This window comes from Phyllobates terribilis, unplaced genomic scaffold (assembly GCF_046119375.1).
Source record: "Phyllobates terribilis strain yellow unplaced genomic scaffold, ASM4611937v1 Scaffold_3__8_contigs__length_932513732, whole genome shotgun sequence".
In the NCBI taxonomy this organism is placed as follows: Eukaryota; Metazoa; Chordata; class Amphibia; order Anura; family Dendrobatidae; genus Phyllobates; species Phyllobates terribilis.
In genome coordinates, this window is record NW_027362763.1 from 4,333,671 (window position 1) to 4,405,759 (window position 72,089).

A 72,089-nucleotide genomic window follows, 5' to 3' on the forward strand; every position below is an offset into this window, starting at 1 on the left:
GGCCACACACAATACTCAGCCTCATCAGGAGCATGCCCAGGCATTGTAGGGAGGTCATACAGGCACGTGGAGGCCACACACAATACTCAGCCTCATCAGGAGCATGCCCAGGCGTTGTAGGGAGGTCATACGGGCACGTGGAGGCCACACACAATACTGAGCCTCATCAGGAGCATGCCCAGGCGTTGTAGGGAGGTCATACAGGCATGTGGAGGCCACACACAATACTCAGCCTCATCAGGAGCATGCCCAGGCGTTGTAGGGAGGTCATACAGGCACGTGGAGGCCACACATAATACTCAGCCTCATCAGGAGCGTGCCCAGGCGTTGTAGGGAGGTCATACAGGCACGTGGAGGCCACACACAATACTCAGCCTCATCAGGAGCGTGCCCAGGCGTTGTAGGGAGGTCATACAGGCACGTGGAGGCCACACACAATGCTCAGCCTCATCAGGAGCATGCCCAGGCGTTGTAGGAAGGTCATTCAGGCACGTGGAGGCCACACACAATACTCAGCCTCATCAGGAGCATGCCCAGGCGTTGTAGGGAGGTCATACAGGCAAGTGGAGGCCACACACAATACTCAGCCTCATCAGGAGCATGCCCAGGCGTTGTAGGGAGGTCATACAGGCACGTGGAGGCCACACACAATACTCAGCCTCATCAGGAGCATGCCCAGGCCTTGTAGGGAGGTCATAGAGGCACGTGGAGGCCACACACAAGACTCAGCCTCATCAGGAGCATGCCCAGGCGTTGTAGGGAGATCATACAGGCACGTGGAGGCCACACACAATACTCAGCCTCATCAGGAGCACGCCCAGGCGTTGTAGGGAGGTCATACAGGCACGTGGAGGCCACACACAATACTGAGCCTCATCAGGAGCATGCCCAGGCGTTGTAGGGAGGTCATACAGGCACGTGGAGGCCACACACAATACTCAGCTTCATCAGGAGCATGCCCAGGCGTTGTAGGGAGGTCATACAGGCACGTGGAGGCCACACACAATACTCAGCCTCATCAGGAGCATGCCCAGGCGTTGTAGGGAGGTCATACAGGCACGTGGAGGCCACACACAATACTCAGCCTCATCAGGAGCATGCCCAGGCGTTGTAGGGAGATCATACAGGCACGTGGAGGCCACACACAATACTCAGCCTCATCAGGAGCATGCCCAGGCGTTGTAGGGAGGTCATACAGGCACGTGGAGGCCACACACAATACTCAGCCTCATCAGGAGCATGCCCAGGCATTGTAAGGAGGTCATACAGGCACGTGGAGGCCACACACAATACTGAGCCTCATCAGGAGCATGCCCAGGCATTGTAGGGAGGTCATACAGGCACGTGGAGGCCACACACAATGGTCAGCCTCATCAGGAGCATGTCCAGGCGTTGTAGGGAGATCATACAGGCACGTGGAGGCCACACACAATACTCAGCCTTATCAGGAGGACGCCCAGGCATTGTAGGGAGGTCATACAGGCACGTGGAGGCCACACACAATACTGAGCCTCATCAGGAGCATGCCCAGGCGTTGTAGGGAGGTCATACAGGCACGTGGAGGCCACACACAATACTCAGCTTCATCAGGAGCATGCCCAGGCGTTGTAGGGAGGTCATACAGACACGTGTAGGCCACACACAATACTCAGCTTCATCAGGAGCATGCCCAGGCGATGTAGGGAGGACATACAGGCACGTGGAGGCCACACACAATACTCAGCCTCATCAGGAGCATGCCCAGGCATTGTAGGGGGGTCATACGGGCACGTGGAGGCCACACACAATACTGAGCCTCATCAGGAGCATGCCCAGGCGTTGTAGGGAGGTCATACAGGCATGTGGAGGCCACACACAATACTCAGCCTCATCAGGAGCATGCCCAGGCGTTGTAGGGAGGTCATACAGGCACGTGGAGGCCACACATAATACTCAGCCTCATCAGGAGCGTGCCCAGGCGTTGTAGGGAGGTCATACAGGCACGTGGAGGCCACACACAATACTCAGCCTCATCAGGAGCGTGCCCAGGCGTTGTAGGGAGGTCATACAGGCACGTGGAGGCCACACACAATACTCAGCCTCATCAGGAGCATGCCCAGGCATTGTAGGGAGGTCATACAGGCAAGTGGAGGCCACACACAATACTCAGCCTCATCAGGAGCATGCCCAGGCGTTGTAGGGAGGTCATACAGGCACGTGAAGGCCACACACAATACTCAGCCTCATCAGGAGCATGCCCAGGCATTGTAGGGAGGTCATACAGGCACGTGGAGGCCACACACAATACTCAGCCTCATCAGGAGCATGCCCAGGCGTTGTAGGGAGATCATACAGGCACGTGGAGGCCACACACAATACTCAGCCTCATCAGGAGCATGCCCAGGCGTTGTAGGGAGGTCATACAGGCACGTGGAGGCCACACACAATACTCAGCCTCATCAGGAGCATGCCCAGGCATTGTAAGGAGGTCATACAGGCACGTGGAGGCCACACACAATACTGAGCCTCATCAGGAGCATGCCCAGGCATTGTAGGGAGGTCATACAGGCACGTGGAGGCCACACACAATGCTCAGCCTCATCAGGAGCATGTCCAGGCGTTGTAGGGAGATCATACAGGCACGTGGAGGCCACACACAATACTCAGCCTTATCAGGAGCACGCCCAGGCGTTGTAGGGAGGTCATACAGGCACTTGGAGGCCACACACAATACTGAGCCTCATCAGGAGCATGCCCAGGCGTTGTAGGGAGGTCATACAGGCACGTGGAGGCCACACACAATACTCAGCTTCATCAGGAGCATGCCCAGGCGTTGTAGGGAGGTCATACAGACACGTGTAGGCCACACACAATACTCAGCTTCATCAGGAGCATGCCCAGGCGATGTAGGGAGGACATACAGGCACGTGGAGGCCACACACAATACTCAGCCTCATCAGGAGCATGCCCAGGCATTATAGGGAGGTCATACGGGCACGTGGAGGCCACACACAATACTGAGCCTCATCAGGAGCATGCCCAGGCGTTGTAGGGAGGTCATACAGGCATGTGGAGGCCACACACAATACTCAGCCTCATCAGGAGCATGCCCAGGCGTTGTAGGGAGGTCATACAGGCACGTGGAGGCCACACATAATACTCAGCCTCATCAGGAGCATGCCCAGGCGTTGTAGGGAGGTCATACAGGCACGTGGAGGCCACACACAATACTCAGCCTCATCAGGAGCGTGCCCAGGCGTTGTAGGGAGGTCATACAGGCACGTGGAGGCCACACACAATGCTCAGCCTCATCAGGAGCATGCCCAGGCGTTGTAGGAAGGTCATTCAGGCACGTGGAGGCCACACACAATACTCAGCCTCATCAGGAGCATGCCCAGGCATTGTAGGGAGGTCATACAGGCAAGTGGAGGCCACACACAATACTCAGCCTCATCAGGAGCATGCCCAGGCGTTGTAGGGAGGTCATACAGGCACGTGGAGGCCACACACAATACTCAGCCTCATCAGGAGCATGCCCAGGCCTTGTAGGGAGGTCATAGAGGCACGTGGAGGCCACACACAAGACTCAGCCTCATCAGGAGCATGCCCAGGCGTTGTAGGGAGATCATACAGGCACGTGGAGGCCACACACAATACTCAGCCTCATCAGGAGCACGCCCAGGCGTTGTAGGGAGGTCATACAGGCACGTGGAGGCCACACACAATACTGAGCCTCATCAGGAGCACGCCCAGGCGTTGTAGGGAGGTCATACAGGCACGTGGAGGCCACACACAATACTCAGCTTCATCAGGAGCATGCCCAGGCGTTGTAGGGAGGTCATACAGGCACGTGGAGGCCACACACAATACTCAGCTTCATCATGAGCATGCCCAGGCGATGTAGGGAGGACATACAGGCACGTGGAGGCCACACACAATACTCAGCCTCATCAGGAGCATGCCCAGGCATTGTAGGGAGGTCATACGGGCACGTGGAGGCCACACACAATACTGAGCCTCATCAGGAGCATGCCCAGGCATTGTAGGGAGGTCATACAGGCATGTGGAGGCCACACACAATACTCAGCCTCATCAGGAGCATGCCCAGGCGTTGTAGGGAGGTCATACAGGCACGTGGAGGCCACACACAATACTCAGCCTCATCAGGAGCATGCCCAGGCGTTGTAGGGAGGTCATACAGGCACGTGGAGGCCACACACAATACTCAGCCTCATCAGGAGCGTGCCCAGGCATTGTAGGGAGGTCATACAGGCACGTGGAGGTCACACACAATACTCAGCCTCATCAGGAGCACGCCCAGGCGTTGTAGGGAGGTCATACAGGCACGTGGAGGCCACACACAATACTCAGCCTCATCAGGAGCGTGCCCAGGCGTTGTAGGGAGGTCATACAGGCACGTGGAGGCCACACACAATACTCACCCTCATCAGGAGCATGCCCAGGCGTTGTAGAGAGGTTATACAGGCACGTGGAGGCCACACACAATACTCAGCCTCATCAGGAGCATGCGCAGGCCTTGTAGGGAGGTCATAGAGGCACGTGGAGGCCACACACAATACTCAGCCTCATCAGGAGCATGCCCAGGCGTTGTAGGGAGGTCAGACAGGCACGTGGAGGCCACACACAATACTCAGCCTCATCAGGAGCATGCCCGGGCGTCGTAGGGGGGTCATACAGGCACGTGGAGGCCACACACAATACTCAGCCTCATCAGGAGCATGCCCAGGCGTTGTAGGGAGGTCATACAGGCACGTGGAGGCCACACACAATACTCAGCCTCATCAGGAGCATGCCCAGGCGTTGTAGGGAGGTCATACAGGCACGTGGAGGCCACACACAATACTGAGCCTCATCAGGAGCATGCCCAGGCGTTGTAGGGAGGTCATACAGGCACGTGGAGGCCACACACAATACTCAGCCTCATCAGGAGCATGCCCAGGAGTTGTAGGGAGGTCATACAGGCACGTGGAGGCCACACACAATACTCAGCCTCATCAGGAGCATGTCCAGGCGTTGTAGGGAGGTCATACAGGCACGTGGAGGCCACACACAATACTCAGCCTCATTGTGACTTGTTTTAAGGACATTACATCACAGTTGGATCAGCCTGTAGTGTTTTTCCACTTTAATTTTGGGGGTGACTCCAGATCCAGGCCTCCATTGGTTAATAAATGTGATTTCCATTGATGGTTTTTGGGTGATTTTGTTGTCGGCACATTCAGCTTTCTACAGAACAAAGTATTCAATGAGAAGATTTCATTCATTCAGGTCTAGGAGGGGGGATTTCAGGGGTCCCGATATTTTTTTGAGCAGTGTAATATATGAGTCTCTCACTTTTTGTATTGAAGAAATGAAATAAATTAACTAATTGATAATATTCTAATCTTGTGAGATGCATCTGACTCTCTGCAAAACAGTTACTATGCAACCTGTTAGATCTGGAGATCTGTATGGAGGAAGGGGCCAAAATCCCTGCAGCAGTGTGTGGAAACCGGGTCAAGATCTACAGGAAGCATCTGACCTCTGTAATTGGAACAAAGGTTTCTGCACCAAATATTAAGTTCTGTTTTTCTATTGTATCAAATACTTATTTCATGCAATAAAATGCAAATTAATTATGTAAAAATCCTACAATGTGATTTTCTGGATTTTATTCTTAGATTCTGTCTCTCTCAGGTGAAGTGACCTACGAAAAAAATTACAGACTTCTCCATTCTTTGTCTTTGGGAAAACTTCCAAAATCGGCAGTGTATCAAATACTTATTTTCCCCCCCTGTATATAAGATTTGTCCCACAGCAGTCACTTTTTCTCCTCTGCAGCATATCCCTATACCACATAGCGTCATTCCCCACAGAATACTGTCTGCACTGCTGTGCAAGGACCTTGGTGCCTCTTCTCCTCTCTCTTTCTCCTGTCTGGTTCTTACAGCTTTGTGCTCCCGGTGGCTCCCCCTGGTGGTCGCATGTAGTATAGTATTCATCCACCATTGCACTCTCTATCATCTGACTCTCTGGCTCCCTCTTGTGGTCTGAATCCATTATTGCTGTGCAGTGCAGTATGGCTCTCTCGGTGCACACTAGCCCATCTTTTACTCTCTAGTCCACTTCCACAGTAATTCATCGGTGATTATTCTGCTGATTCTTCCTAAATTGCTATTTCTAGAATAATCTGTTTGATAATATAATACCTGTGAGATGTTATCGCTACATTTCCTTCGAGCATTTTTCGGTCAAGTCCCAATAGACACTGATGTATGTAAATATGGCGATTCTCCTTATGGTTACGTAATCCCATCTTGTTCTTTGTCTTTTTTCTTCTGATCGACGTTGTTTGACCCCTTATTATGTGGATATTTACAGTTTATTGTGTCACATTCTCGGATTCATAATTTTCTATTTTCCTCGGTTTCCTTCCCCATTATATCTGTAAGTCTGAAGAAGGTCTTTGTTGACCGAAACGTCACTGATTTGGTTTGTTGGATTGCAATTCGAATTAAATCGAACATAGTTTTTTGGCAACTTTTAAGAGTTCTGGATTCTGTATCTTCTGAATGGTGGGTAGTGCGGGTGGAGCGGTGGTCTATCCGGGGCCGAGTGCTCGTACACAGTGACGTACAGTATAGACCAAAAGTTTGGACACACCTTCTCATTTAAAGATTTTTCTGTATTTTCATGACTATGAAAATTGTACATTCACACTGAAGGCATCAAAACTATGAATTAACACATGTGGAATTATATACTTAACAAAAAAGTGTGAAACAACTGAAAATATGTCTTATATTCTAGGTTCTTCAAAGTAGCCACCTTTTGCTTTGATGACTGCTTTGCACACTCTTGGCATTCTCTTGATGAGCTTCAAGAGGTAGTCACTGGAAATGGTCTTCCAACAATCTTGAAGGAGTTCCCAGAGATGCTTAGCACTTGTTGGCCCTTTTGCCTTCACTCTGCGTTCCAGTTCACCACAAACCATCTCGATTGGGTTCAGGTCTGGTGACTGTGGAGGCCACGTCATCTGGCGTAGCACCCCATCACTCTCCTCCTTGGTCAAATAGCCCTTACGCAGCCTGGAGGTGTGTTTCGGGTCATTGTCCTGTTGAAAAATAAATGATGGTCCAACTAAACGCAAACCGGATGGAATAGCATGCCGCTGCAAGATGCTGTGGTAGCCATGCTGGTTCAGTATGCCTTCAATTTTGAATAAATCCCCAACAGTGTCACCAGCAAAGCCCCCCCACACCATCACACCTCCTCCTCCATGCTTCACGGTGGGAACCAGGCATGTAGAGTCCATCCGTTCACCTTTTCTGCGACGCACAAAGACACAGTGGTTGGAACCAAAGATCTTAAATTTGTACTCATCAGACCAAAGCACAGATTTCCACTGGTCTAATTCCATTCCTTGTGTTCTTTAGCCCAAACATGTTTCTTCTGCTTGTTGCCTGTCCTTAGCAGTGGTTTCCTAGCAGCTATTTTACCATGAAGGCCTGCTGCACAAAGTCTCCTCTTAACAGTTGTTGTAGAGGTGTGTCTGCTGCTAGAACTCTGTGTGGCATTGACCTGGTCTCTAATCTGAGCTACTGTTAAACTGCGATTTCTGAGGCTGGTGACTCTGATAAACTTATCCTCAGAAGCAGAGGTGACTCTTGGTCTTCCTTTCCTGGGGCGGTCCTCATGTGAGCCAGTTTCTTTGTAGCGCTTGATGGTTTTTGCAACTGCACTTGCACTTGGGGACACTTTCAAAGTTTGCCCAATTTTTTCGGACTGACTGACCTTCATTTCTTATAAGTAATGATGGCCACTCGTTTTTCTTTACTTAGCTGCTTTTTTCTTGCCATAATACAAATTCTAACAGTCTATTCAGTAGGACTATCAGCTGTGTATCCACCTGACTTCAGCACAACACAACTGATGGTCCCAACCCCATTTATAAGGCAAGAAATCCCACTTATTAAACCTGACAGGGCACACCTGTGAAGTGAAAACCATTTCCGGTGACTACCTCTTGAAGCTCATCAAGAGAATGCCAAGAGTGTGCAAAGCAGTCATCAAAGCAAAAGGTGGCTACTGTGAAGAACCTAGAATATAAGACATATTTTCAGTTGTTTCATACTTTTTTGTTAAGTATATAATTCCACATGTGGTAATTCATAGTTTTGATGCCTTCAGTGTGTGAATGTACAATTTTCAAAGTCATGAACATACAGAAAAATCTTTAAATGAGAAGGTGTGTCCAAACTTTTGGTCTGTACTGTATATCCCAGATCTGTGGCCGTGACGTCGCCCTGAGCCCAGAAGTGCTGGTGGTCAGGACGCCATTGCTCCTGCACTTGGAAGACATAAGTACAATTGACTTGGGGAGCCGACATTTTTAATTTTCACTGTCAGTTTTACAACTGGATAGGAGAATGGGGGAATCCTACTTCAGGGGGCAGCAAAACGCCTAGGAGACACCTCCGTCCTCTGCATTAGGTGGCTCGGTGGTGGCACCTGGGTAGGTTCAATGCCCGCTCCCTCTAGATATGCTCCTCATCGGAGTCTCAGGAAACTGCATGTTATTCCATGGACAGGAAATATCTATTGATTCTGAGAACAGCCCTTTAAACCCCGGATGTCTTTCTAATATCTCCCCCCATCTCAATGACAAACCATAAGAATCCATCAAAGTTGTCAGGACTGTCCTGGAGTCGAGAGAATCTCCCAGAATTAGCAAAAAAAATGGCGCTCATTGAATCTGCCGGAAGATGGGGGTGGGGAGATACTGGGGTTTGGGATTATTTGTGCCCTATAACAGGGAGTACTTAGCGGCCATAGATGGGGTGCGAAAAACTCAACAAGACTTAATAATTGTAAGCAGATCAGGGTCAGTGTGTGACACCTCAAACCGGTAGACCTCCCCTCCATGATCAGGGTCACTTATGACAGTGCACAGAGGGTGGTACAATGCAGATTTATTGCAGATTTATGGCATGTCACCTGGCTCTTCTGGGACGTTTTATTTCTTTATATTGGAGTAAAATGCGTTTACACATCGTCTATTCCCACATTCCAGTTCAGCAGGGGCCGATCCCTTCACACGTCCCTACAAGCCATTCTACAGCCGACATTGCAGCACTTCTGTCCAGGGCCGCACTCCCTGTCACCGCCGCATTCAGCTGGAGCGTAAGTTTCTTGGCATTCGACAAAGGTGTTCACCACTGGGCATTTCTTCTCTGGAACCTCTGCAATGAGGAGAAGAAGAAAGGTGAGATGTTGTGCAGTGACCAGACGTCCATATACAGGAGGAGGAGACATCGGCTCCTATCCATAGAGCAGCGTTTGCCAGAATTATGGTCAAAATCTGCTTAAAATGCCACAAAAATGTTGTGACTTGTTGTTTTCGCCAACTCTCAGAGAAGTTGGGTCTGGATGGAGAGCGACCGAGCGTGTCTGACAGATCCGCCAGAATCATGACACGGAAGTGGAGCAGATTAAGGCAGAAATGTTTCCAATCTCTATGTGGCGCATATTTCCGGTGTTGGTGCATGGCAGGTGAAACATGGAGCAAATTCCTAAAGACTGGCATACAAAGCAGCAATCCTGATTAGTCAGGGCTTTGTCTTGCTTCTACAAGGGTCCGCGTATTCTGCACTAGACGGAGAGTCAATGGATGGGAGGGAAGAATTCCCAGCAAACACTTGTGACTGAGCGCCACCCAAAGAACCTTCAGCCACAGCGAGACACCAGTGTTATAAATGGCGGGCAGGGAGTAGGGTTTTATAGAGGGGTGTCTGATCTGACAGGATAATGTTTTGATCAGTGGGGTCCTCACGCTGGGAACAAGACACTGCTATCCCAGTCACAATGGAGTCAGTACAGTCGTCTGACACTACATTCATTCTTTATGGGACTGCCGGAGAACTGTATTAGTCCACTGGAGCCGTGGATGAGCAAGTGCCCTGACTCCACTCTAAGGGGGTAAACGTGCCCCAATCCTTGGGGGTCTCAGCAATCTGCAAGCCATCACCTCTCCCACAGGCATGTGATAAGATGCTTGGATGGAATAAGTTAAAGGGAGTCTGTCAGTCCCCCCCCACCTTGTACAGTCCTATAGGGGACTTTGGACCTAGAAGTCGTTCATATTGAGTTTTGGGGATGACAGACAACCATGAAGATTCTCCTCAGGACTCATCTTCAGACTCACATTACAGAGCGATGAGAAGAGAATTCTCACATATACTGGAATTAGTCTGAACTCACCAAAAACGGGGTCTGTGCACTCCGGGTGGCACACTGGGGTGCAGCACTTCTTGTCTCCAGGACAGTCTTCATCACATAAACATTGAGCTTTTGAAGGACCATAATATCTGCACCGAGTGACCGGAATGGGGCAGGATCCAGGCTTCACTGTAAATGACAAATCACATCTGATATTAGCTGTAATAGTCAGGTCACATTACTGTACAGGAGGGAGTCTGGGCTGACACCCACCACAAACTAACACCTTTCATCCCTCCTGGTTTTGGGTCAGGCCGGAAGAAGGAATTGTGCGGACCTCTTATTTTATCCTCTGAGTAGCTAACCCCATTGTTTGATTAACTTCCGCTACTTGTAGATATGGAGATAGCGAAAAGGCTACTGGACCTCCGGTATGAGCCCTAGTGACCCCGCAGCTGCTGCTACTGTACGTGTGTACAGTATGACACTGCTGACATTGCTCAATGCCCAGATCAGATCCAAAGCCAGAAGATGTAGAAAAATGTGTATAGGGTCTGACGCCGGTGCCCACATGTGCAGCTCCATGCAGAGCACAAAGGGCTGGGCATTTTATAGGGCATCAGGAACTCTACGCCGGTTCCCAGCACAGGACACCTGCGGGTAGAGCGCTATTCACATTACAGAATACAAACACATAATTATCATCTACTCCCATTACCAGGTTTTTGCCTTTGATTCAGTAGGAATATTCTATAAAATGAGAATATGAAGGGCGAATCTGTTCAAGGCGAATTGAATACACCTGAAATGTTGCCAAAATCCAAATTTGTGATTTGCTCCCTACAAATGAGGCAAAAACATTCAGCCAGCTGATTTTAGAAGGCAGGGAAAGAAGGGGGCCGAAAAAAGTATTCTCATCTCACCACTCAGCTATCCCTTCCCGGTCTTCCACCGATTTGCTCTTCTGTTCTTCACACCAGGCCATGTTCTCCTTTGCATCTTCCTTCACTTTGCACCAAGCTCAGGAGGCTTCAGGAGACTCATGCCATGATGGATTGATGGCACAACGTGAAGGAAGAAGTGGTTTAGGACATGGCCGGTCATGAAGACCATAAGGAGGAAACCGTCGGAGGACCCGATGGGATGCTGCACTGGCAACAAATGGGATCGGCAAGGTGAGTAAACATTTTACTCCCAACTTTTATAATGCTCGGAAGTCTGGATAGACACCACATAATCAAGCACCTTAGAGTCCCATTAAGTAAATCGATGCAAACAGAATTTCAATTAAACAGAACGGGTGAATCTGAATTTCATCAGATGCTTTCATCCCTAATTATGAGTGTGAAGCTGGAGATCTGGAGAAGGTCATATTTACCGCTTGTCACTTTCTGGCACTGCAGGTTGTTTTCTTCGGACAGGCAGCACTTCATCTTCGGTGGGCAGTCGCAATCTCGCTTACACAGGGTCTTATTGAGGTAGATGCAGGACAACTGCTCCAGACTGATGGGGCAAACCCCCGGGTATTCTGCAGATACAGAGTACAGGAGGTAACCTTTTCCTTAGTATTAATTTGAAGAACCTGTTTTCATAACTTTTGGGGGCAGTTGAGTAAATAAAATTTTGGGTATTTTTTTATGCCATTCATCACCAGAATCGATAACCATTTAATTATATCTAGGTTTGCTACAGACCGGTCGTGTTTTTTTTATTTATAAATAATAAGGAAAAAATATGTTTATTAATTCCTAAGAATAGTCCCTCCTGCTGCTATTAGCCCTCCTATTAGACCATACCAGAGGTGTATGGTGGCAGCCATTTTTAGCGCATGGCAATGCATCAGCACCTCTGTAATTGTGGTGAGGGGCTGAAGGAGGATCACCATTCCCTCTGTCTAACTGCTTAAATGCCGGTTATGGAGTGAAATCTAAGGGGTTAACGGCAGGGGTGTTATGATCTGCAACAAGAACTAAGGAAAGATAGGGGAAAGCTGTCCCTACAGTAAGACTAAGCTGAATCCCTACGATGTAGCGGGCTGCCTTTTACTAGCGAACAGACCCGCCTTAGTCCTTGGCTAGTCTGAACAAAGACCTATAGCATAAGGGGAGGGGTCCCTAAAAGAACTAAGGACTGGGACAAAAATGGGACACCTCCTAAACAGAGAAGTTGTTGCAGAACACAAAAAGACAAACTGACAAAAAGGTACTAGAGGTCCCAGAAGGGACAAGCGAACTGACAGAGAAAGGCACCGAAGCACCTGGCTAGAGAAACAGTCAAACACTGAAGTCCAGCACAGCCAAAAGGGCGGAGCTGGAATATAAAGGCAGATGGTCACATGACTGCAGAACAATAGATAGCAAAAACTAACAGGAAGGTTCTAACAAGGGGTTTCAGAAGCAGCTGAGCGATGTTCAACGTGCCGATGATTGTGGGGTACAGAGGTGATCAGCGTCCATCATCGAGCACTAAATGTGAAGCCCTCAGGACACAAACCTGGAGAAGAAGCGTATATAAATCTGCGCTTCCGAAGATCCAATGTACGATGAGAGACCAAACACAGTGTGGATGCGACTGTTATTTGTCAACGCGTTTCGAGGTAATCATACCTCTTCATCAGGACAAAAACCACAATGATGGAATAAAATTTGCAAAGATTCGGGAATATATGGACAAAACAAGAGGAGAGCAGAAAACGGTCCGCGGTCGTCTGACCAGCAAACCACATAATCGCGTCAAAAATAATGTCAAACAATTACAAAATCTAAAGGCAAAGCTAAAGGCAAGGAGAGATAAAAGTCCTGGTGTTCAGAAATAAAAATGAAAATAGAATTAAAAAAGGAGGCACAAAAAAAAAAGAGAAAAAAGGACACAAACCTAGTGCTCTAGTGAATGAGCTTCATGTGGATGGACAGAGCTCTCATGGTCTGAACCACAAGCCATGGAGCAACAAGAACCAGAGAATAGGAAAAAGAAAAAGAGTGAAATAATATGGTAAACAGAAAATAGAAAGGAGAAGAGGGGGTAAAAGGGAAAGGTAAGTCCTCAGGACAGACATATACCATAGCTTGGTAAGCGGTCAACTCCACGACATGGAATGAAATATCTCATAGGTCAGGCCCTCATGTGTGGGGGGCTCAGGAATAGCGTTATACCACCAACAATTGCCTGTAATGGCAGCGACTGGAGCAAGCTCTGATTGCTGCTGTTTAGACATTTTAAGCCAGAATTCTATTTTTTCTTTCCCCGGCACTCGGATTTTCTTTCCAATAGGCTGTAATGTCGGCTGAGCAATGTTATTCAAAAACTACAACTTGTTTGCGCAAAACACAAGACCTCATATGGCTATGCTGACGGGGGAAAAAAAAAAAGTTATGGCTCCTAGCAAATGGGAGGTAAAAAATAAATAAATAAATGTGGTTGCAGCAGAAGGGGTTAATGATGTTTAAGAGCAAAGTATAGGTTATGAGGGAAAATCCATTCAATACACGATAAGAAGTACAAGACGTATATTTTAAGTGGACACCTGCATTTACCACCACAGTCCTCCAATGGGGCCTCCCTCCACACGCAGTTGAGTGATATATTCTGTCTATAGTTCTGTAACATTAGACATCAGCATAACCTTGTGTGTATTGAAGACATTAAGACCGGAGTGTCCTAAACGCCAACAATTCTGTAAAGTGGAGCTAAGTTTGATCTGCGATTGTCTTTGTTTTAAGGGGAACCACATGAGAAACCCCTGATTACTCAGTCATCCTTGGTACCTAGCTAAGCTGCCATGTTGTGTAGCCATCAAGGTGTGTAGAGATGCAGAGAGAGCCTAGACATAAGACAGGAGAATAAAGAGCAACTTGGAGTAAAGAACCAAGGACGTTTCCATAAGGCAGATAGCAATGGAGGAGAGAACTGTGCTGTTGTTGGAGTTTGAAGATCTGAGTACTTTGTGGCAGGAGTGGCGAGACCCAACGTTCTTCTTGGTGGAATCCAGATTTTACCTCAATGCAAGGTCAAAAACTTGTCCTATGTCAGCTATGACAGTCATTCCACTATGATTCTGGTCATTCATGTATCTGTCGTTACCTTGTTCTGGAGTCACACATTTTAGTCCATTCTGTTCGCAGCATTTCTTACTCCCGACGCAGTCGCTGTCCTTCAGACACGCCGTTGCAATGATTTTCTTCTTTGGTTCTGGACATTGTCCGGGCTTCACTACAAGAAAAAAGAACAACCTCCGGTCAGGCCGAACTCCTTGTAATGTACTGACTACAGTATAGCAAATCTCTCAAAACTCAATTCAGGCAGATGCTCTCCTTGGACCACCCCATGCCTGTGGCTCTGTTGCACCTCTTTCTTCTCTCTACGGTCATCTGATGAGACCTGCTGCAGACAAGGTCCTAGCGGTCATATTGGCTGTAGAACACATTAACGCAAATGATGTGTGGTCCACCAAACATGACCACGTTGGACAACCTACTGGAGAACTGGTTGGAAAGATAAAACCACCATTTTACTGGATAAATTCAGAGAGAATCCCCAAGTGTTTGGATTAAAATAGAATCTCAGTTTTTAGGGAAATTCATAGTGTATTGGATTTGCTCATCTCTAGCTTTGACCCACCATCTGGACATTACGCAACTTTACCGAGATCTAGAGACAACCAGGCTCTGGTTATCACTGTCATATCTTCTGTATGGTGCAGACCACCTTCTGAATAGTGGCCGCAGGAACATCTCATAATTCTTCACTCCTCATCTGTGCTGAGCGCCGGGATCTCCAACTATAGCGAAACTAACTCCCAGCATAACCTCATTGGATCAGTAGAGAAAGCTCAGAAAACCTATCAACTATCAATTAATGCATAAAAGAACCCATAACACAACATTACCCTTTATTAATTAATTTATTTTATGACCCCTGAAAATCACTGATGGTGAAGAGCACGTTTTCCTTTCCACCAGAGTTTGTACTCTCCATACTTCTACACAGCCTACACGATCTCCTCTCCACCTTCTGTGATCTGTGCTCTTCCCACCCCATCTACTGATATCTGATCTGCCCTGCTTGAACACTAAGATGCTTTCATCTCCACAATATGAAAGACATGATGCAATTGTTATGGCACATGGCCAATGAGGCCAGCAATTGGCTTTGCCATTGGCCATGTGCCGGCTGCTTGTATACAAGAGTGTGATCTCTACAATGTTAGGAGAAGAGGGGGAGAAGGCTCACAAAAAATACCCTTATAAAATATAACTTTCATTATCAATGTTAAAATGTATATAGTAAAATTACATGGACAACCTCAATAGAGAGGTAACGTGTTATGCTCAATGAATAATTTGATATAAAAACACAACCAAAAGACAGCTAACTATATGATGTTATATAACTGACTTTCCCTGTAAGTCCCTAATGTGCTGGCCCCTGCATGACAGCGGAGGTTGGCACCCTGTAGATAGGCACAAATGGCGCCCCCGCTCCACAACAGCTGACCCTGCCTGATAGCAGAGGTTAGCACCCTATCGATTGGCGCAAATGGCGCCCCCGCTCCACAACGGCAAACCCTGCCTGACAGCTGAGGTTGGCACCCTATAAATAGGCACAAATGGCGCCCCCGCTCCACAACGGCTGACCCTGCCTGACAGTGGAGGTTGGCACCCTATAGATGGGCACAAAAGGCGCCCCCGTTCCACAACGGCTGACCCTGTCTGACAGCGGAGGTTGGCACCCTATAGATAGGCACAAATGGTGCCCCTGCTCCACAATGGCTGACCCTGTCTGACAGCGGAGGTTGGCATTCTATAGATAGGCACAAATGGCGCCCCCGCTCCACAATGGCTGACCCTGTCTGACAGCGGAGGTTGGCACCCTATAGATGGGCACAAATGGCGCCCCCGCTCCACAACGGCTGACCCTGTCTGACAGCGGAGGTTGGCACCCTATAGATAGGCAGAAATGGCGCCCCCGCTCCACAACGGCTGACCCTGTCTGACAGCGGAGGTTGGCACCCTATAGATAGGCACAAATGGCGCCCCCGCTCCACAACGGCTGACCCTGTCTGAACCTGTTGGCCCTTGAGTATAGACACAAACAGATATTGAACACTAGGTACAGAGTGTAGATCTAGACACATGCACATATCGTGCCCTAGATGTATGCTTCAACTTTATTAGATAGACCTTATATGATAAAAGGTCTCTGGGGTGGGAAAGCAGCGCAGTTTTTCCTCCCTATTTACCCCAAACCAAACTCTAATGCCGCAAATTGATGTCTGGCCATCAGAAAAAAAGGCATGCCAATTATCAAGTATAGAATATGAGGTCTATTTGATAAAGTTGAAGCAGACATCTAGGGCACGATATGTGCACGAGTGTCTAGATCTACACTCTCTATCCCATATAATTGCAACACTTGATACATGATGCTTGACTTAGCTGGAACGAGCAGTTTTGCCATAAATACATCTGATACATACTGCGTTGAATTGAATTATTTTTTGATTTTCACCGGTGAGGTGTTGACCGGACTTTTTTCTACTTGTAACTTTGGTGTATTTTCCACCTTTATTATGGGACCAGTAGGTTCAGATAAGGTGGAGCGGGGGGACCACTTGTGCTTATCTATAGGGTGCTCACCTCCACTGTCAGGCAGGGGTCAGTCATCATGGAGCGGGGGCGCCACTTGTGCTTATCTATAGGGTGCCAGCTTCCGATGTCAGGTAGGGGTCAGCTGTCGTGGAGCGGGGGCACCTCTTGTGCTTATCTATAGGGTGCCAACCTCTACTGTCAGACAGGGTCAGCTGTCATGGAGCGGGGGCACCACTTGTGCTTATCTATAGGGTGACAACCTCCGCTGTCAGGCAGGGTCAGCCGTCGTGGAGCAGGGGCACCACTTATGCTTATCTATAGGGTGCCAACCTCTGTTGTCAGACAGGGTCAGCCGTCGTGGAGCGGGGGCGCCACTTGCGCTTATCTATAGGGTGCCAAACTCCGCTGTCAGACAGGGTCAGCCATCATGGAGCGGGGGCGCCACTTGCACTTATATATAGGGTGCCAGCCTCCGATGTCAGGCAGGGGTCAGCCGTCGTGGAGCGGGGGCGCCACTTCCGCTTATCTATAGGGTGCTAACCTCCACTGTCAGGCAGGGGTCAGCCTTCATGTAGCGGGGGAACCACTTGCGCTTATCTATAGGGTGCCAAGGTCCACTGTCAGACAGGGTCAGCCATCATGGAGCGGGGGCGCCACTTGCACTTATATATAGGGTGCCAGCCTCCGATGTCAGGCAGGGGTCAGTCATCATGGAGCGGGGGCGCCACTTGAGCTTATCTATAGGGTGCCAGCCTCCGATGTCAGACAGGGGTCAGCCGTCGTGGAGCTGGGGTGCCACTTGAGCTTATCTATAGGGTGCCAACCTCCACTGTCAGACAGGGTCAGCTATCGTGGAGTGGGGCACCACTTGTGCTTATCTATAGGGTGCTAACCTCCGCTGTCAGGCAGGGGCCAGCATATTAGGGACTTACAGGGAATGTCAGTAGTGTTGAGCCACCCCCGTAGTGTTCGAGTTCAGTGTAATTCCACCCACAGCACCACTTTCCCAGTCATCCTCACACTCCCAGGCCAGTCTACAGCCATCGTTAGCACAGGCATGGGAGAAAAGGAGCCCATACTCGGCAAACCACCCCCGAGCACAGGCTCTGAATGCTGGCATTGCTAAACTACTGGCCCTTGAAATGCTATCATTCAGGCTGGTGGAGACTGACACCTTCCGTAACTTTATGGCATTGGCAGTAGTGTTGAGCCACCCCCGTAGTGTTCGAGTTCGGTTCGGTTCGTCGAACACCCGTGTGTTCACCGAACTGTTCGTCGAACTGTTCGTCGAACACCTTCGAACACCGTTAAAACCAATGGCAGGCAAACAAAAACACATAGAAACACATAGAAAACACCTTCAAAGGTGTCCAAAAGCTGACAAACTGCTCAGAAGACACAACTAACACATGGAAAAGTGACAAGTACATATAGTCATGCGAAAAGAAAAGAGGTGGAGGAGTAAAAGGAGGGGGAGACACAGATATAGGCATGTCATGCCCTTCTAAAATCCAAAAAGTGAGAAGCCGACACGTTCAGTCCGCTGCTGCCCGTGCCACCTCCGTGTCGCCGGGTTTGTGCCAGAACCGCGGTGAACCCTGATGGCCAGCCCCCCTCTCCCAATACTGGTGCCTGTCCGCTGGTGGGTCGAGCGAGCCCCCCTGTGGTGGAGGCAGCTCTAAGCTTTTTAATTTAAATTGTCTCTCTAATTTGAATGAATACACTTTAAATCCATTTACAAGGATCTATTGGAGGGCAAGTCTCATGCCAGCAGCCGCGTAATTCCAGCTCCAGTAGCGTCCACTAAAGCTGCTGCAGTTAAAAAGCTTTTATGAGGATCGAACTCGGCTGTCCACCACAAGGCATCCTACTGCCAGTCCCAGCCCCTATGCCTTGGGGTGCCTCCTGATGCTCTTCACTGAGTATCCCGTGGTCCCGAAGCATTTCCTTTGAAAAAATTAAGTGTCCAAACTACAGGTGGTGTAGCTTGCTTAACAGCCGGGATAATCCGCTGACTAGCAGACACTGCTACTAGGCACAAAGTATTTCCTGGGCTAGATGCAGTTAAAAATTTGTAATTAGATACTCTCGTTGGATGCTGAGAAAGCATTCCATAGAGTCTCCTGGCACGCCATATATGATTCTCTTAAAAAGCTTGGAGTAGGGGTCTAGGGGACCCTTTTATAGCCAAAATCACGGCCCTGTATCACAATACGTCACCTAGGCTGAAGATAAATGGAACTGTAGCACCCTGAGGGCTCGGTTGCTACAGAGGTATTGCACCTCACCCAGAGGTGTGATATCTCACTCTCAGGTAAGGATGGAGTGTGGATCAGGACCCGACACCTGCATGCATTACACCACATTGCCGTGGGGCAGGGCGACCAATATGCCTCTGAGATGGGCATGACAGTCCCTGTCCCTGGCTGGAGTGGGGGGAGGGAACACTGAGGAAGGGGAACCCTGTAGTGCAGGAGCAGGGAGGAAGCAGTTCCTGGGTGCATTGAGAAGGGAGTATAAAAGGTGGGCACCATTTTAGCTCAGTGCAGAGAAGTCTGAGCAGAAGTGGCAGGGAGCAGGGGCTCTGCATGAGCTCTGCTCCGGAGGCGGGCCTAGTAACAGAGGCCCAGGCCTGGAAGAGGGAGAAGGAAGGAAGAGGAGCGGAGAAGGCTCCAGGAACGAGGAATGAAGGGATCCCAGGGGTGCGGACGGGCGAGTCGCCACCGCACGCCCGAATCCACCTGCGTGGAGGGGTCAGGCCAAAGGGGGAGACCGGTCCCCGAAACTAGTGGAGGCAGGAAACGACCCTCAGCTAGAAACCGGAGGCTGTGACATTTTATGTGGCGCAGCCCCTCGCTACACCCGCTAGGAAGGCACCACATAGGGTCAGGGAAACTGGTGCCAAGTTTACCAAGAGGAGGCCCGAGGCAGCCGGACAGAAAGGTTGGTAAGAAAGGCCAGACAAAGGACACACAAAGGGGGTCCTGTGAAGCGCTCCAAAGTTATCTGGGAGTTGTCTGAGCCTCTCACCTGGTGAGCACAGTACGACGTGGGCAGCCGTTACCTGCAGACGTGGTCTGGATAATAAGAACTGTGAGTAAAGGCCCTGGACTGCATCACTGACTCCGTGTCGTTACTGCTGCTGCCCTGCACCATCACCCCCATCCTCCGCATACACTGCCCTGAGGCTATACTCCTCCCGTGGGGAGTTATGCTACGCTCTGCTGCACCCACAACACCAACCTCAGCGGTCTGCCCTGCAGCGGCGGTTCACTCTGACCGCAATCCACGGGTGGCGTAGTCGGACATTTAAACATCAAAACCACATAAATAGTTCCGCCACTGGTTTGACCACCCTGAGCCACGGAATCGGGTCACCGCCACGAAGACTACAACCACCAGCATCCACCAAAAAGGGTCCGGCTCCGGGTGTCCCAAGGCCCAGGGGGTGCATCAGAACATTTTCATCACCTTTCACAATCACCAATGGGACAAGGCAGGGATGTCCTCTGTCCCCTCTCTTATACATCCTAGTGATGGAGCACCTGCTCTCATCAATTCGCCATAACCCCAATATTAGGTGGATTGAGGTGGGAGGCATCGAGTACAAGTACTCTCTATTTGCTGATGATGTCCTAGTATATATCACTCAATCACATATATCCATCCATGCTGTTATGGCTGAAATAGATCACTTTGTTGCATGGTCAAATTTTAAAATCAATGCAGCGAAGTCTGAGGCCCTCGATGTCTCCCTCCCCAAATCCATATAGGATTCCATCCAGTCCAACATTCCCTTTGCCTGGCCCTCACAGGGTATCAAATACTTAGGAATTCCTATTCATAGAGACCTCTCCCATCTATGTTATCTTAATTTTGGGCCCTTTATTGAACAACTCCATACAGACCACGGTTGGCAAGTTAGAACTGTAAGATTCACTACGTGAACCACTGGTGTTTTGTGGAAAAGCACATGTACACTGTGTTCCAAATTATTATGCAAAAAGTGTTTAGGAGTGATAAGGGAAGAATTTGTTTGTTTGTCAGTTAAACTCATTGATGGTGATGTGTGTCAGGGCTCTTTATATCACTGCAAGCAATTGCAGACACCTGTGCTAATTAGTTTGGCAGGTGTGTCCAATGAAAGGCAAGACTACTTAAGAAGGCTGTCTCACATTATTAAGCAGCCTACATTTTCTGCCAAAATGGGAAAGAAAAAGGATGTGTCGGCTGCTGAGAAGCAACAAATTGTGGAGTGTTTAGGTCAAGGCATGACTACAATCAACAATGTGCGATGATCAGGATGAAGTGTCTTGGCAATCAAGAAGTATGTAGCTGATTCACAGTACACACGTGTGCGTGCTGATAAGGGCAAATTGAGGACTCTTTCCTACAGGCAATTACGTCAGGTTGAAAGAGCAGCGGCAAAAAAGCCTTGTCATAGCAGCAGACAAGTTTTTGAAGCTGCTGGTGCCTCCAACGTCCCCCGAACAACAAGATGCAGGGTCCTTCAGAGGTTTGCAGCTGTGCATACGCCATCCTGTCGACCTCCTCTATCCACTTCACACAAGCAGAAATGGCTCCAGTGGGCTAAACATTACATGAAGACTGATTTCAAAACTGTTTTGTTCACGGATGAGTGCCGTGCAGCGCTCGATGGTCCAGAAGGATGGAGTGGAGGATGGCTGGTTGATGGACACCCCACGCAAACACGGCTACAGCGCCAACAAGGAGGAGGTGGAGTAATGTTTTGGGCTGGAATCATGGGGAGAGAGATTGTCGGCCCCTTTAGGATCCCTGAAGGCGCTAAAGATGAACTCCATAATGTATGTGGATTTTCTCAAACAGCACTTCCTGCCATGGTTCAAGAAGAAGAACCGTGTATTTCACAGCAAAATCATTTTTTTGCATGATAATGCACCATCTCATGCTGCACATAAAACATCTGCATCTCTGGCTGATATGGGCATAAAAGGGGACAAACTTATGGTGTGACCCACATGCTCCCCTGACCTCTACCCCATTCAGAACCTCTGGAGCATCATCAAAAGGAGTGTCTATGATGGCGGGAGGCAGTTCACATCTAAGCAACAGCTCTGGGAGGGTATTCTGTCCTCATGCAAAACAATTGAAGCAGAAACCATCCAAAACATGACAAATTCAATGGACGAGAGAGTTCAGAAGCTCCTTTCGAACAAGGGGTCCTATGTGAAAATGTAACATCACCTAGAATAAAGTTTTGAGTTGAAAACTGTTTGATTTCAGTTTCTAATAACCTGCTAATGCTTATAATTTCAAAAATGACAATTTTTTTGGTCTTTATTAAAATGAAAAGGTTGATCGAAAAGTTTGGGGGATCTAAGAGTGTGGCAACCCAGTAGTCATGATTACTTCGAATTCTGACAATATGAGGGTCATGTTGCAGGTAGTGCAGCAAGAAGGCACTTATGTGTCTTGCGCATCTCGGAGCCCCAAAATTATTTTCCGGGCTAGATGCAGCTAAAAATTATTATTAATTTTAAATCTGGTGGAGCTTAGTATAGATGGCCTAATAGGATCAGTGCTGCACACTGCTACAAAGCCCAAATTATTTTCCAGCCAAGATACAGATAAACATGATTAGTAATTTTAAATCTGGTGGAGCTTATTATAGATGGCCTAATAGAATCAGTGCTGCACACTGCTACAAAGCCCAAATTATTTTCCAGCCAAGATACAGATAAACATGATTAGTAATTTGAAAGCTTAAAACGGTTGGTAGGGTGATTTTAACCAATCATCAAGCTTTTACTCTCCCCAGGATTACACAGGGGTAGAAAAGTCATTTCGGATCCATGATTTGTTCATCTTTATGAACGTGAGTCTGTCTACATTATCAGTGGAGAGCCGCGTGCGCTTATCTGTCAGCACACCACCAGCAGCGCTGACACAGTCATGGCTTCAATGTTTACTTGGAGATACTCCTGTACCATCGTCTCTAGGCGTTGACTATGTGTCAGACTTCTTGTCTCCTGTGGCCTTGCAAAGGATGGGCTAAAAAAGTGATGAAATGAATCCGCAAAATTGATGTTACCAGCAGATACTGTGGTTCTGTTACGGTTTGAGTGCTGAACACTCGACTGTCCCACGGTTGGCAAGTTGGAACTGTGAGATTCACTACGTGCACCACTGGTGTTTTGTGGAAAAGCACATGTAAGATTCTGCAACAGTCTCTGCTGATACTCCTGCATGCGTGCATCCCTTTCTATGGCAGGAATAATTTCGGCAAATTTACTTTTGTACCGGGGATCTAACAGTGTGGCAACCCAGTAGTCAGGATTATTTCTAATTCTCACAATTCGAGGGTCATGTTTCAGGTAGTGCAGCAAGAAGGCACTCATGTGTGTTGCGCATCCAGGAGCTCCAAGTCCCTGTTGTGTTGGTGGCGAGGTAACAATCATGCTTCCTTCCTCTGTCCTCTCCCCCCAACCTTGCACAACAGAAATGTGATCAAGGTCTCCCTCATCTGATGAGTCTTCCATCAGTTCATCCTCCACTTCTTCCTGGGCTCCTGCACCTTCCTCACTAGTTTGGCTGCTACCATGCGCTCTGGTAAAACCATCTCCCCCACCCTCACATGCCTGCCGCCTTGGTGCTGCCGACCGTCTGGACCTTGCAGATGTTAGCCCTTCCGCATACAACTCCTCCTCCTCTAATTCCTCCACCTCCTCTTGTGCCACCACCTGACTCCGAATTCTGTTTAACATGTGCTCCAGCATGTAAATCACCGGAATAGTCATGCTGATAATGGCATCGTCAGCACTAAACATCTTCGTCGCCATTTCAAAACTGTGCAGAAGGGTGCATAGGTCCCTGATCTGAGACCACTCCTCCAGCGTGATTTGCCCCACCTCTGGAACTCGTTGGCTCAGGCTATACGTCAGAAGGTATTGCACCAGGGCTTGTCGGTGCTGCCACAGTCGCTGCAACATGTGCAGAGTTGAATTCCACCGGGTAGGCACATCGCATTTTAGCCGGTGAAGTGGCAGGCCCAACGACTTCTGTAGAGATGTAAGTCGCTGAGCTGCGGGATGCGAACGGCGGAAGTGAGCACACAGCGACCGTGCCCTCTGCAGAAGGCCATCTAGTCTGGGATAGTGGGCTAAATATTGCTGGACAACCAGGTTCAACACGTGAGCCATACAAGGCACGTGTGTGACATTGCCCCGGCGAAGGGCCGCACCCAGGTTTGCAGCATTGTCGCACACGGCCTTCCCTGGTTTCAGGTCCAGTGGAGACAACCAGTCATGAAATTGGTTCTCCAGAGCTGACCACAACTCCTCAGCTGTGTGACTCACATTTCCCAGACATTTCAAAGTAAAAACCGCCTGATAACGTTGAGCCCTGCTGCCAGCATAGTAAGGAGGTGTGCAGGATCCCTTCTGCGCAGTTAGAAAGCTTGTGGCATGACCAGACAGGCTTTGGGTGCAGGTGGAAGACCGAGAGGAGGTTGAGGAGGCAGAAGCAGTGGAGGAACTTTGACATAAAGAGGATTGACGCACAACTCGTGGGGACGGCAAGACTTGGACAGCAGCCCCTTGTCCTGCTGTCACCATAGTTACCCAGTGCCCAGTCAGCGACATGTAACGCCCCTGTCCATGCCTACTCGTCCAACTGTCTGTGGTGAAATGCACCCTGTCACACACAGAGTTTCTCAAAGAAGCGGTGATGTTGTGTGTGACATGCTGGTGGAGCGCAGGCACACCTTTCTTTGAGAAGTAGTGCCGACTGGGCATCTGGTACTGCGGCACTGCGACGGACATAAGGTCTCGAAAATCCTCTGTGTCCACCAGGCGGAAAGGCAGCATTTCTGTAGCAAAGAGCTTGCAGATGGTGAAATTCAACCTCTTAGCTTTCTCATGGCTAGTAGGAAATGGTCTTTTACTTGTCCACATCTGAGGGACCGAGGGCTGGCTATTGTGCTTAGACGGGGTTGATAAGGGTGTCCCCGGCAAACTGCCGGTCTGTGAGGAAGATGCAGGCGGACATGTTAGGTTGCCTTGATCCAAAGGTGGTGCTATCGATGTCGGACAGCGCTCAACAACAGCTGGTGTTACCACCTCCAAAGAAAATGATGACCTGCCAATCACGCTGGCTGTTGCGGGTAAAGAGGTGGCAGGTCTGCGCCCCAAAACAGGTGTGACTGCTGTCCCCCCAGTCACAGAGGATGAAGAGGCCGCGGATGCACAAGATATGGCAGACGGTGGTTGGCCCGGCCGGCTAGGCCGCATTGTAGCACACTGAGCTTCCCACTGCAACTTATGCTTCATGTCCATGTGCCGGTTCATGCATGAAGTACTCAAACTATGTATTTTTTGGCCTCTACTTAGCTTTTGCTGACAAATGTTACAGATAACACGAGTTGGGTCATCTTTATCGATCTGAAAAAATGCCCAGGCTATGCAAGGCTTAGCACCCATGCGACCTGAAGAGCCACCACGACTTGTGGTGAGAGGCAGAGTTGTGTTTGAGGATGCAGTTGTTGACGTGCTTCCAGTACTACGTCTCTGTCCAGGAAGGCGCAACCTGACCTCGTCGTCACTAGCATCTTCCTCCACCTCCTCTGCTGACCTCATCTCTTGGCTAACTGTGGGTTGACAGTAAGTGGGATCTCCAACCTCATCATCATCACCCTGTGCGTTATCACACCCGTCGTCCTCAGAGCCAACCTGTTCCTGCCCTGACAAAAAACTAAAGTTGTCGCTCCAATCAGGTATTTGAATCTCATCATCGTCTTCCTCATTGTCTCCACCAACAGGAGTTACAGTTTGGGAATGAGGGTCTACATTATAGTCAGAACCTTCTGCGTCTGGTCCTGGATCCGACTCATAAAGATTCTGGGCATCAGTGCAGATCATTTCCTCATCTGGATTCACAGAAGCGCTGGAGTTGACCTCTGATTCCCAGGCTATAGTATGAGTAAACAGCTCTGCAGACTCAACCATCTGTTCTACCTCATACTCAGACGGGCAGCTGGAGATTTGGGAGCTGTGAGGAAGCAAGTGCGATTTGGGTGACACCTTTGAGGACTGGAGTATTTGTGATGTTGAAGTTGATGTGGAGGAGAGCCCACTTAAAGGAGCACTTGATATCCGTTGAAGCACCTGCTGTTTTTGTGCCTCATCTGGAATTTGTAGCGATTGGCGGGGCCGTAAGAAAGGGATCTTATCACATTGTCCGCTAAAAGAAGTAGACATTTTAGTTTGGCTGGAAGATGGTCTTTCTTCTGCAGATGTTACTGTTGCTTTAACACCTACCCCACGGACACAACCTTTTTTCCCCTTCCCAACACGCCTATTCCCCTTTCCACCAGCAGCAGGCCTTTTTCCACTCATTTTGGTGGTTAACTAATTCACAACTCTGGAGTTGTTTGCACAAAAAAACAATGGATGGGAACCGAGCAGAGCTGAGTGGCCAAACTGTGGTATTAGGCCAAAACTATTGGCTGGGTTAGATGCAGAAAAAAATTATATTCGATTTGCAACCTGATGGAGGTCAGTATAGATGGACTAATAGAACAAGTCCAACACACAGCTAGAAGCCCAAATATTTTTTCAGAGGTAGATGCAGAAAAAAAATATATTCAGTTTGCAACCTGATGGAGGTTAGTATAGATGGACTAATAGAGAAAGTCCCACACACTGCTAGAAGGCCAAATATTTTTTCAGAGCTAGATGCAGACAAAAAATTATTTTGAATTTGCAACCTGATGGAGGTCAGTATAGGTGGACTAATAGAACAAGTCCCACACACTGCTAGAAGGCCAAATATTATTTCAGAGCTAGATGCAGAAAAAAATTATATTCAGTTTGCAACCTGATGGAGGTCAGTATAGATGGACTAATAGAACAAGTCTCACACACAGCTAGAAGGCCAAATATTTTTTCAGAGGTAGATGCAGATATAAATTATTTTTAATTTGCAACCTGATTGAGGTCAGTATAGATGGACTAATAGAGAAAGTCCCACACACTGCTAGAAGGCCAAATATTTTTTCAGAGCTAGATGCAGAAAAAAGTTATATTCAGTTTGCAACCTGATGGAGGTCAGTATAGATGGACTAATAGACCAAGTCCCACACACAGCTAGAAGCCCAAATATTTTTTCAGAGCTAGATGCAGATAAAAATTATTTTTAATTTGCAACCTGATGGAGGTCAGTATAGATGGACTAATAGAGAAAGTCCCACACACTGCTAGAAGGCCAAATATTTTTTCAGAGGTAGATGCAGAAAAAAATTATATTCAGTTTGCAACCTGATGGAGGTCTGTATAGATGGATTAATAGAACAAGTCCCACACACAGCTAGAAGCCCAATATTTTTTCAGAGGTAGATGCAGAAAAAAAATTATTTATCTTTAATTTGCAACCTGATGGAGATCAGTATAGAAGGACTAATAGAGAAAGTCCCACACACTGCTAGAAGGCCAAATATTTTTTCAGAGCTAGATGCAGAAAAAATTATATTCAGTTTGCAACCTGATGGAGGTCAGTATAGATGGACTAATAGAACAAGTCCCACACACAGCTAGAAGACAAAATATTTTTTCAGAGCTAGATGCAGACAAAAATTATATTCCGTTTGCAACCTGATGGAGGTCAGTATAGATGGATTAATAGAACAAGTCCCACACACAGCTAGAAGCCCAATATTTTTTTCAGAGGTAGATGCAGGAAAAAAATTATTTATCTTTAATTTGCAACCTGATGGAGGTCAGTATAGATGGACTAATAGAGAAAGTCCCACACACTGCTAGAAGGCAAAATATTTTTTCAGAGCTACATGCAGAAAAAAATTATATTCAGTTTGCAACCTGATGGAGGTCAGTATAGATGGACTAATAGAATGATGCTATGCCCAAAAGATTTTACTTCACTAGGTGCAGTAAAAAAATTGGTATTCTATACACAGGTGGTATATCTTGCAACACAGATAGGCTACTCCACTGACTAACACACTCTGCAATAGGCCAAGAAGGATTAGCTTTGCTAGATTCAGCCAAATGCTGTGAAAAAAACTTGCACAGCACTGGCACAGACCTGCCTGGCAAAAACTGATAGGAACTGATGTAACCTAGTCCTGAAAAGGACTCCAATTACAATTAGTCTTTACTCCCACAATCTATCTATTTAAGAGCACAGACCTGCCTGATAAAAGTCGTAGGAAATGCTGTAACCTAGTCCTTAAAAGGACTGCAATCACAACTATTCCCTACTCCCAAGCTATCTGTAGATTTGTGCGAAAATTGGCTTGAAATTAACAAGGTATAGCGCACACAGCAACAGCGGTGCCGTCTAACACGCAGCTGCAGCAGTGAGAAAATGGTGGCGACGGGGAAAATGGCTTGGTCTTATAGGGCAAGAACATGTGACATACACTGCCAATGACACATGCCCTTGCTTGTGTGAAAAAAAGCACTTCGCTCCGTGTGTGCGCTGCTGATAGGCTGACAGATTGCACCTCCCCACTGTAAATGCGGGAAAGAGAAAAAAAAATGGAGATCTTCATTGTTCCTGCAGAGATCCATCCCCTGCCCCTCCCCCCACCCTGCTGTACACTCAAACTGTGTATTAACATTAATTTTCATCATTACTGAGAAAAAATCCAGTTATGATTTTGGTGCACGAACAGTTATCGAACATAACCTCGAACAGCCGAATTTTTCTCAAATTGTTCGTGTTCTCCGAACGGCTCGAACACCGCCCAAAACAGCTCGAATTTGAGATTGGCGAACAGTTCGAGTAGAACAACGCTCATCTCTACATGTCAGTTATATAACATCATATATTTAACTGTCTTTTTGTTGTGTTTTTTATATCAAATTATTCATTGAGGATATCACGTTACCTCTCTATTGAGGTTGTCCATGTAATTTTACTATGTACATTTTAACATTGATAATAACAGCTATATTTTATAAGGGTATTTTTTGTGAGCCTGAGTGTATTATCCCTATTCTTTCGAATTTAGGTTTTATAGAAGGCATCTACTACTGTATTCATAGTTTTTCATAGATACAGTAATTGGCTTAATATTAGCAGCACAATAAGAAGAAGCCTGTAGAAATGAGGGAGTCCATTCGCATTACTCTATTCCAATGGCTGCATCATCTGTGGGAGCCCTGCAACCTGCCGCGTACCTGCAAGGACCCCCAGTGCCTCCTTAAATTGTAGGCCCACTGAGACCTCTTCATGGTGGTAGGAGTCACATATGAAGCCTAAGGGATGCCACAGGTAGGAGCTTTGCAGGGCTCCCGTCTGGCCACCACTGTACACAGGTCTTGGTTTAGATTTGCTCATCTTTAGATTATTTACGGGGATGACGGTGAAATCTTCATTAACGTCAATGAAGATACTCGTAAAATAACACAACCATCGTTTTATGAGACCTCATCTCGTACATTTAATTCAGTAATCTCATGGTATGACAGCTCCTGTATAGACTTGCCAGCCAGTACTCTAGATAATAGTGTGCAAAACGGGCAATCCACCTCCAAATAGATATTACAGTCCTATCCGGCTCCGTCCAGGTACTCTCAGCAGCATGGGAGTCTCACAATTCTTCTTCTTTTCCTCACTATTTGTCTCCACCAACCTGAAAGCGGTTGTCCCACCACTTATACCACCCATCTGGTGAGGAAGTGAGATCACATCAGAGCAGCCATGTCCCCTCACCTTTCTCTGTCTTGGTGCACTGACGCCGGCAGTTACAGCAGCAGCAGCGTTCGGTTCCTTGGCACTGATCATCTTTGTGGCACTCTGGGGCCATCGGCCGGACAAGGATGCATATTGAATGGTTGAAATACGGGCAGGGGTTGAGTTTAGCTGCAGAGAGACAACAGACAGTGATTATCGATGTAGGAGATGACGGAATCTGCCTTGTTATCCCCACTTGTAATGATTATGCTCCCCAATAACGGTGATCCCTTCCAACACTGCCCCCTGTGGTCACCAATAGTAAATACAATCTGACCTCTGTGGTCTCTACGAAATATGGTCATCAAACCTAATCTTCATCCCTGGTCCCCAGTGATAACTAATCTAAACCAATACTGAGCCTTGTGGTTATTCCCTAATATTCTGCCCAATAATTTACACCCTGAAGCCCCCACAAGTGGCGGTCACTCATTCATGGCTTCCATTTACCTTGTAGAGGAAGCAGGCAGCGCTGGTTACAGCCCGAGTAGCAGCATTTCTTCATCCCGTTGCAGTCTTTGTCTTTGTAGCATTCTGGCTTGACCTTAATTAGGGGATTACAGGTGGGGTAGTCCACGTCCGCGGGGCAACACCCCGGCTTCTCTGAAAACCAAGGCACAGTGAGAGTCTTATGGTGGTCTCGTGGAGGATGCGGCTACACCTTGACGATAGTCATAGCACCATGAAAATATAATATCTGATAACCCCATAGGGACTCAGCCGAATATGAGCCCATCGCTTTTTAGCAGATTGAAGACTTTTTTTTTTTTTTGCAGTAAGATTTTTTTTAACCCCTTCCCGCTGGGCCACTTTTAAGTTTTTGTGTTTTCTTCTTTTTCCTCCCCTCTTCCCAGAGCCATAACCTTTTTGATTTTCCCGTCCCCCTAGCCGTATGAGGGCTTGGTTTTTTTTGCAATTGTACTTTTAAATGACACCATTCATTTTATCATAAGATGCACTGGAAAACAGGAAAAGAATCCCAGCTGCATTGAAATTGCATAAAAGTGCAATTCCACAATTATTATTTTTTTTGTTGTTTTGTATTCACCATGTTCACTTTATGGTAATTCTGACCTGACAATATGATTCTCCGGGTCAGTACATGTACGCAGATACCATGTATACTTTTTTTTTTTTAAATAAAAGTGGTGAAAAAAAAAATCAGAAATTTGTAAAAAAAAAAAAAATTCCGAGACCTGTAATATTTTCGAGATCTTGGGGCCGGGTGAGGTCTTCATTTTTGGCAATGAGCTGACGTTTTTATCGAGACCGTTTTGGTGTAGATACGATGTTTTGATCGCCTGTGTAGTGTTAAGTGCCACTGTCAAGCATCATATGCTTAAAGCAAGTACCTTCGATATGCCACACATGACCCCACCATAATGTCCTTAGTATCAGGGGAAGCACCCTGAGGAACATCTACGATTGATCCTGGGGACATTATGGTGGGGTAATGTGTGACATATCGAAGGTATGTTTCTTCTTCTGGAACTATTACCTGGCAGAACCAATAAAGGACACCACCTGACATGGTGACACCATTCCATTTTTATATATTGGTAGTCAATGATATGTGGATACTTCAGCAGGGTAGACATATTAAAGCATAACCTGTATTGTAGTAGGGAAAGATAAATTGCCTCCAAGCTAAAAGACAAAGACAAACAAAAACATAAAATATATAAATGCCTCTAGGTGTAACCACCTATACATATATAACTTTTAGCCAGGAGGCCATTTATCTTTCCCTATTACATTACAGGTTATGCTTTAATATGTCTACCCCGCTGAATTATCCACATATCTATTGGTAGCTCTTTGATTCCATTCCAGATTATTTTGCTGTTTATACTTCGGCGATGTACAGCAGAAATGATGATCTATGAACGTCGGCCATGAGCCAGCGTTCACGTGAGTATCGTAAAGCCGGTGCCCTGCGACCACGTGACGCAATCATGGTCAGCATGGGTTAATTCCCGCTGACAGTGATTAACAGCAAGATTTAACTGGTTAACGGCAATGGGCAGAGCTCCACCCACGGCTGTTGAAGATACTTGATGGCTGATTTAATCAGCTATCAAGTGCGGGGAAAGATGTGGGCACGGCGGGCGAGCCTTCATCAAAGGCAGGGAGTGGGACACTACCTTTGACATACATGTACGTCAAAGGTAGTGAAGGGGTTTAAGTCACGGAACCTAACATATCTTAGGGCTCATTAAGACGTCAATTTTTCTCGTACAAATGATATCAGTGTTTTTCACTGATAGCCCTCATACTTCTGACAGTCTATGGGGTAGTTTATATGTCCAATGTATTTCCTCTGACCGAATGATCTGCATAAAAGCGTGGCATTTTGACCATTTTTCACAGACTATTTGATAGGAGAAACTGGAGAAACGACCTGAGATTGTTTTTTCTGATGATCAAAAACACTGACGATGGGATTTTTTTTTGAGTATGAGAAAATCACTGATGTCTGAATGAGCTCTAATGTTTAGAACCCTTTTAAGCTAAATGGAGACCTTGACCCAAACACAATATGGTCTTCTCCTGGTCTGGTGCCCATGAACTAGATTTTCTATGAAGTCCGGGGAGTCTAAATGTACATTGGTTACTCACCACTTATGCTTCCTTCATATGTGCCGTGTCCCATTACTGAGGGGTCTGAGTCGTAATCTGGTACTACTGAAGAGCTCACATAGCTGGAGGCGAGCAGAAGAATGAGGCCGGCCACTGGAGACATAGCGGAAAGCTGGAGACATTGAGAAGATGATCATTAGGTGTCTGGTATATATACTGTACCAATCATGCAAGTAAGTAACATGGGAGGAAGATGGTAGAACCTGTTCAGATACAATGCAGCATTTCACAACAGTCTTCTCATGTTCTCACAATGTCCTGTGTCATAGATGTAATTGTAAAATCTATAAGCAATTTCATAGTTGATAGTGAATATTGAAGCAAGGACCACCCTGATGTGAACAGGTAATTAAAAAGGATGGATCGCAGAGCAGGCAGGGCTGACAGAGGAATCTGGGGATGCGACAGACTTATGGTCGGTGATAGAGACAACCTATCACCTTTAGCCTCAGCTTGAACAGAAAGGCAAGCAGATTACTTTAAAATCCCTCGTCCTCCTTTGCAAATCATGAATATTGAGTTATTATGGACGCCATAGAAATGACAGATATGAAAGACATATTTGCGGAGTCATGAAGAAGTGGCAAAAGTAAAGCATTGCCTTATGTCACTGGATGGTTGCGGCAACACCTCCAAATTAATATAGGTCAGATGGATGAAACTATCCATGCCATGCTTCCTATCTATAGATCCATGCGTTGGAATCAGATGAGTATTTACTATACACTCACTGTGAGTTCCCCTAATAACCGGCCTAGTAGTGAAAACAGCCGGGGCCTCATCCATCAATCGCCAGTTGCGTAATTGACGACTGGAGGGACAAAGTGTTGTCCCCTGACAAACTGGTACCAGCTGGGAGATCACTGTGATTCCCCTAGCTATCTTCTTGACATTCTGCAGAAGTCACTGACTAATAACTTCAATATGTAAGTGGAGGGGTTGGAATACATAAACAGGTCTATGTTGTCCAATCTTCTTATTGGGGTCTTAGTAACATCCTCATGATTAAGTTAAACCAGTGAAAGAAGGTGTAACATGTTGACATGTCTTTTTAGTAATGAGTTCATATTACTGACAGTATAAATTTCTCCTGCAATGACTTAGTCCAGCCATTAGGGGTCAGCAAGAAACAGGTAAAGCCTGGGGATCTGTAAAAAAAGCCTGGGAAACACAGAACCAGGACGTCCTCTGAGGAGACAAGACGTGTCTGATACCCAGGGACGTTTGGGAGCTTGTACAGACTGCAGCCAGACGGTGTGTCCAAGAAGAAGTTGTGTGAGTAACTGAGATATGTGACCGGTCACCAACTGTGTAGTCAGTTAGGGAAAGCTAGTTAGTGATTCCAGTAGTGGTGTATATCACTGCTGATGGACTTATCAGGCTTAATTCAGAGATTGTGAAGGATCTGCTATACTAAGACTCTGTGTACGTGGATACTACAAAGGAGCCCTGTTGTGAACTACACTTTGAGACTGACATTGATTCTAATTCCTGCTTACACCTGGATGTGCTGAAGAGCTTGGTAAGTAGGAGAAGCTGATCAAACCCTGTGGCCAGAGATCAGGGTCTAATAAAAGGTTTAGTTTGTTAACTGTTTGTATATGTATTAAGTCTGAGAGATTTCTCTTTGCTTTTGTAAGAAGAGAAACTGTACACTGTATAGGTAACGCGTTGGCTAAATATATATATGAGTGTTCTCTAAGGGGAAAACAACGGTACCCAGATCCCATTGTATTAGTGTGGGAGGGGGGAGTAAGGTTATATTCCTGGGAGGACCACGTGCCATGTCCGCGGTAACATCCTGGGTAGGCCCTGTACTGAATGAGGGTGGGAGCGAAATAGCCCAGGGGTAGTTTGGCTCATTCCCGCGAGATTGGCATGTGGGCTCTCTCGGGCTGCGTAATTTGTATTTTGTGTTAGTGTCTGTTGTGGCTCATACTTTGTAGAATCGTTTAACCCTGTCATTTGTGTGACCAGTATAAAGTTATTTGCCACTATACGAAGTCGGAGTCATTCATGGCAGTGCCATATCCCTCATACACATTGGACCAGCGTTCTGTTCGTCACAAAGGTAAGAAGTCCTCAATGTAAGAGACATCTATCATATGGATGGCGTTGGTGGCTTATCCTTGGTACTTGCCCTCATCACCTGTCAATCCTGAGATGACACAAACGTTAACGAGATGTTATGATTGTACCGGGAAGACATTTTATTATTTTATGTTTTTTTGGTGAACATCTTACAATCTGAGGCAAGGGTTGGGATTTGGGACACGAAACAGATTGCTCTAGTCTAGTCTAGCATGTCTGATCATAACTTTGATATTACAGAGCAAATTCACCACATACTGTATGCATGTAAGTCCAACAAGAGACTTGGGGGGACATGGGTCATCAGTGTGGTGGCCACAGACACAAGGTGGGTAACTGTTCCCCGGAACACCAATAGGACGGAAGTTGCCAGTCCAATAGTTAGAGAGTTAGAGCCAGACTCTGGAAGACCTTTTTTAAAGACTGTCCATATAACCCCAAAAAGGCCATCTGACAGGCCAGCATCATCGGGGGCAGCAAAGCTACCCGTCTGACTACCACCAGCATGCTCAGCCACATGACAGCCAAGCACCGGACTGGGAGGGCCGAATGCCAGGGTCCAGAAACAGTGTCTGCGGGTGACACCACTGCCTGTTCCGCTGTTGTGCGTGCACGTCAATACTGTCACGCCAGGTGTGGGAAATACTTAGTGCAACACAAAGGGAAAAGGGAAAGGGAGCCCAGAAACTAAGGAAAAGAGGGGAGGGGAGACCTCCTAATTAGAGATGAGCGTTGTTCTACTCGAACTGTTCGCCAATCTCAAATTCGAGCTGTTTTGGGCGGTGTTCGAGCCGTTCGGCGAACACGAACAATTTGAGAAAAATTCGGCTGTTCGAGGTTATGTTCGATAACTGTTCATGCACCAAAATCATAACTGGATTTTTTCTCAGTAATGATGAAAATTAATGTTAATACGCAGTTTGAGTGTACAGCGGGGTGGGGGGAGGGGCAGGGGATGGATCTCTGCAGGAACAATGAAGATCTCCATTTTTTTTTCTCTTTCCCGCATTTGCAGTGGGGAGGTGCAATCTGTCAGCCTATCAGCAGCGCACACACGGAGCGAAGTGCTTTTTTTCACACAAGCAAGGGCATGTGTCATTGGCAGTGTATGTCACATGTCCTTGCCCTATAAGACCAAGCCATTTTCCCCGTCGCCACCATTTTCTCACTGCTGCAGCTGCGTGTTAGACGGCACCCCTGTTGCTGTGTGCGCTATACCTTGTTAATTTCAAGCCAATTTTCGCACAAATCTACAGATAGCTTGGGAGTAGGGAATAGTTGTGATTGCAGTCCTTTTAAGGACTAGGTTACAGCATTTCCTACGACTTTTATCAGGCAGGTCTGTGCTCTTAAATAGAGAGATTGTGGGAGTAAAGACTAATTGTAATTGGAGTCCTTTTCAGGACTAGGTTACATCAGTTCCTATCAGTTTTTGCCAGGCAGGTCTGTGCCAGTGCTGTGCAAGTTTTTTTCACAGAATTTGGCTGAATCTAGCAAAGCTAATCCTTTTTGGCCTATTGCAGAGTGTGTTAGTCAGTGGAGTAGCCTATCTGTGTTGCAAGATATACCACCTGTGTATAGAATACCAATTTTTTTACTGCACCTAGTGAAGTAAAATCTTTTGGGCATAGCATCATTCTATTAGTCCATCTATACTGACCTCCATCAGGTTGCAAATTGAATATAATTTTTTTCTGCATCTAGCTCTGAAAAAATATTGGGCTTCTAGCTGTGTGTGGGACTTGTTCTATTAATCCATCTATACAGACCTCCATCAGGTTGCAAACTGAATATATTTTTTTCTGCATCTACCTCTGAAAAAATATTGGGCTTCTAGCTGTGTGTGGGACTTGTTCTATTAATCCATCTATACAGACCTCCATCAGGTTGCAAACTGAATATATTTTTTTCTGCATCTACCTCTGAAAAAATATTGGGCTTCTAGCTGTGTGTGGGACTTGTTCTATTAATCCATCTATACAGATCTCCATCAGGTTGCAAACTGAATATATTTTTTTCTGCATCTAGCTATGAAAAAATATTGGGCTTCTAGCTGTGTGTGGGACTTGTTCTATTAATCCATCTATACAGACCTCCATCAGGTTGCAAACTGAATATATTTTTTTTCTGCATCTACCTCTGAAAAAATATTGGGCTTCTAGCTGTGTGTGGGACTTGTTGTATTAGTCCATCTATACAGACCTCCATCAGGTTGCAAACTGAATATATTTTTTTCTGCATCTACCTCTGAAAAAATATTGGGCTTCTAGCTGTGTGTGGGACTTGTTCTATTAATCCATCTATACAGACCTCCATCAGGTTGCAAACTGAATATATTTTTTTCTGCATCTACCTCTGAAAAAATATTGGGCTTCTAGCTGTGTGTGGGACTTGTTCTATTAATCCATCTATAAAGACCTCCATCAGGTTGCAAACTGAATATATTTTTTTTCTGCATCTACCTCTGAAAAAATATTGGGCTTCTAGCTGTGTGTGGGACTTGTTGTATTAGTCCATCTATACTGACCTCCATCAGGTTGCAAACTGAATATATTTTTTTCTGCATCTACCTCTGAAAAAGTATTGGGCTTCTAGCTGTGTGTGGGACTTGTTCTATTAATCCATCTATACAGACCTCCATCAGGTTGCAAACTGAATATATTTTTTTCTGCATCTACCTCTGAAAAAATATTGGGCTTCTAGCTGTGTGTGGGACTTGTTCTATTAATCCATCTATACAGACCACCATCAGGTTGCAAACTGAATATATTTTTTTCTGCATCTACCTCTGAAAAAATATTGGGCTTCTAGCTGTGTGTGGGACTTGTTCTATTAATCCATCTATACAGACCACCATCAGGTTGCAAACTGAATATATTTTTTTCTGCATCTACCTCTGAAAAAATATTGGGCTTCTAGCTGTGTGTGGGACTTGTTCTATTAATACATCTATACAGACCTCCATCAGGTTGCAAACTGAATATATTTTTTTCTGCATCTACCTCTGAAAAAATATTGGGCTTCTAGCTGTGTGTGGGACTTGTTCTATTAATCCATCTATACAGACCTCCATCAGGTTGCAAACTGAATATATTTTTTTCTGCATCTAGCTCTGAAAAAATATTGGGCTTCTAGCTGTGTGTGGGACTTGTTCTATTAATCCATCTATACAGACCTCCATCAGGTTGCAAACTGAATATATTTTTTTTCTGCATCTACCTCTGAAAAAATATTGGGCTTCTAGCTGTGTGTGGGACTTGTTCTATTAATCCATCTATACAGACCTCCATCAGGTTGCAAACTGAATATATTTTTTTCTGCATCTAGCTCTGAAAAAATATTGGGCTTCTAGCTGTGTGTGGGACTTGTTCTATTAATCCATCTATACAGACCTCCATCAGGTTGCAAACTGAATATATTTTTTTTCTGCATCTACCTCTGAAAAAATATTTGGCCTTCTAGCTGTGTGTGGGACTTGTTGTATTAGTCCATCTATACTGACCTCCATCAGGTTGCAAACTGAATATATTTTTTTCTGCATCTACCTCTGAAAAAATATTGGGCTTCTAGCAGTGTGTGGGACTTGTTCTATTAGTCCATCTATACTGACCTCCATCAGGTTGCAAATTGAATATAATTTTTTTCTGCATCTAACCCAGCCAATAGTTTTGGCCTAATACCACAGTTTGGCCACTCAGCTCTGCTCGGTTCCCATCCATTGTTTTTTTGTGCAAACAACTCCAGAGTTGTGAATTAGTTAACCACCAAAATGAGTGGAAAAAGGCCTGCTGCTGGTGGAAAGGGGAATAGGCATGTTGGGAAGGGGAAAAAAGGTTGTGTCCGTGGGGTAGGTGTTAAAGCAACAGTAACATCTGCAGAAGAAAGACCATCTTCCAGCCAAACTAAAATGTCTACTTCTTTTAGCGGACAGTGTGATAAGATCCCTTTCTTACGGCGACGCCAATCGCTACAAATTCCAGATGAGGCACAAAAACAGCAGGTGCTTCAACGGATATCAAGTGCTCCTTTAAGTGGGCTCTCCTCCACATCAACTTCAACATCACAAATGCTCCAGTCCTCAAAGGTGTCACCCCAATCGCACTTGCTTCCTCACAGCTCCCAAATCTCCAGCTGCCCGTCTGAGTATGAGGTAGAACAGATGGTTGAGTCTGCAGAGCTGTTTACTCATACTATAGCCTGGGAATCAGAAGTCGACTCCAGCGCTTCTGTGAATCCAGACGCGGAAATGATCTGCACTGATGCCCAGAATCTTTATGAGTCGGATCCAGGACCAGACACAGAAGGTTCTGACCATAATGTAGACCCTCATTCCCAAACTGTAACTCCTGTTGGTGGAGACAATGAGGAAGACGATGATAAGAGTCAAATACCTGATTGGAGCGACAACTTTAGTTTTTTGTCAGGGCAGGAACAGGTTGGCTCTGAGGACGACGGGTGTGATAACGCACAGGGTGATGATGATGAGGTTGGAGATCCCACTTACTGTCAACCCACAGTCAGCCAAGAGATGAGGTCAGCAGAGGAGGTGGAGGAAGATGCTAGTGACGACGAGGTCAGGTTGCGCCTTCCTGGACAGAGACGTAGTACTGGAAGCACGTCAACAACTGCATCCTCAAACACAACTCTGCCTCTCACCACAAGTCGTGGTGGCTCTTCAGGTCGCATGGGTGCTAAGCCTTGCATAGCCTGGGCATTTTTTCAGATCGATAAAGATGACCCAACTCGTGTTATCTGTAACATTTGTCAGCAAAAGCTAAGTAGAGGCCAAAAAATACATAGTTTGAGTACTTCATGCATGAACCGGCACATGGACATGAAGCATAAGTTGCAGTGGGAAGCTCAGTGTGCTACAATGCGGCCTAGCCGGCCGGGCCAACCACCGTCTGCCATATCTTGTGCATCCGCGGCCTCTTCATCCTCTGTGACTGGGGGGACAGCAGTCACACCTGTTTTGTGGCGCAGACCTGCCACCTCTTTACCCGCAACAGCCAGCGTGATTGGCAGGTCATCATTTTCTTTGGAGGTGGTAACACCAGCTGGTGTTGAGCGCTGTCCGACATCGATAGCACCACCTTTGGATCAAGGCAACCTAACATGTCCGCCTGCATCTTCCTCACAGACCGGCAGTTTGCCGGGGACACCCTTATCAACCCCGTCTAAGCACAATAGCCAGCCCTCGGTCCCTCAGATGTGGACAAGTAAAAGACCATTTCCTCCTAGCCATGAGAAAGCTAAGAGGTTGAATTTCACCATCTGCAAGCTCTTGGCTACAGAAATGCTGCCTTTCCGCCTGGTGGACACAGAGGATTTTCGAGACCTTATGTCCGTCGCAGTGCCCCAGTACCAGATGCCCAGTCGGCACTACTTCTCAAAGAAAGGTGTGCCTGCCCTCCACCAGCATGTCGCACACAACATCACCGCTTCTTTGAGAAACTCTGTGTGTGACAGGGTGCATTTCACCACAGACACTTGGACGAGTAGGCATGGACAGGGGCGTTACATGTCGCTGACTGTGCACTGGGTAACTATGGTGACAGCAGGACAAGGGGCTGCTGTCCAAGTCTTGCCGTCCCCACGAGTTGTGCGTCAATCCTCTTTATGTCAAAGTTCCTCCACTGCTTCTGCCTCCTCAACCTCCTCTCGGTCTTCCACCTGCACCCAAAGCCTGTCTGGTCATGCCACAAGCTTTCTAACTGCGCAGAAGGGATCCTGCACACCTCCTTACTATGCTGGCAGTAGGGCTCAACGTCACCAGGCGGTTTTTACATTGAAATGTCTGGGAAATGTGAGTCACACAGCTGAGGAGTTGTGGTCAGCTCTGGAGAACCAATTTCATGAATGGTTGTCTCCACTGGACCTGAAACCAGGGAAGGCCGTGTGCGACAATGCTGCAAACCTGGGTGCGGCCCTTCGCCGGGGCAATGTCACACACGTGCCTTGTATGGCTCACGTGTTGAACCTGGTTGTCCAGAAATTTTTAGCCCACTATCCCAGACTAGATGGCCTTCTGCAGAGGGCACGGTCGCTGTGTGCTCACTTCCGCCGTTCGCATCCCGCAGCTCAGCGACTTACATCTCTACAGAAGTCGTTGGGCCTGCCACTTCACCGGCTAAAATGCGATGTGCCTACCCGGTGGAATTCAACTCTGCACATGTTGCAGCGACTGTGGCAGCACCGAAAAGCCCTGGTGCAATACGTTCTGACGTATAGCCTGGGCCAACGAGATTCAGAGGTGGGGCAAATCACGCTGGAGGAGTGGTCTCAGATCAGGGACCTATGCACCCTTCTGCACAGTTTTGAAATGGCGACGAAGATGTTTAGTGCTGACGATGCCATTATCAGCATGACTATTCCGGTGATTTACATGCTGGAGCACATGTTAAACAGAATTCGGAGTCAGGTGGTGGCACAAGAGGAGGTGGAGGAAGTAGAGGAGGAGGAGTTGTATGCGGAAGGGCTAACATCTGCAAGGTCCAGACGGTCGGCAGCACCAAGGCGGCAGGCATGTGATGGTGGGGGAGATGGTTTTACCAGGGCGCATGGTAGCAGCCAAACTAGTGAGGAAGGTGCAGGAGCCCAGGAAGATGTGGAGGACGAACTGATGGAAGACTCATCAGATGAGGGAGACCTTGATCACATTTCTGTTGTGCGAGGTTGGGGGGAGAGGACAGAGGAAGGAAGCATGATTGTTACCTCGCCACCAACACAACAGGGACTTGGTGCTCCTGGATGCGCAACACACATGAGTGCCTTCTTGCTGCACTACCTGCAACATGACCCTCGAATTGTGAGAATTAGAAATAATCCTGACTACTGGGTTGCCACACTGTTAGATCCCCGGTACAAAAGTAAATTTGCAGAAATTATTCCTGCCATAGAAAGGGATGCACGCATGCAGGAGTATCAGCAGAGACTGTTGCAGAATCTTACATGTGCTTTTCCACAAAATACCAGTGGTGCACGTAGTGAATCTCACAGTTCCAACTTGCCAACCGTGGGACCATCAAGTGTTCAGCACTCAAACCGTAACAGAACCACAGTATCTGCTGGTAACATCAATTTTGCGGAATCATTTCACCACTTTTTTAGCCCATCCTTTGCAAGGCCACAGGAGACAAGAAGTCTGACACATAGTCAACGCCTAGAGACGATGGTACAGGAGTATCTCCAAGTAAACATTGAAGCCACGACTGTGTCACTGGACCCTTGCTCTTTTTGGGCTTCCAATCTGGATAAATGGCCGGAGCTAGCCACTTACGCCTTGGAGATCTTGTCATGCCCCGCAGCCAGCGTTCTGTCTGAACGTGTGTTCAGCGCTGCTGGTGGTGTGCTGACAGATAAGCGCACGCGGCTCTCCACTGATAATGTAGACAGACTCACGTTCATAAAGATGAACAAATCATGGATCCGAAACGAGTTTTCTACCCCTGTGTCATCCTGGGGAGAGTAAAAGCTTGATGATTGGTTAAAATCACCCTACCAACCGTTTTAAGCTTTCAAATTACTAATCATGTTTATCTGTATCTTGGCTGGAAAATAATTTGGGCTTTGTAGCAGTGTGCAGCACTGATTCTATTAGGCCATCTATAATAAGCTCTACCAGATTTAAAATTACTAATCATGTTTATCTGTATCTTGACTGGAAAATAATTTGGGCTTTGTAGCAGTGTGCAGCACTGATCCTATTAGGCCATCTATACTATAGCTTCACCAGATTTAAAATTAATAATAATTTTTAGCTGCATCTAGCCCGGAAAATAATTTTGGGGCTCCGAGATGCGCAAGACACATAAGTGCCTTCTTGCTGCACTACCTGCAGCATGACCCTCATATTGTCAGAATTCGAAGTAATCATGACTACTGGGTTGCCACACTCTTAGATCCCCCAAACTTTTCGATCAACCTTTTCATTTTAATAAAGACCAAAAAAATGGTCATTTTTGAAATTATAAGCATTAGCAGGTTGTTAGAAACTGAAATCAAACAGTTTTCAACTCAAAACTTTATTCTAGGTGATGTTACATTTTCACATAGGACCCCTTGTTCGAAAGGAGCTTCTGAACTCTCTCGTCCATTGAATTTGTCAGGTTTTGGATGGTTTCTGCTTCAATTGTTTTGCATGAGGACAGAATACCCTCCCAGAGCTGTTGCTTAGATGTGAACTGCCTCCCGCCATCATAGACACTCCTTTTAATGATGCTCCAAAGGTTCTGAATGGGGTACAGGTCAGGGGAGTATGGGGGTCACACCATAAGTTTGTCCCCTTTTATGCCCATATCAGCCAGAGATGCAGATGTTTTATGTGCAGCATGAGATGGTGCATTATCATGCAGAAAAATGATCTTGCTGTGAAATACACGGTTCTTCTTCTTGAACCATGGCAGGAAGTGCTGTTTGAGAAAATCCACATACATTACGGAGTTCATCTTTAGCGCCTTCAGGGATCCTAAAGGGGCTGACAATCTCTCTCCCCATGATTCCAGCCCAAAACATTACTCCACCTCCTCCTTGTTGGCGCTGTAGCCGTGTTTGCGTGGGGTGTCCATCAACCAGCCATCCTCCACTCCATCCATCTGGACCATCGAGCGCTGCACGGCACTCATCCGTGAACAAAACAGTTTTGAAATCAGTCTTCATGTAATGTTTGGCCCACTGGAGCCGTTTCTGCTTGTGTGAAGTGGATAGAGGAGGTCGACAGGATGGCGTATGCACAGCTGCAAACCTCTGAAGGACCCTGCATCTTGTTGTTCGGGGGACGTTGGAGGCACAAGCAGCTTCAAAAACTTGTCTGCTGCTATGACAAGGCTTTTTTGCCACTGCTCTTTCAACCTGACGTAATTGCCTGTAGGAAAGAGTCCTCAATTTGCCCTTATCAGCACGCACACGTGTGTACTGTGAATCAGCTACATACTTCTTGATTGCCAAGACACTTCATCCTGATCATCGCACAATGTTGATTGTAGTCATGCCTTGACCTAAACACTCCACAATTTGTTGCTTCTCAGCAGCCGACACATCCTTTTTCTTTCCCATTTTGGCAGAAAATGTAGGCTGCTTAATAATGTGAGTCAACCTTCTTAAGTAGTCTTGCCTTTCATTGGACACAACTGCCAAACTAATTAGCACAGGTGTCTGCAATTGCTTACAGTGATATAAAGAGCCCTGACACACATCACCATCAATGAGTTTAACTGACAAACAAACAAATTCTTCCCTTATCACTCCTAAACACTTTTTGCATAATAATTTGGAACGCAGTGTACATGTGCTTTTCCACAAAACACCAGTGGTTCACGTAGTGAATCTTACAGTTCTAACTTGCCAACCGTGGTCTGTATGGAGTTGTTCAATAAAGGGCCCAAAATTAAGATAACATAGATGGGAGAGGTCTCTATGAATAGGAATTCCTAAGTATTTGATACCCTGTGAGGGCCAGGCAAAGGGAAAGTTGGACTGGATGGAATCCTATATGGATTTGGGGAGGGAGACATCGAGGGCCTCAGACTTCGCTGCATTGATTTTAAAATTTGACCATGTAACAAAGTGATCTATTTCAGCCATAACAGCATGGATGGATATATGTGATTGAGTGATATATACTAGGACATCATCAGCAAATAGAGAGCACTTGTACTCGGTGCCTCCCACCTCAATCCACCTAATATTGGGGTTATGGCGAATTGATGAGAGCAGGTGCTCCGTCACTAGGATGTATAAGAGAGGGGACAGAGGACATCCCTGCCTTGTTCCATTGGTGATTGTGAAAGGTGATGAAAATGTTCTGATGCACCCCCTGGGCCTTGGGACACCCGGAGCCGGACCCTTTTTGGTGGATGCTGGTGGTTGTAGTCTTCGTGGCGGCGACCCGGTTCCGTGGCTCAGGGTGGTCAAACCAGTGGCGGAACTATTTATGTGGTTTTGATGTTTAAATGTCCGACAACGCCACCCGTGGATTGCGGTCAGAGTGAACCGCCGCTGCAGGGCAGACCGCTGAGGCTGGTGTTGTGGGTGCAGCAGAGCGTAGCATAACTCCCCACGGGAGGAGTATAGCCTCAGGGCAGTGTATGCGGAGGATGGGGGTGATGGTGCAGGGCAGCAGCAGTAACGACACGGAGTCAGTGATGCAGTCCAGGGCCTTTACTCACAGTTCTTATTATCCAGACCACGTCTGCAGGTAACGGCTTCCCACGTCGTACTGTGCTCACCAGGTGAGGGGCTCAGACAACTCCCAGATAACTTTGGAGCACTTCACAGGACCCCCTTTGTGTGTCCTTTGTCTGGCCTTTCTTACCAACCCTTCTGTCCGGCTGCCTCGGGCCTCCTCTTGGTAAACTTGGCGCCAGTTTCCCTGACCCTATGTGGTGCCTTCCTAGCGGGTGTAGCGAGGGGCTGCGCCACATAAAATGTCACAGCCTCCAGTTTCTAGCTGAGGGTCGTTTCCTGCCTCCACTAGTTTCGGGGACCGGTCTCCCCCTTTGGCCTGACCCCTCCACGCAGGTGGATTCGGGCGTGCGGTGGCGACTCGCCCGTCCGCACCCCTGGGATCCCTTCATTCCTCGTTCCTGGAGCCTTCTCCGCTCCTCTTCCTTCCTTCTCCCTCTTCCAGGCCTGGGCCTCTGTTACTAGGCCCGCCTCCGGAGCAGAGCTCATGCAGAGCCCCTGCTCCCTGCCACTTCTGCTCAGACTTCTCTGCACTGAACTAAGATGGTGCCCACCTTTTATACTCCCTTCTCAATGCACCCAGGAACTGCTTCCTCCCTGCTCCTGCACTACAGGGTTCCCCTTCCTCAGTGTTCCCTCCCACCACTCCAGCCAGGGACAGGGACTGTCGTGCCCATCTCAGAGGCATATTGGTCGCCCTGCTCCACGGCAATGTGGTGTAATGCATGCAGGTGTCGGGTCCTGATCCACACTCCATCCTTACCTGAGAGTGAGATATCACACCTCTGGGTGAGGTGCAATACCTCTGTAGCAACCGAGCCCTCAGGGTGCTACAGTTCCATTTATCTTCAGCCTAGGTGACGTATTGTGATACAGGGCCGTGATTTTGGCTATAAAAGGGTGCCCTAGACCCCTACCCCAAGCTTTTTAAGAGAATCATATATGGCGTGCCAGGAGACTCTATGGAATGCTTTCTCAGCATCCAACGAGAGTATCTAATTACAAATTTTTAACTGCATCTAGCCCAGGAAATACTTTGTGCCTAGTAGCAGTGTCTGCTAGTCAGCGGATTATCCCGGCTGTTAAGCAAGCTACACCACCTGTAGTTTAGACACTTAATTTTTTCAAAGGAAATGCTTCGGGACCATGGGATACTCAGTGAAGAGCATCAGGAGGCACCCCAAGGCATAGGGGCTGGGACTGGCAGTAGGATGCCTTGCGGTGGACAGCCGAGCTCGATCCTTATAAAAGCTTTTTAACTGCAGCAGCTTTAGTGGACGCTACTGGAGCTGGAATTACGCGGCTGCTGGCATGAGACTTGCCCTCCAATAGATCCTTGTAAATGGATTTAAAGTGTATTCATTCAAATTAGAGAGACAATTTAAATTAAAAAGCTTAGAGCTGCCTCCACCACAGGGGGGCTCGCTCGACCCACCAGCGGACAGGCACCAGTATTGGGAGAGGGGGGCTGGCCATCAGGGTTCACCGCGGCTCTGGCACAAACCCGGCGACACGGAGGTGGCACGGGCAGGAGCGGACTGGCCGTGTCGGCTTCTCACTTTTTGGATTTTAGAAGGGCATGACATGCCTATATCTGTGTCTCCCCCTCCTTTTACTCCTCCACCTCTTTTATTTTCGCATGACTATATGTACTTGTCACTTTTCCATGTGTTAGTTATGTCTTCTGAGCAGTTTGTCAGCTTTTGGACACCTTTGAAGGTGTTTTCTATGTGTTTCTATGTGTTTTTGTTTGCCTGCCATTGGTTTTAACGGTGTTCGAAGGTGTTCGACGAACAGTTCGACGAACAGTTCGGCGAACACACGGGTGTTCGACGAACCGAACCGAACTCGAACACTACGGGGGTGGCTCAACACTACTCCTAATCTGGTCTAGTGTCACCCTGTCTCAACTACCATCCATATATTGGCTCTTCACCAATCGCCGCACGTGTGCCTCACCCTGACTTTCCCTGGCATATGGCTATGCTGGCTAACTCTATAGACAACAAGGGTAGACAAACAGGGGGGAATTGCTTAGCTTTAGATGACTCCAAACAAATGGGCACACGGCCTCAAGCTCCAGAGGGGACGAAGTACTGTTCTTGCTAAAGCCTCACAAGTAGTAATAAATATCACCGGCACCTCCCTCTCAGACACACCAGGTATTTATACACCAAGGCCAGGGAGCTAATTAACCAGATGGAGGTAGACGCTGGGTCCTAGAGACAGCCAGCCTGTAAGAAGATGTCTGTAATGCCAAACGTAGAGATCTCCTGCAACCAATTGCAGGGCGACTGTCTGTCAACTCTAACACACCCGTGACAGTACCTAACCTCCTCTACAAGTGGTCTCTGGACACTCAGGACAGGGTTTCTCAGGAAAAGAGGTGTGAAATGAGCGAACCAATCTGGGAGCGTTCACCTCTGACACGAAAACCCACATCCTCTCCTCTGGACCATAAGCCTTTCCAGTGCACCAAGTATTGTAGAGAACTACAATGGAGATGAGAATCTATAATCCTCGAAATCTGGAACTACAGATTACCATCAATCATTACTGAGGGTGATGGTAGAGGTGAGGACACAAGAGGTTCCACATATTTTCTAAGTAAGGACCTATGGAACACGTTGTGGACTTTAAGGGCCTGAGGAAGCTCAAGACAAATGCTGCTGGGTTTATGGCTGTGGTTATTTTATAGGAACCAATAAACCTTTGTCCCAGCTTCCAAGAAGGAACTTTTGATCTTATATTCCTGGTAGACAACCACACAAAGTCATTCACATTCAAGTCTGGACCTGGCAAGCGTTTTCTGTCAGCCATACTGTCAGGAACGGCACCGGCAGGATCATACAATATCCCACCGCTGCCACTAATTTGTCAGGGACGGCACAGGCAGGATCATCCAATATCCCACCACTGCCACCAATTTGTCAGGGATTCCACCCACACACAGGGGGACGACACCGGGGAGATCACTCAATATCTCACCGTGCCGTCACACTGTCCGTATTTCATCTGGAGTCGCGAGCACGTGATCCAGACTACTCTCTACGTAGGTATCGGTAAGCGACCAGTAAGCGTATGGCGCAACACCCTGGGTTCCACAGACTGGAATCCGTGTTTAACGCCCTCCGTACGGTCACTGTCAGCTTCACGGTAGCCTAATTATTAATACTCTCTGCCACCTCCGGCCGAGTTTGAAATATAATACAGGCCTGGCCGGACGCCTGCGTTTTGGTAGCGTATATGGCTTCGGGGAAGGGAACGATTACAGAACAAAAGAAACAGAACTATTACATTTTATATTTAATCCAAAAGGGAGGCAGTGTTTAGGAAAAATATATACAAGGGTGTTACAAAGGGGACATTAAAATACATAGGCAGTTACATAAAATAAACAGGGTAAAAAGAAGACAACTTACACTACACGATCGTGGAGACGATTCAATATAGGTGGAGGAGGGGCTCTCCAGATTATGCTGTTATTGAACAGGACCCATTGCTTATAATTCTTATTCCCCCCTGACAATAAGTGCTCCTGTCTTCTCCATAGATTCTTTTATACCTAGGGGGAGATCTGCCCACACGCCCCTTGTGGTGACATCATGTGGGTCGGTCTCCAGCCTGTACATTTTTATTAAAAATGCTAACTTCTGCGATAACTCATCGCTTGTTGATCGCTGAAGCTTGTAAACTACGCCATTTTTTCCCTTATGATTTTATCGTTATTTAGATATCACACATCACATAGCTGCAGTCTGCTATTCTGGTGTTTTTGCACTGCAGCTCCCTGATTTTGGTTACAGCCTGAAAAACTACCTATACCTTCCTGGGCTGATTTGGTCGTAACACATATGGGTCCCGTTACTGTCGGACGTATGGAACTCACAAGATTTCATATTTCATATCGGAGTCAGTGCGTCTAGAAATGTAGAAATTTTCCATTGAGGCTTGGGAAGCAGCTTCAACAGTTACACAGAGACAAGATGGTTGCTTCCTAATGAAGTTATAACACTCCTTGGCTGGCCTTATTTGCATAAACTATTTACCAGGCGTGGGCTAATTAGGGCTTTTGTGCTGAGCAGAAGGGGAATAAGGGAGGGGGGTGAACATTTATGTCAGGCAGATACGGACGAACATTTTCCTGATATTAATATGTTCCTGACACATACGTTTATACTTGTCTCCCATGATCTTTAAATTACTCAGCACACCCTGCCATACTGAGGAGAGCGAAGAAACAAACCGTTCCTCCTCATTAACTCCTGAAGCTCCTCCCCAACTAAAGGTACCAAACTGTGGGTGATAACTGTATGCACCGAAGAATGGTGACCTGCCAGTGGATTCTTGGCTATGATTATTAATGGCAAATTCTGCCAGCGGTAACTAGGATGCCCAATCCTCCTGATTTTTGGAAACAAAACACCTGAGGTAGATCTCCAAATTCTGATTGACACGCTTGGTCTGTCCATTTGACTGAGGGTGGAAGGCAGAGGAAAAGGACAGCTGCACACCTAGTCGAGAACAGAATGCCTTCCAGAACTTGGAAACAAACTGGGTCCCCGGATCTGACACCACATCGGAGGGAACCCCGTGAAGCTTCATGATCTCATTTATGAACACCTGAGCAAGTGTCTTGGCATTTGGAAGTTCAGGCAATGCGACAAAATGAACCATTTTACTGAACTTATCTACTACCACCATTTTGCCTGCAGACACATGTGTGTCCATGGCCTACTAGGGATAGGTAGCAGAAGTGTGGCACCCCGGAGTACGGTTGCCACAGTGGCATTGCCTCCCTCACTAGGGGTGATGCCATGCCTGGAAGAAAGCAGGGGTCCCCTAATCAGGTATACTAGCATGCAACACTTTTCTGGCTCCAGATCAGCAAGTGGAGCTCCTCCCCTTGACAACTAGGATCTGGAGGCGTGGTTAGTTAGAGTTAGTGAGAGGAGTTGAAGTCAGGAGAGCGAAGAGGAAAGACCTGGGGAGTGGAGCTGCACGGCAGCTCACCCCAGAGAGGAGCGCAGAAGAACCGGACCCCGGAGTCCGAGGTTGTGGGGCACTGAAGGCCCAGCAGCAGAAACCAGAGGGCAGAAGACTGCAGGTCTCCTGGCCCCATCAGACACCCGGAGGCTCAGCAGCACCATAGGGCTCAGCACTGCCATGTGGGAGCGACACTCCAGGAAGGCCTGAGCTGCCTGTCATACGGGTGAGGAAAGAGACGTTTTACTCAGGGACGAGGGCCGTAGCAGAGCTATAAGCAGCAGGGCCAAAGTGGTAGCGCAAAGGGATGGCCTCCAACTTCACCTGGCGAGGTGGATTCCCAACTTGCTTCCAGCCCGCCCGGACCTCTACTACCAGCTAGTACCCGTGCCCCGGTCTGCCTAACCACCACAAGTAAAGATAAGAGGAAATCGCCATTAAGTTGTGGACTGGTCATTATCTGCGCCATCCCCTGCACTACACTGCACAGTAACATCTATAACATCACCACTTCCTGCCCTGGAGCTAAGCTCTGCCTGTGGAAAGCTGAACCAACTCTGCTGCGTCATCATCAGCTCCAAGGGAATCTGCACCGCAGCGGCAGCTCCATATAGATTCATACCACAGGTGGCGTCACAAATATTATATACATAAAACTTTAATTCCCCTTTTCTTTATTCTCCTTTTATTGACCGCCCTGGGTCACGGACCGGGTCACCGCCACTGTGACATCCCCAGCAACGACCGGCCTGGCTACAGAGTACCCCACGGCTAAGGGGGCGCGTCAACTTGGCGTCATGAACAGGATAAACGAAGCCCGGTATAACCGGGTACTGTGTGCCATAGACTTTACTGAACTGTGTAATCACCACATTTGCCATCAGCTGAGGGGAAGCAGGAGGCCCCGATCCGGAACCGCCGGGTAAGCGATCCCTCTCTCCGGCAGAGCAGCATACTGGTACGTCAGCAGACACCCAGGACCTGGCTGAGGTTCACTAGGGGGAGGAAGATGCTCAACCTGGGAGAGGATTCAGCCGCAGGTGCGGCTGCCGCCACTGTAAAGCTGTTATCAATGCCATATATACCGGGGGCGGTGTGGTTGCCCCAGTACTCAGGGGAGTTGCACACCCTGAACGACTTTGAGGAGAGACTGCGCAGTTTGTTTAAAGTGTACCCCCTGTCTGAGGAGCAAAAAGTCAGCATCCTCATAGGCCAGCTAATCGGTGCAGCCCAGAGAGAGGTGAAGTCCATGCCGGGTAGGGACAAAGGCACTGTAAAAGAAATACTGGCCAGGTTGAAAGATACTTTTGACACCCGCACAGCAGCATAGATTAAAATGAAGTTCTAAGGGTGCAAACAAAGGGTGCAGGACAGTGTACGGGACTATGCTCTAAACCTGTAGGAGGCGCTGCGGGCCATCAAACAGGTAGACCCCGACAATGTGCGAGATGATGACAGATTGCTAACTGAGCAGTTTATTGAGGGACTCCTGTCTAACGCTCACCGGACACAGCTGCTCATTATGGCTCTGCAAAACCCTGATATGGACTTTGCGCAATTTAAAGACAGAGCCATCCGGGTGCTGCAAGAACCAACCCCATTTGACACTGCACCCCTCCGGGGCCCAGCTATCACCTGCCACCAGGAGGTGGCATCCTTTTCCACAGAACCTGTGGAGGCTGACGTGCACACCCTAGATAATGACCTGTCTGCAGACCTACGCCTTCAGGTCCAGGAGCTGACCAAAAGTGTGGCTACACTAACCAAAACCATGCAGGCCACGTAAGTGTCTCAAAAGGAAAAGATCCAGCTGGCTTCCAGTCCAGATGATGTCCCGTGGCGACGACAGAGAAGAATTCCTCTGACCAGAGGGAGGAATAGTGATCGCTGCGACCAGGACGGACAACCCATATGCCGCTGCTGTCAAAAAGCGGGACACTTCGCTAGATTCTGTAATTTAAACGAGCAACCCCTGGGGCAGAGGGCCAACCCCTAGGAGTAAGACGACCAGGCCCACAAAGCTGGCGAGACAAGTACGTGGGAGGACGGCCGGTCCTACCTGTCGTGCTTGATGGCATCCCGATGAACGCATTGCTGGACACTGGTTTCCAGGTGACAACGATGCCATATATCCTTTATAAACAATACTGGACTGATTCAGACATTACCCGCCATCCAGATGAACATTTTAGCATCTATTCCAGCAATGGTCAGCCCTTGCCTCAGGTGGGGTATAAAGAGGTGACCATAAAAGTTGGCCGAGTAGAATTGCCATCACAAGGAATGATTATTGTTAATATTGATCACCGAGAAAGTCATCCTATGATAACTATAGGCACCAATGTGATAGAGAATTGTCTTGGGGAAATTATTCTTTTGTTGCAACAGGTCGCAGAGACCACCAGTTCCAGTCAGCAGTGAGTTCTGCAGAAGGAGATCAGAGCCCTGATGAAAAGACAACAAGTAGAGCTGTCTGGTGGAGAAGTCGTTAGTGTCAGGATGAGTGATCCATTCCCCATTACAATGCCCCCTAGGAGTGAAATGATAATATGGTGTCGGGCAGCAATAGGTCTCAGGGGTCAAGATTATCAGGCCCTGGTAGAACCCATATACTCTGACAGTAGGCCCACCATCTTGACAGACAGGGGGGTAGTCGATGTCCGCAAGGGGAGAGTACCGATACGGATCCTGAATTGTGGGGAGAAAGAGGTCCATTTATCCCGGTATGCTACCCTTGCTAAGCTGTTCACTGTCAATAACAACGCAATAAAGGCAGTGGAACCCTTGCCTCCGTCCAAACCAGCGGAGGATAATGGTTCCAAGGGGCAGATGGAGGATTGGTGTCAGAAGCTACAAGTGGACACTGACTCCACCCCTTTGCACCAAAGGCATGGAGTATACCGGGTGTTCCAAGAATATGAGCGAGTCTTCAGCAAACACTCACTAGACTTTGGGCAGGTAAAAAGGGTTCAACATCATATCCCCACAGGAGATCATTCGCCAATTAAAGAGAGGTACCGGCCTGTACCCCCAGCTCACTATCAATGTGCCAAAGGAATGTTACGGGAGATGAAGGAGGCTGGGGTGATCAGAGATAGTTGTAGCCCCTGGGCAGCTCCATTAGTTCTCGTTAGAAAGAAAGATGGTACAATGAGGATGTGTGTCGATTACAGGCAGATTAACCGCATTACACATAAGGACGCCTACCCATTACCCAGAATTGAGGAATCATTAGCTGCACTAAGATCCGCTAATTATTTCTCCACTTTTGATCTCACCAGTGGGTACTGGCAGGTTCCTGTGGCAGAGGCAGAACAGAGAAAAGACCCATTCGGGCTCTGCAATGCCCCAGGAATCTTCCAGCGGTTAATGAAGTGTTGCCTAGGACACAAAAACTTTGAAACCGTCCTGCTGTACCTAGACGACGTAATTGTCTACTTGAAGACATACAGTTAGGTCCATATATATTTGGACAGAGACAACATTTTTATAATTTTGGTTCTAGACATTACCACAATGAATTTTAAACAAAACAATTCAGATGCAGTTGAAGTTCAGACTTTCAGCTTTCATTTGAGGGTCTCCACATTAAAATTGGATGAAGGGTTTAGGAGATTCAGCTCCTTAACATGTGCCACCCTGTTTTTAAAGGGACCAAAAGTAATATGACAATTGACTCCAATGCTATTTCATGGACAGGTGTGGGCAATCCCTTAGTTATTTCATTCTCAATTAAGGAGATAAAAGGCCTGGAGTTGATTTGAGGTGTGGTGCTTGCATTTGGAAGGTTTTGCTGTGAGGTAAACATGCGGTCAAAGGAGCTCTCCATGCAGGTGAAACAAGCCATCCTTAAGCTGCAAAAACAGAAAAAATCCTTCCGAGAAATTGCTACAATATTAGGAGTGGCAAAATCTACAGTTTGGTACATCCTGAGAAAGAAAGAAAGCACTGGTGAACTCATCAATGCAAAAAGACCTGGGCGCCCACGGAAGACAACAGTGGTGGATGATCGCAGAATAATCTCCATGGTGAAGAGAAACCCCTTCACAACAGCCAACCAAGTGAACAACACTCTCCAGGAGGTATCAATATCCAAATCTACCATACAGAGAAGACTGCATGAAAGTAAATACAGAGGGTTCACTGCACGGTGCAAGCCACTCATAAGTATCAAGAAGAAAAAGGCTAAACATCGAAAAAAGCCAGCACAGTTCTGGAAGAACATTCTTTGGACAGATGAAACCAAGATCAAACTCTACTAGAATGATGGAAAGAGAAAAGCATGGCGAAGGCTTGGTAGAGCTCATGATCCAAAGCATACCACATCATCTGTAAAACACGGCGGAGGCATTTTGATGGCTTGGGCATGCATGGCTGCCAGTGGCACTGGGTCACTAGTGTTTATTGATGATGTGACACAGGACAGAAGCAGCCAAATGAATTCTGATGTATTCAGCGCCATACTGTGTGCTCAGATACAGCCAAATGCAGCCAAACTGATTGGTCGTCGTTTCATACTACAGATGGACAATGACCCAAAACATAAAGCCAAAGCAACCCAGGAGTTTATTAAAGCAAAGAAGTGGAATATTCTTGAATGGCCAAGTCAGTCACCTGATCTCAACTCAACTGAGCATGCATTTCACTTGTTAAAAACTAAACTTCAGACAGAAAGGCCCACAAACAAACAGCAACTGAAAACCACCACAGTGAAGGCCTGGCAGAGCATCAAAAAGGAGGAAACCCAGCGTCTGGTGATGTCCATCAGTTCAAGACTTCAGCCAGTCATTGCCAACAAAGGGTTTTCAACCAAGTACTCGAAATGAACATTTTATTTACAATTATTTAATCTGTCCAATTACTTTTGGTCCCTTTAAAAACAGAGTAGCACATGTTAAGGAGCTGAAACTCCTAAACCCTTCATCCAATTTTAATGTGGATACCCTCAAATGAAAGCTGAAAGTCTGAACTTCAACTGCATCTGAATTGTTTTGTTTAAAATTCATTGTGGTAATGTCTAGAACCAAAATTAGAAAAATGTTGTCTCTGTCCAAATATATATGGACCTAACTGTATGAAGACCACCTGGAGCACCTGGCCGAGGTGTTCGAAGCCCTATCTGGTTATGGCCTGAAAGTAAAACCGCCCAAGTGCCACCTGTTGAAGCCCAAGGTGCAGTACCTAGGTCATGTGGTAAGCGCCGAAGGTGTAGCACCAGACTCTGAAAAAGTGACTGTGATCAAGCACTGGGCAAGCCCCTCCACTATCAAGGAAGTGTGGCAGTTCCTCGGGCTGGTAGGCTACTACAGGAGATTTATAAAGGGCTTCACAAAGATAGCGGCACCCATGCAGGACCTCTTAGTGAGCCAGTCCAAGAAGGCCAAGAACCCGAAACCTCCGTTCAAATGGGGTAAACCAGTAGATGAATCTTTCACTCGACTGAAAATTGCTCTTTCTGTAGACGAAGTCCTGGCCTACCCCGACTATGGCCAACCCTTTATACTTCATACAGATGCCAGTAATGTGGGATTGGGAGCGGTGCTGTCCCAAATACAGCAGGGCAGAGAGAGAGTGATTGCCTACGCCAGCAGGAAGCTCTGTCCTACAGAAAGGAACCCCGACAACTATAGTTCCTTTAAGTTGGAGTTTTTAGGCATAGTCTGGGCTGTAACAGAGCACTTAAAACATTACCTCACCTCCTCCAGATTTACAGTCTTCACCGATAACAACCTGCTGACGCACCTGGAGACTGCAAAGCTTGGTGCCCTAGAGCAAAGATGGATGGCCCGACTGTCTAACTATGAGTTTACCATCAAGTATCGGGCGGGGCATAAAAACACTAATGCTGATGCGCAGTCCAGGATGCCCAACTTGCCAGATGGGGGAAAAGACCCAGAAGAGCTGGAGGAGATAGAGCTACCCACTTTCCATCATCACGGGGTGACCTAGTACTCCCACTGTGTGAGGGACAAGCGCTCCGCCAACAGAGAGGCCACGTTTAACCCATTGCCCCACCATGGATGGGCTGAGATGCAGGATAGTGACCAGGCTTTCCGCCTGGTAAAGGAGTTGCTGACACAAGCTGACTCGCACCCTGATCCAGATGCTCCACAGGAGACCAAACAGTTGTGGAAGGGGAAGGGCAAGCTGTTCATCTATGACGGAAAGCTGTGTTGAAGAAACATCAACTCCCGGACACGAACTGGTCTGGCAGGTGGTATTCCCGAGGCGGGATGTGCCAATGGTCTTAGAATCGTTCCACGATGGAGCAGGACACTTCGGGTGGAAGAAGTTGGAAGTCTTGCTACGTGAGCGATTCTACTCAGCTGGCATGAGGAAAGCAATCGAGAGATGGTGTCGAGAATGTGGTCCATGCATCCTGAGACGGAAAGACCGTGGTAGCCAGAGGGCTCCCCTGCAGCCCATAATCACCAAACAACCACTTGAACTGGTAGCCTTGGACCACGAGAAGCTAGCCCCAAGCCAGTCAGGCTTTCTCTACGCTCTCACCATAGTAGACCACTACTTCTGGTTCTTGGTAGTAGTGCCAGTGAAAGACCAGATGGCTCAGATGGCAGCCAAAGCGTTCCAACAGCACTTTTGACCCCCGCACGGTTACCCTGAACGGGTGCTTACCGACCAAGGTCCAGCCTTTGAAGCAGAGGTCTTCCAGGAATTCTGCAACTTGTACGGCTGCAAGAAAATAAGGACGACGCCGTATCATCCCTAGACCAACGGGTTGTGTGAGAATATGAGCCAGGTAGTAATAGACCTGTTGAAGACGTTGCCCCTTGAAGAATGTAGCCTGTGGCCAGAGAAGTTACCAGATTTGGTGGACCTATATAGCCACATCCCGGTGAACTTCACCAACTGTACACCCGCTTACCTGATGAGGGCAAGACCTGGCAAGCTACCCATTGACTTAGACATTTGAGTCTTGAACCCTGAGATGACATCACCAGATGCAGACTGGGATACAGAGCGGCAGCAACAATATCGCAAGGTGCAAGAATGTGTTGAGAGAAGTTTGTCCCAGGCGAGACAGAGGCAAGAGAAAGCTTATAATCAGCACGCACCTGCCATGCCCTTATCACCTGGAGAATAGGTACTTAAGAGGAAGAGACGAGTCCATAAATTAGATGACCAGTGGGACGTTGAGCCATACACCGTCCTACCCTCGAATTACGATAACACCAGAGTGTGCCTCTGTAAGGGGGAAGACCGGGGTGTAAGTACTTTCAGAGCAAGGGATCCGGAACTGCCGGGGCCATGCCTCTGGTTGCAGGGGGAAGACAGACTGCGAGCACAGGAGTCAGGTGACTGGGAAGCTGGGGGCGTGTCCAGAGTGAGAGCTGGGAGGTCAGGTGACCGAGAGACTGGTGGTGTGGGTAGAGAGAGGAAGAGACGAGGACGTTTGCACCGGAAAGCAGAGCTGGGTCCTGCTCAGCAGAGTAGTGTGAGAGGGTCCAGGCTCCTGGCTCAAGGACTGGGAGCAAGAGCTGAGTGCAGTGGACCGGAGGAGTCAAGTCGACTAGAGAAGAGATGCAGGGTCGGTGGAGCCGGGAACGTGAGGTGCCGTGTTATGGACTAGGGGATCAGCGGGTAAAACCGGAGACCACCCGCTGCCACCAGAAGATGGAGCATTGTTTGGGCGGGGAAGCCTGAAGAAATCAACACCGGCCTCAGCTGGCAACTGCCTTGTGGAGGAAAAGAGTCAGCTAAGTGTAAAAACTGTCGTTAACAACCGGTTCGACTCTGCTATATCTAGTTAAACTGTGAACTGTCAGTTAAAGACTTTTACCTGCTACTTCCCTTGTTTTCCCCCATATTTTCCCCTGATACTCCCTGCGTTGAGATTTACCCTGTTAAAAACTTTTGAGGGTAACCCTGTTATAAACTTTCTCTGTTTATTAACCCTGTATTGGCTGCTCTGTGTTTCTGTATCGCTGCATCTAAAATACCCGTGTTACACCTCATCAGTAAAAATGGAGGGGAAACCTCAGCGACAGTCTCAAGAGACCATTTGAAGATATGCCCTGAACAATTGAAACGCAAAGAAGAAGACCAAGACAGCCCTCAGCCCACAGAAAAGGTGGAAGAAACGGTCCAGACAGTCCTTGGAGCATTTCCCCGGATTTGGACGCAGGTGAACAGAGTGACGCGCCCCCTGGGCCGTGGGGTACTCAGTGCCGGGCCGGTCGTTGCTAGGGGAGATGTCACAGTGGCGTTGACCCGGTCCCTGACCCAGGGCGGTCAATCAAAAGGAGAATATTTACCGGGGATTTATAGTTTTTATATATAGTTTGTGACTCCACCCGTGGTATGCAGCTATATGGAGCGGCCGCTGCGGAGCAGGTCCTCTGGAGCGGGTGTAAATGCAGCAGAGTTGGTTTAGCTCTCCACAGTTAGAGCTTAGCTCCAGGGCCGTGCTGAGTTATTATGGATGTTGCGGTGTAGTGCAGGGGTGATGGCGCAGCAGTAATTCAGAGACAGTGGGGTGCAGTCTTCAGAGTTTACTCACAGTTGTTGCAATCCAAGCTACAGGTACCGGTGTAACTTCCCACGTCGCGCTGCGTTCAACAGGCAGGGGTTCAGCAATCCCTCAGGTAATTCAAGAGCGCTTAACGGGACCCCCTTCTGTGTACTTTCTCAGTCATCTTCCTGCGCTGGCTCGCACCCTCCTGCCCTGCGCTTCACAATCAGTGTTCCAAGCCAGTAGCCTCGGGTCTTGTCGGGCGACCTGCAGTCCCCTGAACCCTCTGTGACCAGCTTCTCAGCGATGTAATTGTGGCTGTGGCAACTGCACCCTAAAAGTACAGAAGCCTCTGGTTTCTTGCTGAGCCTTGTAGCTCTCCACTAGTTTAGGGGCCGGTCCCCTCTCTGCGGCCTGATCCCTCCACGTTCCTGCAGATTCGGGCGTACGGGTAACCTCCAGCACTGCCCGTACCCCTAGGATCCCCTCCTTCCTCCTGGAGCCTTCTCTCCTGCTCCTTTCTCCATCACAGCCTTGGGCCCCTCACTAGGCCTTCCTCCTGAGCAGAGATCCTGCTCCACACACTCTCCTCCTCTGACTGACCTCATTTCTCACTGACCTGTCCTTTCAAGATGGTTCCCTCTTTTATATCACTTCCTTTCCTGTGCTCCCCTAAACTATGCCCTCCACCCACACCCATTACATAGTTCCACCCTTCAGCTAGGGACCAGGGACTGTGCTCTCCCTTAGGAGAAATCTCACCCTGCCCCCACTGAAGTGGATGTGTTGGATGCAGGTGTTAGGGTCCCGGGCAGCACTCTATCCTTACCTGAGAGTGAGATACCACACCTCTGGGTGAGATGCAGTACCTCTGTGGTGACTGAACCCGCAGGGGCGCCACAAGAGCAATTGTGGTACCTGTCCTGACCTTTCTCCAAGTGGCCTGACCTGAAGCAGCAGAGGCTACAGAACATCTGGAAGACCAGTCGGCCCCAGAGACAGATGCTTCATCAGCAGCAGATCAGGGGAATCTACCCTCTGCTAGCAGTGAACCTGTAGTACCCAGGGTGAGTTAAAGAATTCGTAGGAGATAACCCAGCCTACCGGTGTTATCTCAGACTACCCGTAGTGTAGTCCACACTGAACCCACTGCAACAGGGGTAGACACTAGGGACCAGGGTAGGTCAGTGACAACAAATGTACTACCTAGATCGACCCGGAGTACTAAAGGTCAGCTCCCTGCCAGCTGGAGGCACTAAAGTGTCTGTTATATATAGTTGTAACCATTAAATAATCATGGATATATATATAGTTGTTAAATTTATGGACAAATGGACCACAGGACTAGGTGTGGTCAGGACAATATTGAAAATAGTTAGTAAGTGGCCTTGCAAATAAACCGCAGGCATGACTGAAGACCAGGCAGAACGACAGAGTGCCCTGAAGCCACGCCCAGGGACGATACACAAAGTGGGTTGATGCGGTTCCCACCAGCCAAGTTTCAGTTACCCGGATTGTGCCGTAAAGACTAAGCGCCGCAGTGACTGCTATACGTTTATGGTTGAGTTTTGTAATTTTTGACTTTGTAAACTATTTGTAATGTGAATTGTTATTGTTAATTTTAAAAGGTATCTTCAGTCTGGGAGTACTAAAGTTAACTAGGGGGAAATGTGGCACCCCAGGAGTCCGGTTGCCTCAGTGGCATTGCCTCCCTCACAAGGGGTAATGCCATGCCTGGAAGCAAGCAGGGGTCCCCTAATCAGGTATACTAGCATGCAGCACTTTCCTGGCTCCAGACCAGCAAGGGGAGCTCCTCCCCTTGACAACTAGGATCTGGAGGCACGGTTAGTTAGAGTTAGTGAGAGGAGTTGAAATCAGGAGAGCGAAGAGGAAAGACCTGGGGAGTGGAGCTACACGGCAGCTCACCCCAGAGTGGAGCGCAGAAGAACCGGACCCCGGAGTCCGAGGTTGTGGGGCACTGAAGGCCCAGCAGCAGAAACTGGAGGGCAGGAGACTGCAGAACCATAGGGCTCAGCACAGCCATGTGGCAGCGACACTCCAGGAAGGCCCGAACTGCCTGCCATACGGGTAAGCTTTAAAACTTTTTACTCAGGGACGAGGGCCACAGCACAGCTATAAGCAGCAGGGCCAAAGAGATTAGCGCAAAGGGAAGGCCTACAACTTCACCTGGCGAGGTGGATTCCCAACTTGCTTCCAGGCCGCCCGGACCTCTACTACCAGCTAGTACCCATGCTCCCGTCTGCTTAACAAACCGCAAGTAAAGATAAGAGGAAACCGCCATTAAGTTGTGGACTGGTCATTATCTGCGCCATCCCCTGCACTACACTGCACAGCAACATCTATAACATCACCACTTCCTGCCCTGGAGGTAAGCTCTGCCTGTGGAGAGCTGAGCCAACTCTGCTGCGTCATGATCAGCTCCAGAGGATCTGCACCGCAGCGGCGGCTCCATATAGCTGCATACCACAGGTGGCGTCACAAATATTATATATAGTAAACTTTAATTCCCCTTTTCTTTATTCTCCTTTTATTGACTGCCCTGGGTCATGGACTGGGTCACCGCCACTGTGACACCCCCAGCACCAACTGGCCCCGCTACTGAGTACTGCACGGCCCAGGGGGCTCGTCAGAAGAAGAGTACCAGATGGACGGGTATGCGAAACCTTAGAATGCGCGCAAATACTACAAGCTGCTACAATCACATCCCGATGCAACCCCGGCCACCAAAAACGATGAGAGAGGAGGTCCGCGGTTGCCTTACCACCTGGATGCCCAGCAAGCACAGAGTTATGATGTTCCTTAATTACTTTATGGCGCAGATCAGATGGTACAAATAACTTTCCTGAAGGGCAGGAGGCAGGGGCGTCCCCCTGTGACTCCCAACACCTCACCCTCTAGTTCAGGATAAAGTGCCAAAATGACTACCCCTTTCTGTAATATCAGGGCAGGGTTCTCATGGTCACCACCACCAGGGAAGCTCCGGGACAAAGCATCAGCCTTGACATTTTTGACCCCTGGACGAAAAGTGACAACAAAATTGAGCCTAGTAAAAAGCAAGGGCCATCTGGCTTGCCTAGGGTTGAGACGTTTAGCTGACTGGAGATATGACAGGTTCTTATGGTCAGTAATAAAAGTAATAGGATGGACAGCCCCCTCCAACCAATGTCGCCATTCCTCAAATGCCAATTTGATCGCCAAAAGTTCCCTATTACCCACCTCATAACTTTTCTCAGTCGAAGACATTTTTTTAGAAAAGAAGGCGCATGGACGCCATTTACCAGGACGAACACTGAGACAACACAGCCCCAACCCCGACATCAGACGCATCAACCTCCACAATAAAGGGTTGAGAAACATCGGGTTGACTGAGAATAGGTGCAGTGGCAAAATGATTCTTTAAGGAAGAAAAAGTCTGGAGCGAAGCCTCTGACCATTAGGAAAAATCAGACCCCTTCTTAGTCATGTCAGTGAGGGGTTTCACAATAACGGGGTAATTTTGGATGAATTTCCGGTAAAAATTAGTAAAGCCCAGAAAACATTGTAGAGCCTTCAGATTCTCAGGACGGTCCCAATCAAGGACTGCACGGATTTTCTCCGGACCCATCGAAAAACCTGAAGATGATAACAAGTACCCCAAAAACTGCACCTCCTAAACAGTGAAAATACATTTTTCTAGTTTGGCATAAAGTTTGTTATCCCTTAATATCTGGAGCATCTGCTTAACATGCCCCCGATGGGTCTCAAAATCAGGTGAGCAAACCAAAATATCATCCAGTTAGACCACCACAAACCTCACCACCAAATGATGGAAAATATAATTTATGAAATGCTGGAATACCGCAGGTGCATATGGTCAAACCAAACGGCATAACCAAACTCTCCAAATGTCCTTCCAGGATACTGAAAGCTGTTTTCCATTCGTCCCCATCTTTGATTCTAACCAGGTTATAGGGTCCCCTTAAATCCAACTTGGAGAATACCTTAGCTCCCATAACCTGGCTGAACAAATCAGGAATCACAGGAAGATGGTATGGATCACGGATGGTAATTTGATTTAATTTCCTGAAATCTAATCAGGGACGAAGACTACCATCTTTTTTCTTCACAAAGAATAACCCTGCCGCCACGGGCGAAGATGAGGGTCTGATATGTCCCTTTTCCTGACTTTCCGCAATGAAAACCTTCATGGCTTGTCTCTCAGGGCCAGAAAGATTATACAGTCTGGACTTCGGTAGTTTAGCTCCGGGGGTCAGGTTAATAGGACATTACTAAGCATGATGAGGAGGCAAATCCTGACACCCCCTTTCAGAAAAAATATCCTCAAAACCAGACAGAAAAGCAGGTAATATTTCCGTAGAGACAGTAGCAATGGAAATATCTAAACTGTTCTCATGGCAGTAATCTCCCCATTCAATAATCTCCCCGGCTTGCCAATTCACCAAAATATTATGTTTAACAAGCCAAGGAATACCCAAAACAATCGGTGTGGGAAGATTGTCCTGGACATAGCAAGGGATTATTTCACAATGAACTGACCCCACCCTCAGTTTTACATTATGTACAATCTGAGTAAATGCTTTCTGTGCAAGTGGCGCAGAGTCAATGGCGAAAATGGAAATAGGTTTATCTAAAGCACAGCAAGCAAGGCCATGAGTTTTCACAAACTCAGCATCAACCATGCTGACTCTGGCTCCACTGTCAACAAACACAGAAATTTTCTCGGTTTTGCTCTCTAGCAACCACCTCTGCTTTCAGGACAAACCGGGAACTGCAGTTTGGCTACAAATGCACCCCTTGTTTATCCAACTCCAGACTATCAAGAGTTAATCGAGTCTCCTTTTGTTTAGAAATTGAAGGACAGGTCCCAGCAAAATGTCCCTTTTTCCCCACAAAAAAAACATATGACTTTTTCTTGCGAATCTCCAGGGAGATGTATGATGCAGAGACACCCCCTAACTGCATGCATTCTTCCACCTCCCCTAGTACTGGTTCACCCCCAGACCGCTCCCCTGGCAGAGGTACACAACCCCAACAAGAAGGCCCCGGAGAAGGTGGTTTCACCCGTCTATCCCGATGGTGTCTATCAAGACGTATGGCAAAAGACATAACCCAGTCTTTTGCCAAATTAAGCAATATACTCACCCCAGGTCTGATGGTAATCCGATTTTTCAAATATCTTTATTTAGCTCCAAAAAGCATTCATTGATGTACAAAAAGGCATCAAGAAAGGCATTTAAAAATGCATTAAAAATGCAACAAAATGTGCTTTTTTTCCACAGCATTTTTCCTGCCAAGAGGTGCAGAAGCACTGCAGAAATTTCTGCATTCAAATCCTGAACATGTACACATAGTCTTAGGTGGTGTCTGTGCATCCAAGATAACCCGTGTAGTCATTCTTAGTATCCATTTTCAACAATTAATAATTCTCATGTATTTATTGCCAGTGGATTGTAAGGTGCAATCAAGGAACTCAGGTGAGAGGTGGAGGCGTTTCAGAGCTAAGACCTGAAAGCAGAAGATTCCTTCTTAGGCCACGGCCCCACTATCAGTATTCGGTCAGTATTTTTTTCTCAGGAGTGGGAGCCAAAACCAGGTGAGGAACAATCAGAGAAAAGGTATAATAGAAACAAGTCACCAATTCTGCATTTATCACCCACTCCTGGTTTTGTCTCCCACTGATTAGAAAAAATACTGACCGAATACTGACCAAATACTGATAGTGGGGGTATGGCCTAAGGAACGGGCTACGTGCTCCATCTTCAGCATGATTCCTATAACTGACGGTCTGTGCCCAAAGCCAAGAACACAAATGTAATTTGTAGATTTAACTTTCCAATTCCAAGACTGTTCCTAAGGATAAAGATCTGTTTTATTCAAATCGAGAACTCTCTCCAAGGCCTAGAAAGCTTCACGAAGAGGTGATAAAAGGGTGCTGCAGGCACCAAAATCATTTTTATGGCTATTCTTTTTTGGGGTTGCTTCTCAGTGAATGGGAAGAAGGTCAACTAAAAGCTATCAGATGCCAAATGAGTAAAGCCTAGGAAGTGCTCTAAAGTTAGAAGATGCCTCCAGGAAAGCACAACTCTCCCTGGCTCAGGTCTATAATCATTGTCAGACCATTGTCAGAATGGATGTTATTAGAGTTTGCTTTCTTCTACATCAGGGCTTCTCAACCTTCTTCTTCGGGGGCTTCACTATTAGTGGCTCAAAGCTATAACAGAATTGGAGACGCTGCTCAATCCACCTTCTCTTGGTTCCTGAACTCCGTACAACATAAACATCTCCAAAATGAGTAGTTTAATCAGCTATAAAAGAATGAAGAAACTCTATAGAATGTAACGACAGACCAGAGAAGACTTGTGTGTGAGGAACAGAGAATACCGATGTAACTGCTGGGGAGAATCACCGTCTGAGTGACAAGACCAGGGAGGGACACAGATGACGGCAGCTATTTGCTTGATCAGTGGTTGAATTGCAGCAGCTCTATAATCACACAAAGCTGAAGCTACGATTGTCCACAATGTCTTGTGCTGAAGATTAAGATTTTCCTTCACTGGAGCTGAGGGGCCGCGGCCGCCCCCTGATAACAGCCCATAGCATTATCCCCCTCCACCATCTCTACAGCGGCATGGTGCAGTCGGGGGGTAACGTCCTCCTGGAATCACAAAACCCAGACTCCTCCATCAGACGCGAGAAGTGCGATCCGTCACTGCACAGAACACGTCTCCCCCAGAGTCCAGTGGTGGCGGCTTTACACCGCTCCATGCGACGCTCGGCATTGTGCTTGGTGATGTACGGCTGCAGGCAGCTGCTCGGTCATGAAGCTCCCAGCGGGGGCGCAGTGTTTGTGCTGATACCAGAGGAGGTCTGGACTCCGCAGTTATGGGGTCAGCAGAGTTGTGAGGTCTCTTCTGCTCCTCAACACTCGGCCCCCCGCTCTGCAACGTTACGGGGTCTCGTCTCCACTTAGTGGCTGAGTTGCTGCAGTTCCTTCCACATCTCAATAATATCACTCACAGGTGATGGGGGAAGAGTCCGGAGGAGAAATGTCATGGACCGACTTGTTCCCCCGGTGTCTCCTATTACAGGACCGCGCTGGTATCAGGGAGCTCCGCACCGCCGGCCGCGCTCTCACATGGTAGTAAAGGGAGGTGGCATGGCGGGTGGGGGGGCAGAGATTGTACACGGGGTAGAGGGGCCGGAGATTATTCATCAGGGGCAATGAGGCCAGATTTTATACAGTGAGACAATGCGGCCCCGATGGTATACACCAGGGGCAATGGGAATGAAAAAAACCCAAATTTAATGAATAAGACATGAAGTCAGGGACTTTTCTAGTGTATTTATATAATTATATGAAATTCACCCCCTTGATTAGATTTTTTATTATCTGAACATCCCTCTATAAAGACCCTTCTAAGGCCACAGCCCCACTATCAGTATTTGGTCAGTATTTTTTCTCAGGAGTGGGAGCCAAAATCAGGAGTGGGAGATAAATGCAGAATTGGTGACTTGTTTCTATTAGACCTTTTCTCTGATTGTTCCTCACCTGGAAAACTGCATTAATTGAGTTAGTAATAAAATTGTGCATCAGGCCTCGGCAAAGTGTGGCACGTGGACCACTTCCAGCCCTGTAATTTTGCCAGTAAGAAAACAAAATTGCAGTGGTGCTCCTCTAAAGTAGCGTGTACTGGATGGTATCTGTGTAAGAAAGAGGCAAGGGGACTTTGCTCACTTGGGCAGGTTGTGCATCGGTAGGCACAACTCCACAGCTAAGCCAGGCACATTGTACACTGGTCACAGAAGCTGCACCTCAGGGGATTCGGTCATGGTGTTCCACTTAAGAAGACAATAATTTTGGGATGTTGGAATGTTGCAAAATAAACAACATGCAAGATTATGTTCGGTGACAACCTTCCTGCACCAGTGCAGCAGGGCTGGTCTGGTGGGTCAGCTCTCATAAGGTCTGAGCAGACTCACCCTGCTGCAGCTGCACTAGTGCAGGAGGTTAGTCCCCAAACATTATCTTGCATGTTGTTTATCGCAGCAGCCTTGCCTTCTGAATCCTTCTTCTCCCGTGTGGCACCTATATCTCTTCAGCTTTTTCTATTTCTGACTTCATGTAACAATGACTGTCGGGCCCATGGACTGGGATAACCAATCGGCTGAAAACAGTGGTGTACAGGTCCACGCAGTTGCCCCCACTGTGATTTCACCAGTATCTACATCTCCACGATGCAGATACCAGTGAATACAGTGGTGGAAGAGGGAAACACCATTCAGCCTGAGCATGCAAGTCTCAGTGCAGCAGGCGTGATGATGTCACTACATTGTGCCTGCTGCATGGAGCCTCAGTCCACATACTGCACTGACTGAAGCATCAAGGCTGAAATTAATGACAGGGTGGGTGAAAATTTTTTTGCATATACAGTGCTGGCCAAAAGTATTGGCACCCCTGCAATTCTGTCAGATAATACTCAGTTTTTTCCTGAAAATGATTGCACACAAATTCTTTGGTCTTATTATCTTCATTTAATTTGCTTGCAAGGAAAAAACACAAAAGAGAATGAAGCAAAAATCAAATCATTGATCATTTCACACAAAACTCCAAAAATGGGCCAGACAAAAGTATTGGCACCCTCAGCCTAATACTTGTTTGCACAACCTGTAGCCAAAATAACTGCGAACAGCCGCTTCCGGTAACCATCAATGAGTTTCTTACAATGCTCTACTGGAATTGTAGACCATTCTTCTTTGGCAAACTGCTCCAGGTCCCTGATATTTGAAGGGCGCCTTCTCCAAACTGCCATTTTGAGATCTCTCCACAGGTGTTCTATGGGATTCAGGTCTGGACTCATTGCTGGCCACCTTAGAAGTCTCCAGTGCTTTCTCGCAAACCATTTTATAGTGCTTTTGGAAGTGTGTTTTGGGTCATTGTCCTGCTGGAAGACCCATGACCTCTGAGGGAGACCCAGCTTTCTCACACTGGGCCCTACATTATGCTGCAAAATTTGTTGGTAGTCTTCAGACTTCATAATGCCATGCACACGGTCAAGCAGTCCAGTGCCAGAGGCAGCAAAGCAACCCCAAAACATCAGGGAACCTCCGCCATGTTTGACTGTAGGGACCGTGTTCTTTTCTTTGAATGCCTCTTTTTTTTTCCTGTACACTCTATGTTGATGCTTTTTCCCAAAAAGCTCTACTTTTTTCTCATCTGACCAGAGAACATTCTTCCAAAACGTTTTAGGCTTTCTCAGGTAAGTTTTGGCAAACTCCAGCCTGGCTTTTTTATGTCTCGGGGTAAAAAGTGGGGTCTTCCTGGGTATCCTACCATACAGTCCCTTTTCATTCAGACGCCGACGGAAAGTAAGGGTTGACACTGTTGTACCCTCGGATTGCAGGGCAGCTTGAACTTGTTTGGATGTTAGTCGAGGTTCTTTATCCACCATCCACACAATCTTGCGTTGAAATCTCTCGTCAATTTTTCTTTTCCGTCCACATCTAGGGAGGTTAGCCACAGTGCCATGGGCTTTACACTTCTTGATGACACTGCGCACGGAAGACACAGGAACATTCAGGTCTTTGGAGATGGACTTCTAGCCTTGAGATTGTTCATGCTTCCTCACAATTTGGTTTCTCAAGTCCTCAGACAGTTCTTTGGTCTTCTTTCTTTTCTCCATGCTCAATGTGGTACACACAAGGACACAGGACAGAGGTTGAGTCAACTTTAATCCATGTTAACTGGCAGCAAGTGTGATTTAGTTATTGCCAACACCTGTTAGGTGCCACAGGTAAGTTACAGGTGCTGTTAATTACACCAATTACAGAAGCATCACATGATTTTTCAAAGGGTGCCAATACTTTTGTCCATCCCCTTTTTTTAGGTTTGGTGTGGAATTATATCCAATTTGGCTTTGGGACAATTCTTTTTGTGTTTTTTTCATTGAAGACAAATTAAATGAAGATAATAATACCAAAGAATCTGTGATTGCAATCATTTTCAGGAAGAAACTGAGTATTATCTGACAGAATTGAAGGGGTGCCAATATTTTTGGCCAGCACTGTATATGCATTTATTTTTTTGTTAAATCATTATTTGGAGTAAACTGAGGGGTCTTCAGCCTGCATTTATGGGAGGATCTGGGCGCATCGCAGTCTGTATGGTGACTATGGGCACATCATACAGTGTGTGTGGGTGCTGTGGAATATCACAGTGTGTGAGGTTGTGGGAGAATTACCGTGCATGGAGCTGTTAATAAAGGTACATCTGCATACAGTGGGGAAAATAAGTATTTGATACACTGCCGATTTTGCAAGTTTTCCCACCTACACAGAATGGAGAGGTCTGTAATTATTATCGTAGGTCACTTCACCTGTGAGAGAGAGAATCTAAAATTAAAAACCAGAAAATCACATTGTAGGATTTTTTCATAATTAAATTGCATTTTATTGCATGAAATAAGTATTTGATCACCGACCAACCAGCAAGAATTCTGGCTCTAACAGACCTGTTAGTTTTTCTTTAAGAAGCCTCCTACTCTGCACTCATTACCTGTATTAATGTGTATGTGTATGTGTGGGACTAGCCCACAGGGGTAGGAGTTAGTGTTAAGGAAAGAGAATGTTGGGTTGTTAGTTGAGAAGATAGGGTTTGGAGTTCATTGTGAGCAGAGCTGCATTGGGGATGATCCTGATTGTGAGGAGACCAGGGATGAGGGATAGCTAGACCCTAAAGAGAACTGAAGGAGAAAGAGAGTGACCTACGGGAGATGGGTCCTAGTGAAGGACCTTGAGCTTGTAACGCAGAAGGTAATGGGCCTTAGCAGGACTGAGAGATGGGGACTAGTGAAGGATCCCGAGTGATAGATCCAGGGTGCCAGTAATGCAAGAAATAGAGAAATGGGACGTTTAACCAATAAGCCGCTGCTGTTTGGTTCTGATGTAGCTTAGCCGGATGAGTTATGCTTGAGTTCTTTCTCCTATAGATTTTGTCTCTTTCTCTCTTCTAGTCAGGCACGTCTTATCCCCCTCTCAATGATGAGGGATGGCTGACATACACTGTTATCTGTTACCTCAGGTCACCAATCTTTAGGGAAGCTGTTCTGGAGGTGCAATGCAGCTCTTTACTTTTGGATACAGTCCTGACAACCAATCATGCTATAGTTCAGTCTTTATCTTTTCCCCAGAGAATACCAGGTCCTCTTATTATCTCTCCTTATCAGGACACAAGCAAATGTCCTGTAAGTTACCTAAGACACACACGAGGTCTCTCACTTCCTGATTGTTCTCCCTTCAACAGCACACACCAAAACTACAGGAGGGAGACTAGTCCAAGAGCAGAGGGGAGCATGGTCTCTTAAAGCCACAGTATTAATAAATGTCCAGTAAGGGCTGACCCCCTACACAATCAGAAAGCAGTGAATGGGGTAACTGACTGAACATTAAATATCTGGACAGTCGTGTATCTCCCAAAAACTCCTGCTGAAAGATGTCCCTCGATCTCGTAGATAAGATATAAGATGGTCAAGTAGAAGACATGACCTCGTGTTATTGAGGAATCTAACAGTGAATGCTCAAAGTGGAAGGAAAAATTAATTACTTTGCTAAAGTTCGGCTTTAGCTTCAAATTTTCCATTTTCACAGGACAAAATGGATGACTAAATCGGTAGCGCAATTTCTCCTGGTGGTTGTACCATGTATTTAACCCTTAATTTCTTATTTCTTTCCCCTAAACTTTCCCGCACCAACCACTTACTAAATGGACCTTTTATGTACCGAACTGGTCTAGCATACATCCTCAGTCATGGAGCCCCCCCTAAGCACCATGGAGGAATGCAATCTGGGCTGTTGCTAATCAACCGTACAGTGTCTGATTTATTAATTGCAGTCATTAATATAAGAAACTGAATTAACTTCACATATAAAAACAGACGTGAGATCAGACGGATGGATGACTGGTGAAAATCAGAGCGTTTTTAGGATAAAAAATAAGATGATATTTTTTATTCTCTCATGAAAATTTGACTTTTCTGTCATGTTCTTTGCAAGTTTCACTATTTAGACCATATCAGATTCGGTGACGATGTCGGACCGGCGAGGGATCTTTACTAAGATGGTGAAAGACGGACGGTGTTTGGGATGTTTTATATTTCTTCAGCAACGTGTTTTCACACCCTTAACTTTACTACAGCGTTTAGTAAAGGTGAGGGATGACAGATCTGCAGTGCCATCACTGGGGATCGCTGAAGCCTTATTTTTGTCACAATATATGGATCTAAAATTCTCTCAACTGAATGAGTCCAATCAAGAAAGGAAGACGGAAACAACTGAGTGGCACATGGATGAAACACGGATGGCACACAGGAAGAACATGGGCGGCACACGGATGGCACACAGGCAGAACATGGGCAGCACATGGGGAGGCACACAGATGGCACACAGGCAGAACATGGGCGGCACATGGGGAGGCACACGGATGGCACACAGGCAGAACATGGGTGGCACACGGATGGCACACAGGCAGAACATGGGCGGCACACGGATGGCACACAGGCAGAACATGGGCGGCACACGGATGGCACACAGGCAGAACACGGACAGCACATGGATGGCACACAGGCAGAACACAGGCAGCACACGGATGGCACACAGGCAGAACACGGACAGCACACGGATGGCACACAGGCAGAACATGGGCAGCACACAGATGGCACACAGGCAGAACATGGGCGGCACATGGGGAGGCACACAGGCAGAACATGGGCGGCACATGGAGAGGCACACAGGCAGAACATGGGCGGCACACGGATGGCACACAGACAGAACACGGACAGCACACGGATGGCACACAGGCAGAACATGGACGGCACATGGATGGCACACAGGCAGAACACAGACAGCACATGGATGGCAAACAGGAAGAACATGGGCAGCACACGGATTGCACACAGGCAGAACACGGACAGCACACGGATGGCACACAGGCAGAACACGGACAGCACATGGATGGCACACAGGCAGAACATGGGCAGCACATGGATGACACACAGGCAGAACACAGACAGCACACGGATGCACACAGGCAGAACAGACAGCACACGGATGGCACACAGGCAGAACATGGGCGGCACATGGATGGCACACAGGCAGAACAAGGACAGCACACGGATGGCACACAGGCAGAACACAGAGAGCACATGGATGGCACACAGGCAGAACACAGACAGCACATGGATGGCACACAGGCAGAACACAGACGGCACACGGATGGCACACAGGAAGAACATGGGCGGCACACGGATGGCACACAGGCAGAACACGGACAGCACACGGATGGCACACAGGCAGAACACAGACAGAACATGGATGGTACACAGGCAGAACACAGACAGCACATGGATGGCGCACAGGCAGAACATGGGCGGCACACCGATGGCACACAGGCAGAACATGGGCGACACACGGATGGCACACAGGCATAACATGGACAGCACACGGATGGCACATGGACTGCACACGGATGGCACAGAGGCAGAACACGGACAGCACATGGATGGCACACAGGAAGAACATGGACAGCACACGGATGGCACACAGGCAGAAAATGGACAGCACACGGATGGCACACAGGAATAACATGGGCAGCACATGAATGACAAACAGGCAGAACACGGACAGCACATGGATGGCACACAGGAAGAACATGGGCAGCACACGGATGGGCAGCACACGGATGGCACACAGGCAGAACAAGGACAGCACATGGATGGCACACAGGCAGAACATGGGCGGCACATGGGGAGGCACACAGGCAGAACATGGGCAACACATGGATGGCACACAAGCAGAACATGGGTGACACACGGATGGCACACAGGCAGAACACAGACAGCACAAGGATGGCAAACAGGAAAAACATGGGCGGCACACGGATGGCACACAGGCAGAACAGAGACAGCACACGGACAGCACACAGATGGCACACAGGAAGAACATGGGCAGAACATGGATGACACACAGGCAGAACACGAACAGCACACGAATGGCACACAGTCAGAACATGGGCGGCACATGGATGACACACAGGCAGAACACGAACAGCACACGGATGGCACACAGGCAGATCATTGTCGGCACATTGGGAGGCACACAGGAAGAACATGGGGGGGCACACATGG

At 47.5% G+C, this 72,089-nt stretch overlaps 1 protein-coding gene across 1 annotated transcript; it reads right to left on the reverse strand.

The window, feature by feature from the left end:
• Nucleotides 1–9,072: 9,072 nt before the first annotated feature.
• On the reverse strand, nt 9,073–32,262 carry LOC141257863 (uncharacterized). The gene is made up of 8 exons (XM_073672872.1): nt 32,139–32,262; nt 30,898–30,950; nt 29,970–30,174; nt 29,499–29,648; nt 14,278–14,406; nt 11,576–11,725; nt 10,240–10,386; nt 9,073–9,221 (listed from the first exon to the last, which is right to left on the reverse strand). Exons 1-8 carry the CDS (start codon nt 32,260–32,262, stop codon nt 9,073–9,075), a joined length of 1,107 nt encoding a protein of 368 aa, XP_073528973.1.
• Between the last annotated feature and the right edge of the window lie 39,827 nt (nt 32,263–72,089).

Excerpts from the sequence above, each read along its gene's own strand:
- LOC141257863 (XM_073672872.1), bottom strand. The coding sequence starts at position 32,262 with ATGTCTCCAGTGGCCGGCCTCATTCTTCTGCTCGCCTCCAGCTATGTG. Across the intron at positions 30,951-32,138 it reads ATATGAAGGAAGCATAAGTG|GATCAATCGTAGATGTTCCT; the intron begins GTGAGTAACCAA and ends TAATGTCCCCAG. Across the intron at positions 11,726-14,277 it reads ATGTGTGACTCCAGAACAAG|AATACCCGGGGGTTTGCCCC; the intron begins GTAACGACAGAT and ends CTGTATCTGCAG.